The 54249-nt window shown below is 39.2% G+C and overlaps 2 protein-coding genes across 3 annotated transcripts; both read left to right on the top strand.

Annotated features, from left to right (window-relative positions):
* Positions 1-9532: 9532 nt before the first annotated feature.
* Positions 9533-24821, top strand: LOC6557145 (homeobox protein araucan). 2 transcript variants are annotated; one of them, XM_001985012.3, is made up of 7 exons: positions 9533-9682; positions 15210-15755; positions 18411-18526; positions 22128-22453; positions 23108-24425; positions 24480-24606; positions 24662-24821. In XM_001985012.3, exons 1-6 carry the CDS (start codon positions 9632-9634, stop codon positions 24493-24495), a joined length of 2373 nt encoding a protein of 790 aa, XP_001985048.2. In that variant the 5' UTR covers positions 9533-9631; the 3' UTR covers positions 24496-24606; positions 24662-24821. The 2 variants fall into 2 exon arrangements, with proteins under 2 accessions (XP_001985048.2, XP_043071508.1); XM_043215573.1 differs by lacking the exons at positions 9533-9682; positions 15210-15755 and adding an exon at positions 18185-18347.
* A 16023-nt stretch (positions 24822-40844) lies between these two features.
* LOC6557134 (homeobox protein caupolican) lies at positions 40845-53520 on the top strand. The gene is made up of 5 exons (XM_032743096.1): positions 40845-41299; positions 48256-48828; positions 49081-49199; positions 50608-50933; positions 51897-53520. The coding sequence occupies exons 1-5, from the start codon at positions 41252-41254 to the stop codon at positions 53090-53092; spliced, it is 2262 nt and encodes a 753-aa protein (XP_032598987.1). The 5' UTR covers positions 40845-41251; the 3' UTR covers positions 53093-53520.
* Positions 53521-54249: the final 729 nt, after the last annotated feature.

Here is a 54249-nt window from a genome sequence, read left to right on the forward strand (position 1 = left end):
GTACAAGCTAATATGCTTGCTAATGTTTTTCAATTAAAAAGTCAAATGGTTTAAAAATATTTTTGGCAAATAAGTAACTTGTTTTAAAATAACAGTTATACATGTGCTATAGAGAAAAATTAACACATAAAATAATACAAAACAATAATATATGTCGAGATGTAGAGTTGTTTAAGTATAAAGAATAAAAAACAAAATATAAAGAAGAAAAATATTTCATTCACTCATAGTAAAATACAATTTTCACTTCAATAAATTGAAATGAATCGGTTTTTAAATTTTTGTATTCATTACCAACTTGTGCTTTTCATATTTCTCACATTCTCACATTCAGAATTTAAAAGCAGAAACACATCAGTTACTTATTCGAATGAGGCCATAAGAAATATTACACTTTTATGTATAGCGAACAATGAGAAACAAATTGCTTAAATTTCAATTTGACCGCAACCGATGTATACAAAGATACTGTCAGTGGCCAGATTAAGCACCCGAACAGTTTGTTCTTGTGGGTGGCAGCAACTTCGAATCCAAATCGGTGTGAGAATGAAACTGGTAATGGTGCATTGGGCGATATGAGTAAAGTGTTAATTTCATTTTCAATTTGGCAAATGCGATTGCAAAGGGAATTGTTGTCGAAAGGCCATCATTTATCATGTGCACCATGCGAGCAGACTTGTCTCCGGCTCCTGGCCAGGATGGAAAGCAGCGAAGGCTTAGCCACGTTCAAGTCTAGGCCGACTGGTTGCCTGATTCTGACAGTGTTTGTGCCATCGACTTCGATGAGAGAGAACGAGAGATGGAACGACATTGGCATATCTGGATTGGGATACACAGATTGGGATTGTATCTTTCACTTACATTTCAAGTTTCAAATGTCAAGTTGTTGCTATTGTTGTTGCTGGTTGTCTAAAGGCGCCCACCCAGTGGCCCAATAGCATGCCTTGGGTTGACAGGCGAATGCATACATTCATTTGCATTTTGCAATTACCAACTGTATAATTTCGTTGAGAAAACCACATACGTCTTATGCAACATTTGAAGACATAAAGTTAATTTGGCTTTTTGACTGGGCTGACAGTATATAAATTGAAAGTAGATACATTATATTGCCCTACTAACAGATACCCTGTAGACCGTTCTATATTGAGAGGAATATCATATTTAGGGAGTGTATTGAAAAGAAAGTGAGATATAGAGATAGCATACGGGATTGGAAGGACAGAAAGAGAGACAGTTGAAGAGTAGAGTAGATAGTAGAATACAAACTATATACTCTGGTAAATAGTTGAGAGATGAAAGTAGAGAATAGAGAAGAGAATATATATATAAGAGAGTAGCTCGCAGAAAGTAGATTATAAATTATGAGAGAGAGATATTAGTAGATAGTTGTAAGTAGAGAGTAAAAAAAGATAGGAGAGTATAAAGTTAAGAGTAGGGTTGAGAATAGAGAGATCTGTCGGTAGTTGATACTAGTAAGCCGATAGCAGATAATAGATAGTAGACAGCTCAGAGTCGAGACTAAAAGTCGAGAGTTGAGTGGAGAAAGATTAGACAGTAGAAAGTAGAGAACTGTGAGAAGAAAATAAGGAATAAGGAGTACAGAGTAAATTATATTGAGAGATAGTAGATATCACAGAGAAGAGAGTGGAAAGTAGAGAGTAGAAAGTAGAGAGTCGATAGTAAAGTAAAGTAGATAGTAGTGAGTTGATAGTGGAAAGTAAAACTCAGAGTGCCACTGAGAAAGAGAGAGAGAGAGGGAGAGACAGAGACAGAGAGAGAGAGAGATAGAGAGTGTACAAGGAACGAGTGGCTTCAAAAGAGAGAGAGAGAGAGACAAAGAGAGATCGACCATTGAGATAGAGCATGTGACAAAGATAACGAGAGTGCGAAAATGTTGAGTAATATATCTGATCATTTTATTACATGCACAATTATTACACATTTTGATGAGTACTGTGTGAAAGAACAGGTGAACAACTTGTGGACATGAAAATTGCACTTAAATCGCAATTATTTCGTATTATTATATATTTTATTATTTCAAGGCTTGAGGTGAGGTTAGGCACAGTTTATATTTATTATTATTATTATTTATAGTGTTTCTTTACTGAAATCTAAAACTTTACAGCTAATCCGTATGTCTGCAACGACATGTTTACTTTAAATAAAATCAGTTAGTTGCTTGCCAAAAAATATCAGTCAGGCTCTATCATAAAGTGTGTAATCTGTGTGTGAATAGTCAAGTAAATGTAGCAGGTATGTGTCTGGCAATCGCACGATATTAGCTGGATTTCATTTGTAGCCGTGTGATTGAGCCATTGTCACCGATTGTCTTCGAAGCTGGCGCCTGATAAGCGCCACAAATTAAATTAAATGTGTATTATATAAAATAGTTCGAGGCGTTTTGCGCCACGACTACCATAGAATTTCGAATGTCTGGCCTGAAAAATCAACAACACGATGAGCAACAGCAATAGCAACTACAGCATTGGAATCCGTCGTGAAGCTGCTCCTGTGAGTGGAGATCACTCTCCACACTCCACTGTCCTCGTCTTGGTCTGTTGTCTCTGGTCTCCGGTGGCTGTTGCAGTCTATGGCGTCTATGCCAACTGCTGACAACACAACAGCTCCGATCTTCGATAGCTGCAACGTTTGACTTGTTGTTGCTGTTGCTATTGCTATTGCTGCTGCGGCTGCGGCTGCGGCTGCTGCAGTATAATTGGCAATTGGGAATGGGCTTATTCACTTTTATGACTGCCTCTTCTTCTTCTTCTTCTCCAACTACTTGGCGTCTGTTGCGGGTCTACGTTGCATAAAGTCTATCTATTTCAGTCACATCGAAGTCGTGGCTGGCTTGTTGTTTTGAATGTTTCCTCTTTTCTTTCCCACTTGTGCAATTTTGTTGTTGTTGTTGTTGTTGTTGTGCTTTTTGCTGTTTCCCAATGGTTCCCTGTCGACCCCCGGCGAGTGGCGCCTCGAGTAACATGCGAGTCGATCGACCAAGAAGTCTGTTTCCCGTGACCATTCTGTAGATCGGTCCAGCTGTCACAGCGTTTCTCTCTCTTGAGATTTATTGTGCCCAGAGACTGTGTGGATCAGAAAGTCAAAAAGTGTTGCGACTTGTCATACGCCTCAATCTCTCTGGCACTCTCTGTATATATGTGTGTGTCTGTGTGTGTGTGTATATCCAGATGTCCGGTTTTCCACACACACACACACACTCAGACCTAGTGCAACCTTTTAAGCACTTCGAGCCATTATTATCGAACTATTACCAATTGAGCAGTGCGCATTATAAATGAGCACATAAAACATAAACGTTGTCGCTGCCGTCCGCTGAGCTCTCGAGAGCCGATTACTGCAATTTAACACCCCCGCTCCGCACCGACGAACTCAATGCACTCGCACTCATTGTCATCCCCCTGCCCCACACACACACACACATCAATGTCGTCCTCATCGCCGTCATATGCTGCTATTTCCGACTCCGTCCGGGAATTCATTCAGATGCCGGCTGCGGTCAAACGCTTTAGCTCGCACCGGGATTTTGGCTCGTTTCGCTCGGCTTAGCTTCAGCTCCCAAGTGGGATTATGTCACTTTTCACTGACATTTGCATTTTGATTGACAAACTCATTTGGCAATCCTCGAGCTGTGTAGCTGCTCCCGTTTCAGTTTCTGTTCCTGTTCCTGTTCATGTTCTACTCTTTCGGCTCTTCAGCCATTGTTTGCTAAGCGCTTAAGAGTATTTCCCAATTACACCCAAAATATATATACATATACATATATATATTTATATATATTTACACTTGCACAATGTTTTCAATTGGATTGAAAACTATAATGTTGTCAGCTTATTAAATTGTCTGAGGCATAAGGGTCTGTCAGAATGTGTCAGGTGCACATGTGCATTTTGAATGTGGCAACAATTTTAGCAGGCGCTTAAATATAAATCTTTATATAGAACATTAAATATATTTCATTTGATTATTTGAGTTTTGTATATCTGATAATAAACACTGAACAAAAATTATAGTCAAGAATATGTTATTGATTCCAGTTCAAAGCGCTTTAAATTGAGATTAAAAATATTAATTTTAAATTTTCTTTCGGTAATGAAAAATTCTTCAATCAACATTCACAATTTTATTTTGCATTTTATTTCTGGTTTATACAATTTACTTTTCTTACTACTATTTGACAAGCATTTTATTTAATTATATATTTAAAGTTTGTTTAAAATTTTTAATGATACTTTTACAAGCATATCATTTTATTACATTGACTTAAGTAGCAGTTTGGAGACCTGTTTGAAAATTATTTCTCCAAAAATAAATTAATTCTTAAATTTTTAAGAATAAAATATGAAAATAAAACAATTTACATAACAATAAGTTTGTAAACTCAAAGAACTTAAGGCCTTATCTGCTATTAAATTTCCTTACTTAAAATGGAATAAATAAAAGAGAAAAAAGTAAAATAAATACACAACACATAACTCATCTCAGAACTGTAAATATTAGTTTAAAGTTATTAATCAAAGCATTTAAAATAATAAAACCGAAATGTGTGTTAGTAAAATAATCCGGAAATATTCATGGGCGTTAAGGATTCATTCCTTGATGTGAATGCATCTTTAATAGTATGCAATTTACCAGATAACCGATAAGTGCTGCGACATATAGTACACATTTTTAAACTGTATAATGGAAATCAATTATGTAACAGAGAGCGATATGCTTCCCTTTTGACAATTTTTATGTATTCTGACATCCATTAAAGTCGAGGCCTGCTGACAATGACGACAACAACAACAACAACAACATCAACAACAACAACAACAGCAACTGCAACAATGCCAAAACAATGCTTGTATAGTGCGTGTCCTCCCCTCCTCCTCTGGCCAACGCTGATCTGCTTCTGCTGCCATCGTCCTGCTGGCAGTGAATGTGAATGTCAGCAGCGAGTGTTGTGACAGTTTTCTCGCATGAGTTTCCAAGCGAATAATATTAAATAAAAATACAAATAATTCATTTTTCATGGTGGCACTTTTTTTGCTACGATTTTCAATGGGTATGAGACGTGTGTGTGTGTGTGTGTGTCTCTGTGTGTTGGGTTTTTGGTTTTTGGGCTACGGGTTTGGAATCATTGCCCGTTACCATTTTGGCAGCTATTTTGAAATTGATATATGCATAAACCGCAGTGACAGATGTTGCAATTAAAACGGCATAAAATGCGCGTCCCTCAAAGCGGCTAATGGCTGAGAGGGGTGCAAGAGGCAGGCAGTCAGCAGTCAGCCAATATGCAGGAGGCATGAGGCAAGAGGCAGACGGCACCATATTATTGAAGGGATGACATTCATGCCGACTCGAGTGGCGCGAAAAGTGAAACGCTGTCGTGTGATTTTGACGCTCGGACAGCTCAATTGTCAAAATAGATTTAAGTGGCGGCAACTGATTTGTAAGTGCAAGTACACCGGAAAAAAAATAACACTAATTTTTAATATTACGCTTAAGATTCTACATTCTATTCCCAAGTGCATTTGAAGTCTTTAAGTGATCATGTAATTTGCAGATTTTGTGTAAATCAAGTGCAGTTCTTAACTAGGGAAAATATAAATTAAGTTTGAGGTTCTAGATTTATTCGAAAGTTTAATTGAACTTTTTGATTGTGATTTGATTTGCCGAATATTATTTATAAATAAAGGACAGTTGTTAAAAATTACAAGTAAGCTCAAATTATTTGATTTAAGCACAAGAATCTGAGAATTCAAAATATTTACACAGAGCGAAAAAAAATTTAATTTGTCGTCTTCAATTTTAAATTGAAATAGGAAAGTAAAAGCTTAGCGAAGGTCGTCATTAATTTTTGATTTTTTTTTTTCAAAATTATTTCACAGAAATTAATAAGTTTTCTGGAAAAAACATTTCCACTATAATATGTGAAATTTATTTATGTTTAATAATTTAATAATAGAAGAGCTGCAGCAGAACTGCCTTGAAGATAATGTAATTTTTAATTAAATTAATCAATAGCAATATGGGTTCAGTGTGTAAAAATCTAGAGTTAAAGTCAAACTCGAACGTTGCCAAAATATATTAAATTAAATACACTAAAAATGGCATTCGGGAAAAATGTATAACTAATTGATTTTTATTTAGTAATAAAAACATTCACAGTTGTGGCATTTTTCCTTTCGCAACTTGACATCTGCAATATTTATCAATCAATCATTATTAAATCTGAAGTCAGACTTACATCAAGTCAAGTATTTGCCATATTTATTGAGTCTGAAGTCAGAGCTGACAAAAACCAATATCAGCGAACTTCTCACATCGCTTTAGTATTGATTTTATATGTGTGTAATTTGTTGCAGTGTACATATCAATACTCTATAACTCTGGCACAAGATGCCCACTGAGCACTGAGCAGAGTTCTCTTCTCCACTGTTTTGTTCGCCGAGGGTGGCCAAAATGTGGCGGCCGCAAATGGAAACGCCCCATGTGGTTGGCACTCGTCTGCTCCGTCATGCTGACCCATTGATTGATTGCATTTGACTCAGCCGGACGGCAGATTGAAACAAACAAATACACACACAACACACACACACACAGCTCGTAAAACGCGCAACAGTGCAAATATTGTACTTAACACTCAGAGGGACACTTTGAAGTGGCCCTTTTTTTTTTTTTTTTTTTTTGTTGGTTTTCGGTTTGGGCTGCATTTTCATGCCACTTGCCAGCCCCCTTTTAAATTGAACGTTGACGTTTTTCGCGAATTGTTTTGGTCATTTGCGGGGCTTTAAGTCGGCTGTTGCCCTCATTTCATGGCTGTTGTCTGAGTTGGGTGGTGCCTGCAACTCATATATCTTGCCACCCACTTGGCGAATAGGACACGCCCCGACCTTATGGCGCAATTCCATCATGTATAAGGCACACTTTTTCCGTTTTATAGGTTAATTCGCTTTTATTACATTATCATAAAAAGTAAACAAAAATACACACACACAAACACACACACACACATGCACTAACATGTTGAGCATCACCTCAACGTGGACTCGACCACAAATATATACACATTATATACATATACATATATATATATATATATATGTATATAAGTATTCCTCATGGTGTGTGTATTAGTTCTCGCTATAAAAAGCAGATCATAAAATTTGATATATATTTTTCGGCTTTGTTTGCTGGAAAATTCATTTGAGTGCATAAATTTTTAAAAATTTTTATAAAACTTTTGAAGCAGCGTTGACATTTGAAAGCTGTAAAGTTCCTTAGAGGGTACCTGCAAAAAGAGGTGATAAAACTAGAGTAGACAATGTTTATGCCTGCTTTTGTATATTTCTTTCTTTTACTATTCTTAGTCTTAGCAAATCTTGAAAATTAACTGTTTTCATTGGCTGTTAGTTGACCTGCTTACAATATGGTTTTGTTATAATTAAAATGATGTTTTACCCAAATTGTGTAGCAGATTCAACTTTTGCAGCACCTTGGCAAATTGTTGGCTGATTTTGCCAGCTAATCGACTTTTGTTCTAGTATTAGTTGACAAACATGTAAGATTAGAAGAAAAATGTGTACACTTAACCTAGATAAAGTGAAAAGTACTCAAACTTTGTTAGAAGATGTAAGGGGAAACTTTCGAGTTTCCATTTTGTAAAATGAAACTTAAAGAATGCTATTTTTTAAAAATATAGATTAATATATTACACTCTTCTCAATTAAAAACTGACATTTAGCATTCAAAATTAAATTCTTTACGCTTAGAAGCTGATTCAAGGAATACGATTTTTTTGTTATTATTATTGTTCGCTAATAATTAAACTTTATCATGAAAATAATTTCAGGTAAAAAAGTAGTTTCTAAAAATGTATTCCCGTTCGTAAATTAATCATTTTAGATATATAGATATACATAAAAATATATTGAAAAAATACATACAGCGCATGTTTTTTTCATATTGTTTTTATTGGGTGTCTGTAAAATATTGTTAACTTATTAAATAAAAAATATACGTATTACAAATTAAAAATGATGTTAACTTTTCAGCTACATTAACAATATGAACGAAGTTAAGTAGGAATGTAAATTATCAGACGAGCACTTCCTACTTATCTCTTTTGGAGCAGCACTTATCTAAAAATATAGGGCAACATATTCGTCTTTTTGTTGTGTTTTTTGCTGCTGTTATTTTGACGTCACGATCGTTCATATTGAATGGGGAATCGGAGTAAAAAGTCACTCGACCGAAAGGTAAACAAACAAACATTGCGACTAGCCAAACAAAACAAATGGGCGTTACCAAAATCAAACTCTACCCGTGCCTCTGGGTAGCAAAGCGTGAAAAATAAGAAGTAATTAATGGTCGTATTTCCATTTCGTTTTTTGCTTTCTTTTGTTTGGCTCCAATAGTAATATGCCACTAATAAAACTCGCACCTGTCAATGGAGGCAATGGAAGAACAAAAGTCGAATCGTATGGTTAGCTCTGATTGTTTGTTAGCTGCAGCATTTCCAGCTGCTGTAACTGTTTCTGTTTTCTCCTGGCTTAGGCGGAGAAGCTACGCAAAGAGAGCACAAACGTATGTGTGTGTGTGTGCGTTGGAACGATATACCACCACCAGTAGCACAGCTCGGAGGGCGTAGACATCGCACACACTTCCACAGTTCCAGCGACTGTCGACGCAATCAGGCATTTCCATTCTAGTTGGAGTGCTGCATTAAGAATAGCGTCGTCTCGCTCGCGCTTTCTGCAGCCGCCCAGTGAGTGCAACGGAATGCGAGTCGCTGAGCTGAGCTGAACTGAGCTGAGCAACGGCATTCGTATGAGCTCTCGTGCCGGTTGCAACCAGTTCGTGTTCGAACGTACATAGGTGAACAACTGGAGCGCACTGCTATCGCTCGCTCCGTCGCTGACTCCGACTCCAGTCTACGTTTCGGTTTTTTGCGTATGCCTTTTGCGTCTTTTCCGTCTTTGCGTGCGTGCATCTGTGAGTCTGTGTGTGTGTGTGTGTGTGAGTGTGTGCTCGTCTGTCTGTCTGTGCGGATAAGCGTTGCAATTGTTATGGTTATGTTTATGTCGGTATTGTTGTCGTCGTCGCCGTCGTCGTCGCCGTCGCCGTCAGTCGCTGCTGCTACGCTCAATAATCCCAATGTTGATTCTGTTCGCTCGTTCGTTCGTTCGCTCGTTCACTGGTTCGTTCTGTGTGCTGCGTGAGGCTTGTGTTTAGAATTTTGTTTATGCGTGTTGTTACCGTTGTTGTTGTTGTTCTCCTTCTTCTTCTTCGTCTTGTTTTTGTTGTTGTCGCACAACGGTAAAATTGTCACACACATTGGCTAAAATCGGATTGCAAGCCAACAAGACCGGTTCGCTGGCCACAAAACTTAAAGAGCAAAGAATCGCCTTTTAATATTAAGCCGAATTTTGAACTGAACTCAACGGCAGCTGAAGCTGCCTGCATTCGAATCGGATCGCATTCTGATTCGACAACACACAAATACAATCTTAGCCTAATAACAATAACAATAACAATACATTAATTAAATACACACACCCACATATACAATTAAGAAAGAACACCCCAACGAAGCAGTTACCGCAACTATTATTCTGCAATGGCCGCCTATACACAATTTGGATATGGCGCTTTTCCGTCGGCATCACAGGTGGGTGATTCTTTTAACTGCTAATGCTAATTTATATGTTACCTTCACTTTTCAATCAATTGATTTTATTTATACAAATGCTGAAAATATTTTAGATATAAAGAATCTTTATAAAACGTTAAACTAATTTAATGCCAATATTCGAAGCATGGGGAAACTAATAGCAAAATAAATAAATTTTTGTTTTTTTTATTAAAATAACCCTTTTTTTTAAATTTGTAATTCACATTTTACACTTTTTATTTGCCTCAAGTTGAACAGTTAATGTATAAATAAAATATGAATAAATTTAAACTTTAACTTTTGGTTTATTTAATTGTATTTAAATATTGTTCTATATAGCTATATATGCTATATCTGTAAATGCAGGAACTATTATAGCCTACAACTTTCCATAAATGTAGAATTTCAGTGTATAACGACTTATCTACTTAATAAATGAGTTCTTGGCTTCCTCGAGATCAATGTTTTTGGTAGCATTATCATCAGATAGTTAATACATTAATTCATTTTAATGAAAATAATTTAATTAATATGCTAATGCATTAACTTATTTGATTTACTTTAAGAGATTTTTTTTTTTTAAATTATAGAAGTGAAGTTTAAATAATAAATTCTTAATCTTCTGCCAAATTTTAGGAGCATTTGTTGTCTGGGCTTCAAGATCGATCTTTGATTGAGTGATTTGATCATAAAACAAATAATTTATTATAAAAATTTAGACTTGAATTGTGTTTAATGAATTAAAACAAACAGCTCTCGAAAACAATTTGCTTATATTTAGAAAAATAGTTTGTTAACAGTTTATTGTTGACTTAAATAGTTAACACCCAATAATAATAATAATAATGAAAATAATAAAAACGTAAAAAACATTACGTCAATAATACGTCAATAAGCAATAATAATAACAATAAGAATTATTTGAAATACGGCAGTCTTATTTCCCATGCTTTAATCTCGCCCAACCAATTGGGATCGAAAAAAAAGATAACAAGACAACTTGGAAGGGGAGTGGGAGGGGCGAAAGTGGGAGTAGGCGATGTTGGTTGAGCACACACACACACACACACACACACACACACACACAGAGATCGACTGCGTTGCGGCTGCTGTTGCAGTTAAGCATGTGAAACTGTTGAAAAGTCAATAAAATTCAATTGCAACGATCGTAAATCATAAAACTTATAACCGTAAAGTGACAGCTCGGAGCTGAGCTGAGCAGGCACGGGGAACGCAATGCGTCCAGCGCATGCGCTCACGACGTACGTGAGCAGCCAGTCAATGAAAGCAGCTCGATAAAAGCAGCGAGAAGACGAAGAAGTGAGAAGAGAAGAGAAGAGAGTAGAAGGCAGCAGCAGATAGCAGCAGCGGGCAGGCAACAGTTGCGATGCTGCCACACCGATAGTGGAATCAGTGGCGCTGCATGGCTACTGGAGGTCCAACATCAGAGCAGAGCAGAGCAGATCGACAGACAGACGGACATACAGACAGACAGACGGACAAGCAGGCAGACGGACAGATCGAGAGATGACTTAAGAGACTGCGGCAAAAATATAGAACTCGGCTCCAGAGAACGATGGTGATCTACTTTACATTGGAGTGGACTGCTGCATTCCCATTCGTTGCTACTGGCGCTTGCAGTTCCACACTATCAACCTGGTTATCTTGGGGTAGGAGTTGACTTGGTGGAGGTGGCAGGTGGCTGGTGGCTGGTGGCAGAGGAGGCAGGCAAGCTCTGCCTCGGCAGAGATGCAACCGTCGAGATTAGATCATTGAGCTCGACCTGCGCTTTTGCTCTTGCGATTCAAAGAAAAATTGGTGGTGCACACATGGCCAGCCAGGCAAGGCAAAGGCAATCGCAAGGTAAGGCAAGTCAAGGCAAGGCCACAGCGCAGATCTTATCAGAAGAAGAACTGCGTCTGCAACTTCAGTCCCAACTTAGAGTTGCAATTGGAATTGGAGTCGCCGAGCTGTGTGTTTTTCACATGGCGCTTCCTGCCTTCTACTTTTGCCCCAGCCACAACTTGAGCTTCCTTTCTACGCAATTCTTCGCTGGATTCGTTTGTTTCATGAATAATGCAACGGCGGATTCTTGTGGCAGCCGCATTGGAACTCCGTATATGGTCTCGCCTATCAGATCAGTTGTCATAATTCTCATATTGTGTGTGAGAGAGAACCCTGACGCTTCATGGGAACTGTGAAGCTCTGTGGATTGGCTGAGGTCCTTTATGGTTTTCTTCTTTTTTTTTTTTGCTCTTCTCGTTTTTCTTCTCTCTCTCTGGCGTTTTATATTTATGCTGGTTCCTCGTTCGGTTCAATCAGCAACGTGTATGTTCAATACATATATTTATTTTTCACTAATTAAAAAAGCGCGACAAAAAAAAATTGAATCAATCATTTGTTGAAATTTGATTAATGGTTGTTCTTTGATATACAGTCAGACGTCGACCTCGAAATTCAGTTATGATTGCTGTGTCGAGGCATGCGTCATATTTTTTCTCATTCCATTTTTTTTCCCTGATTATATTTCTAATATTTCTTTTCTTCTCTTCTGGCTAAAATATAGTTACTTTATTCTTGGTAGCAACTGAGCTTATATATTATTCAATGGTCCTTTAGTGTAAAATAAATATTCCTGTTTATAAAATATTTTTGGTTTATATTTATATAAAAATAAGAAGCTTTCATTAAACGATCATAAATTTAGATACAAGTTGAAATGTGCTTCCTAAAACTTGAAAATTTCTGCAAATATATAAAAAAAGAGTTAGTTATTATTTTATAGAACCTTATAGTAACCTCCAAAAGATATCAGATTCTTAAGCATTAAAAATCATATTTTGAAAGATAGAATATTTTTTTGGGTCCACTGTCGGCAACACAGATCTTTAAGGCTACTTAACTTAACTTATTTGTTTCCATATCGGTTGGACTGGTTTATTAACAGTAATTATTCGCTACTTTGCGGGATAGTAATCTATTAAACCTTGCAGCACAAGGCCATAAAACAGGTATATATATATATTTATATAGGTATATATATGTATCGATATCGAAATTTGTTTTTAAAATTTAATGTGCAAAAATTACGAAAAATGCCTTCAGACATTTTTGGGGTGCAGCTTGAATCGACAGATTATGTTAATGATTCCCGATAATTATGAGTTTGGCCAACATTGAACTTCGCACAGACCGAGGCCAGCCTCCAACGGGAGCTGTAACCACAAGGAGGCAAAAATGCGTTGCACGAGGCGTATTTGACCTTTGGGCCTAGTCTGCCAGCCAAAAGAAGACGCGTCGACGGCTGATAGCCAAGTCAAGAGAAAAGAGCGGACGGCATTCGATCAATTTGTAGCTGCCCGTCAGCCGTCAGAGTATTCAACTTAATTATAGGTTTACCAATATCGAGCAGATTCTTTGCAGAAAAGGCAGCAAAAGCGCTGAGCACACTCTGAAATTAAAAGCAGCGGCGGGGCTCGTTTCGCAGATTGTCCTGCGGCAATTTTCAGAAGCATTCGATTTCATGTACTCCAGCCAAGATACTCGCCTTCAACGTCTTCTTCTTCTGCTTCTTCTGCCTCATCTGCTTCTTCTTCTTATTATTGTTCATCTGCAAGTTGGCCTGCAAGCGTTTGGCTGCCACACCCTCATTGATTTCAGGCATCTTGACTGTCTGCTGCAACGGAGTCTGGGCCTGAAGTTTCAGTCTGAATTCAGCTCTTGGGCTTGGGCGCATTTTGCATATTAATTGCCAAGGTTTTGCCTGGCGCATGCTATTGGCTCCCAAGACCACTTCAAGATGGTGAACATCAACTGCATTTTGGTTTTTCTGGTTACTGCTGCTGCTGCTGTTGCTGCTGTTGCTGCTGGTGCTGTTGATGCTGCAGTTTAAATCGATTTGCCTGGGTAATTGATGTGGCCGACGTTGCAGCCAGCAATCCCTCAATGGGGTATGCAGCGTTGCCATAAAATATGGCGGACCGATTAATCGGTTGCAGGATTATGATGCCGCACAGCTTCTGTGCTTCAGCGACTCCATTCGATCGCTGCAGGCGCTGATTATGTGTGTTAACACCATATTCGCTTACATGTTATCGTACCCATCGTGTAATGGGCCTTCTGTCGATTTTTCAAATTAAACTCACTGACTACAACCACTATGCACCGAAGAAGGTGCAGCCGGACAGTCTGTCCATGTCCATCACAACGGTCATTTTGCGGCATGCATCAATATTTATGAACTCGGATTTTGCCGTCAATTACAAATATTGCAAAGACAAGTTGTGCTAAAGGAAAACTTATCGTGTGTATTCATCAAGCGTTCCAAGAATGTGCGTAAATTAATTTTCCTGCTTTTCTCTAAAAAAAAAATTGTTTAAGTGTAGAAAAACATTCTTGGCTTTGGCTCCTTAACTTATTTAAACTGATTGAATTTGATTAGAGCTGAAGATCTAGCCGCTTGTGCTCCTACTTGTATTATTAATTGTTAAGCAAATTTGTGAATGTTAATAAAAATTAATTAAATGAATTTGATCAAGTCCATATTAAAGTTGCTTTATTATTTATATTTTCCTTCTTTTTTTTTTAAAGTATTTTATTTATTTCAAAAACATGAAGTATTCAACCTTTAAAACTAAAGTATTAAAATTACAGAAACACATTCCACAAAACAATAAAAAATAATACATTAAAAATATATAAAAATGTTTCACCGAAAATTATAAGTGAATTACACAAATTAAAGATAAAAATATGAGTCGAATAACACAAATAATATTAAAATAATTTGGTTTTTACTATTAGACTATTTGTCTATAAGGCTACTTTCAAGCTTATTCAGATTAAAATGTTAAGTTTGTTTTAATTAGTAATTTATATTCAAGTGTTTTTGAAAGTTTCTCAGATTGAAGTTCTAATAAAATGTTTTCCTAAACATTCGGTAAACTCACATTAAAAAGTGATTGGTATTAAAATGATATATAGATATGGCTAAGTGAGTGGTAAGCATAGCTATCACAATTCTCAGATCTCATTTGTACTACACACAAAATGACCGCTTACCCATTTCACAGGTGTGCGCGTGTGTGTGTGTGTTTTTGTGTGTATTCAATCAAAGTGCCTAATCACGATGCATTTTTCAACCTTTGAAATTAAATTCGAATCGATGCGGCGATAAACATTCATTAATTATGTAAACCAGTGGCGATAGCCTCAAGTTTAAGTACGAGTATGAATAGTGTGAGTAGTGTGAGTTGTTTGAGTGTGTATTCATTTGAGATTTGATTACATTATCAGAGAAATCGAAATCAATACCAGAAGAAGGGTGACAAATTTTCCACTTTAAATCAAGTCTTTAGCCGAAATGGAAATGATAATGAAACTAAATGTTCACATCGCATAAATTGATGCTCATGTTGTGTGCTTGTATTTTTTGTTTGTGTTATTTTAAAATTATAAAAAGATAAAAGAGAAATGTTTTGGCTTTTTCAATGCATCCATTTTTCGTGTGTTTTTTTTTTTGCAGCTTCTACCGCCGAATGGGTCGCAGACACCTGAGGATGCAGCGAGGGTGAATGTGAGCGCATCTTCATTGGTGATGACAAACGCACCAGCACTCAGCCCCACGGGTGGTGTCGACTGCCAGACGACGAGCCAACAGCCGGGTGGTGGTGGTGGTGCAGTTGGTGGTGCTAGTGCCGGCATTGCCTCAACTGGCGCACTAAGTCCCGACGCACTTTCGCAGAACTCAAACGCGGCGGGGTCAGCTGTGGCTGGCGCTGTTGCCGTTGCGGATGCAACAATTGCTGGCGGCTCCCTGGACAGCAGCGCTGTGGGCACAACGCCTACAACGGGCAGCTCCTGCTGCGAGAACGGTCGTCCCATTATGACCGATCCCGTCTCGGGACAGACTGTCTGCTCCTGCCAATACGATTCGGCCCGATTGGCGCTCTCCAGCTACTCGAGATTGCCGGCGGCCAGTGTTGGTGTCTATGGCTCACCATATCCATCGACGGATCAGAACCCATACCAGAGCATTGGAGTGGACAGCTCCGCCTTCTACTCACCGCTGGTAAGTGAAAGCCAAGACGATGACGACGACGATGGCTAAATGGATTATCTCAACATATGACTTTAATTGTGTAGTCAGCGGCAAACAGGCAGACATAGACATAGAGGCAACAACTGAAGGGTAGCTGCGGTGAGGACGTTGGGGAGAGGGTAGAGGGGAGAGAACAACGGGCTTGTCAATGTAGTCGAGTAAATCGAATTATCATTATGGCTGACTGAAGCTCAGTCAAACCTCATTTAGTCGCTGGTCTGGCAAGCAGCTCCAGCTCCAACTTGATTCCCTCTCCCACTCTTTTTCTCTCTATCTCGCTCTCACTGTGTCTTGTCTTTGTTGGCTTTCTCATGCTGCTGACTCTCTTGCCATTGTGATATTCGATACTTTGCGCAACGAAAGGCAAAATCATTGGAAACAAAACATATTGCCCCATGGCCTCAATTACACTACCAGTTGAAGCTTGCCTTGCATTTGTAGTTGTATTTGTGTATTAGTGTGTGTGTGTGTGGGCTAATCGAGCTTATGCCTTTGTATACATCTCATATATGTGTGTGTGTGTGTGTGTGCGTATGTGTATGCAGATGCCCTTTGTATTCTCTAAGTGACCACAGAAATGTACACGGGCAACATGCACACAGTTTTAAATGACATACTAGATGACATACCCATATAAAGATGGAATGGGTTGAGGCAGATGAGGGAAGATGCAGAGACAAGCAATACGAGTAAACACACATTCAGTTTAGAGGCATAGTTGTATGCCACACACAAAAGTAAACAAACAAATGTTTACCCTTTACAAGCTCCCAATTAATACTCCAATTGCTTAGCCTATGTGTCTTTATAGTGCTTGTAATATTTATTTCATTTAGCTGGATTACATTTTTCCATATTGAGAAGTCCTTTTCATTAGTAAACCAACTAATTTATTAATTGATTGACCCTTTATACTTGCCATAGATTAAATTTAGATACAGATACAAATAGTTCGAATGCAGCAGATACTTTACACATTTTGTTTAGCTGATAAATATATAACTTTTAATAGGCAAGTCTGCTTTATTGTAATTATTTTAGATACAATTTAAGTGCATATATAAAATGTTGTAGATCAAATTCAACTATAAATACAATATTTATTAGTGTTACAAATACATCTGCATATTTTTTCTGCCTGTTGCTAGAATTGTTGTCTGAAGACACATAAACAATATATATTAATTCTTTTCTCTAAAGTTTTTTTTTTTTATCTTAAGTGGAGAGAGAGAGAGAGAGAGAAGCAGCAGAGCAGAAGCGAGACGGCGACAGCAGCCAGCAATGTGTCATGTTAAATTGTTATTTACAAGAACAGGAAATTCAAAGTGAATCGTTCTCATTCCGCCTGCTCTTCTTGAGTTGCTGCTGCTGCTGCTGCTGATGTTTCTGCTTGGCTTGGTGTGTGTGTGTGTGTGTGTGTGTGTGTGTCGTCTGTGGCATGCACCTGACCGCGGTACGCTCTTATCCGTTGCTGCTTTTAATTAAGAAAATATCATTTGCTGTGCTCGCGTTCGCACATTCAATGCGATAAGATGTCGCCGCTCGTAATTTTGACTGAAAACTCGAGAGAAAAAAAAAATATATAAAATAAAGCAGTGAGAGTGAGATAGAGAGGGAAATTTGAGTTGTTAGTGGTAGAAGTATAAAATAGGACAAGATCGTCAGACATTTAACAGTTGTTGTTGCTGTTGTTGTTGCTGTTGTTGTTTCAATTGACTGCACCTGGCGCAATCTCGTGAATCAGAGTTCATGTTTGGTCGGTCTTCTTTTTGATATGAAATGCGCAGGCCATGTAGATAGGAGCTGGCGATATCATATCCAATATATATACCTGTTTACACCCCCCGACCACCCCTCCCCTCGCACACACACACACACATACACCATCGATCAAATGCCATTTTTGATAAATATATTTTTGTCACTCGCGAGCGTCGGCAGCGGCGGCAAAGGCGAGTTAAAAAATTAATAAACAATGCCATACATGATGTTAAGCAATTAAAAATGTTAATGCCGTTTCATAAATCAAGAGCAAAAACATACACAAAAGCATCGTCGCAGTCCGGCCAACCAGATTGGGCGCTAGACTCCCCACACACGGCCCGGATGATCGGCTCTTAACCTGGCCAATAGTTGTCGCTCATAAATCCAGCCAACATGCGTAAGGTCATCAGACGGCGGCCATCCGATATTAAAATTTAGTATGTCGATCCATAACGACAATAATCGGCTTTCCTGTTTATATAATTTGTTGCAGTGATTTTCTCGATTTTTGTTGTCGTTGATTTTTTTGTTAAACATTTGTTCAAAAGTTACGAGTCTAAATTATGCCTTTGAATACACATCATTCTGTCTGTGACCGTAAAATATGGTCAACGTCAGCGTTTCAGCTTGTTTCATGGCGAAATATGTTGCCAAATTATAAATTCCATGTTAACAAAATCGTCAACTTTATTTTGGATACTGTGGGAAATCATTTTGTTTAGCGCTTATGCCTGCATCACATTAAACGGAGGCCGACTAACCAAAATAGATATTTGCTTGTCTGTGCTTGCCTTAGCCGTATATCTAAATTATGTATCAAATTTAACATGTATCAAACATATTTGATTTGTCCATTTACAGAGCAATCCTTATGGCTTAAAGGACTCGGCGGCTGGCACTGAAATGAGCGCCTGGACCTCAGCAGGACTACAGCCAACAACTGGCTACTACAGCTATGATCCAATGTCTGCATATGGGTAAGTCAATTCAAATGGCTTAAATCACGCATAATTGCGTATTAAAATCAAAAGCAATTGTGCGACCATAATTAATGGCAAAATATTCGACGAGTACTCAAAATTGATTTGAATTTAATTGCACTGAGAGACAGGGACGGGGACAGAGACAGAGACAGGGACTGGGACTTGGAGCAGGGACAGGGCGATAATAAAATTTGAATTGTGAAAATTGCTAGAGCGCGCGAAATTATTTATTTATGATTGCGGCGCAGAATAATCGCAGTTAATTGCACGCCACAGTGCGCACTCTATATATATATATATAAGTACATGTATATATATATATATATATATGTGCGTATATATATATATGTATGCACACGCAGACATTGGCATGCACCAGCAGCGGCAGCGGCAGCGGCGCACCAGAATTGACACGGATATGCGAAACGGACAATCGTCGGACATGCAACTGCAACTGCAACTGCCGACGCGACGGCTGCGGCTTCCCCACACTGGACGCCACTGGGATGAGCGTTGTGGGCTGTAAGCGAGGGGGGGGGGGGGGGGGTTGCTTGTGGAATTGCGTTTGAATTGCGTGCTGAAAGCCCATATGAAAGCGGGACTGTGACTGGAACTGGAACTGGGGACTGGGAGAGCAGAGTGCAACAGCTAGTAGTACCACTAAGTGAATGAAGGCAGCGCAAAAAATAAAAATAAAATATAAAAAAAAAAAAGTAGCAGCAGCAGAAGAAGAAGAAGCAGCAGCAAGGTGTGAGTAAATGAACGCCATGTTGGCCGCCATATTGAGCGGAGAGTAGACACGTTGACAGACATTTCAAAGAAGAACGGTTGCGCTTTTTGCTGTGGCTCATTGTCACAGATTGCCACAGAGCGAGAGAGCGAGAGAGACCGAGAGAGAGAGAGAGAGAGAGAGAGAGATAGTCAGGTAGAACCATACAAGAGAGTGGGCAGTGGGTGGGTCTTTAATGGCGGGACAGTTGACAGGCATTTGGCGTCGGCATGTTCATATATACAACACATAATACACACATACATATATATATATATAAATATGTATCTGACTGCTTTGGAAGTGCAGGCCAATGTCAGTTGCCGTGCCAGGCAATATTTGTTTAAAATGTGTTCATTGCTGTAAATTGCTACCCACAGATAATGGCAAACAACAACGACAGCATGTAATTATAATTGCTGGTCTAAAACTAAATTGCATGTTCATACAATATGCTAGATTTTTTTCCATTTCTATATCGAGAGAGTACACAAGCATATATATCTGGCAAGCTATTAAAAAATATAGCTAAAAATCGGTTGGGACTTGGGGGCGCCTCAGCCTCAGCCTCAGCTGGAGCTGTTTTTGTTTTTTGTGTGAACAAGAATTCGATTTGTTAACAAGATTATGGACAGACTCACAGTCAGGCTTTAAATGTATGAATGGATGTATGTATTCATATAGGCACATATGCAATTAGCAACAAGTGAACAAATAATGTAAAACATTACAGAACATGTCAATACACACACACACACACACACACATACATATGTATATTAGTTTGGGCTGCATCCAGCAACTGGCATTACGCGCTAATAATATGGCGGGAACACATCGCCAGATCCGATATGCAACTTACGTGCATCAAATTACAGGAATCGTAACATTTGTTGCAAAATTCATAAGATGCTTTGGCCAATTGCAAATACTAATTACAAAACAAAACTTGATTTCTGTGTGCCGCATATGAAACTAACAACTTTATTAAGTATAAGTTTACAAAAATGCTTGCAGGGATTTGACGATTTTCTTTGAATAAAAGAAACTTGCTTGCTTATTTTGTTAGGGCTCTGTGTTTATGCTGTTCAGCGGAATTTTAAGGGAGAATAGCGTAATTGCTGCCATTATTATTTATAAAGTGGCATAGAGGTATTCCTTAAGTCAAAATCTCTCTTTCTTTGTGCCTTGTAAAGCTTATAAATAATTTTAAGTGAGAATAACGTAAGCAGAATGCAGCATTTATTAATTAAATTTGAGATATTTGCTGAGTCAAATTTATAATAATTTGTTTTTTATAAAAATCGCAAGCACTCAGAAAAAAATAAAATCAAGAAAAATATTTATATTCTTAAAAAATATAGTAAAAATTTGTAATATATTCCCTATGAAAGATTCAGGCAACTTTACACTAAATTTAATCAGAACAACATCGTGGTAAACTGAAATCAATAAAATATAAATTTCAAGGATTATGACTTAAAAGAGTTATAAAAAATTCTGCAAGTAAAAAATTAATAATATTCTTAAAAAATTGAGTAAGTGGGTAAATGGGTAAACTAACTTAACTTTGGCAAACTTACGAAAACGTTACAAGATTTAAGCAACTTTAAATAAAGTTCATTAAAAGATACCAAAGACGAGTAGTAAACTAAATTCAATTAAAGATGGGAAAGTTTTTTAGTAAACTTTCGCAAATCGATGGCTTTAATCGCATAATTTAAACAGTTGTTTTGTGTCTCAGCTTGAGCATCTCCCTTTAGATAGTTGTCCACTTATAAGTATACAAATCTGTGGAGGCGGAGAAGAACAAATTTCTGTGAATGCCCAGCGTCCTTGTGCCAGACAATAATAGCAAAAACTCAAACATCAACTTCAACGCTGCATAAAAATCAGGCGCTTATTTCTATTTTTATTTTATTTCATTTTTTTGTGTCGTTGAGTAGAGGCAACATTGCGAAAGCCGTTAAAAGTATACACCAAAATAAAAAAAAAGGGAAGAAAAATGGGGCAGGACAAGAGCAGAGCAACGAGTGCAACACAGCTTCGGAAGCAGGCAACACAGGCTTCCTTCTTTATCTTGTTGTAAAATTCACCGCACAAACTGTTGATTCTGCGGCACCATAAAAATCCCATGAAAAATTAAAAAAAATAAATAAAACGAAAGAGAGACAGTTACAGAGGGGCAGCGGAAGGAAGAGAGGATTGAAAGGAATGTTGAAAGTGGGCACACAAAAAAGTGATATAAAAAAAGGCAGCAAAAATAGTAGATGGGACTAGGCAAAGCACGAAAGTGAAATGTGCGACGAGCTGCTGCTGCTGCTGCTGCTGGTGCTGCTGTTGCACAGATGAGTTGCAACACGGATATACGCATGGGTTGGGCGGTTTGGGGGTGGCTTAATTTAGCTGGTAGAAGTTTAGTGAGGGGCTTTTTGGACGACGGCAGCTGGATAAAAATGCAAAACGCAATAATGCCGCAGCTCTCTGGCAACAACTTCTACTCCTGCCCTGGATTGCCCTGGTTGCCCCCAAAAACCCCACAGCTGACCATACACTTATGGCGTTGTCGTCCTCGTTGTTGTTGAGTTTTGTTGTTGCAGTTGTTGTCGTTGCTTTTGTTGTTGTGCGCTGTTTCACAACTATGTTTTACAATATTTTGACGTTGTAGTACACTGAAGTAGGTGTGGCCCCTCCGAGTGGGTGGCAATATGAAAGCATCAATTTAAATTGTTCGCATTTTTAATGAATTTTCATGTTTCCATGTCTAGTCTAGAGAACGAAACAAGAAACACCATTTCACTAACCAGTTTTGTCTCGCCTATACAGTTATGGGGCCAGCTACGATTTGGCCGCACGCCGCAAAAATGCAACGCGTGAATCGACGGCCACGTTGAAGGCGTGGCTCAATGAGCACAAGAAGAATCCGTATCCCACCAAGGGGGAGAAGATCATGCTGGCCATCATCACAAAGATGACGCTGACCCAGGTCTCCACTTGGTTTGCGAATGCGCGACGCCGCTTGAAGAAGGAGAACAAGATGACGTGGGAGCCAAAGAATCGCACCGATGACGATGATGATGCCTTGGTCTCCGATGATGAGAAGGACAAGGACGATGTCGACTCCAACAAGGATGGTGGCAGTTTGGCAAAAGGTACGCATGCAGAAAAACTAAATTATATTTTTATTTCTTAATTCTCAATTGAAAGAATGTGATTCCTAAAGAGACTTTTTTATTCTTGAACTTTTCATATATTTTCCACTTTTTGTGGATAAGCAAAGGATGATTGTTTCATAATTCAAAATTAATTATAATGTTCATAAATTAAAATCTTTATTAAATACAATTTTTATACTCAGTTCTTCTTAAATCAATATTCATGAAATTCAAAGTTTTTATGCTGATAAAAATTCGAAAAATCATTGCTAATCAAATTAAAAATATATATTCTGAAATTGAGTTCTAAAATCTTTAATACTTGTTTAAAATTCACAAATTTTTAAAATGATAATCTGAAAATCTTTTACACTTATTTCAAGGCCACAAATGATGGTAATGAGTGTTTTTGTACTTGTTTAAAAATATTGTTTATTACTTATGCTTATTCATTATATTCATTCATTATTCATTATACATTAACGAATTCTTTAAAACTCAAGCATATTTTATATAAATTTAAATGTATTTTCCGTAATGAATTTAATTATAAATTTAAAAAATGAAAACTTAGGAAACTATTTCAGTTATACTAGGTGTATTTCTACAAGTCTATAAGCCAAAGCATTGCCATCTTCAATCTCATTGCAGATGTTGCCAAAGACGAGGAGGAGCTCATCGATGAGGAGCAGAAGCAGTTGGGTCAAGCGAACATTTTGCGCGCTGGCTTTGGCTATCCCAGTGCTGGTTATCATGGTGGAGGTGGCAGTGGTCATCCTGGTGCTGCCTACAATCCCTACCATCATCATCACCATCACCATCATCAGCATCCCGCCTATTATCAACCGCAGCAGACGGTGCTGCCGGCGGCCTTCCATGCGGGCGAGGGCGGCAGTCTGGCCAGCAGTCTGCCGGGCGGCAGTAAGCACAGCGAACATGGCGATCCAAAAAACCAGTTAGGCCGGGACTGTGGCGTGCCGATTCCAGCTACGAAGCCCAAAATCTGGAGCTTGGCCGACACAGTTGCCTGCAAGACCCCACCGCCAGCCTGCATGGGCCCAGGGCAATTAATGCCGCAGCAGCAGCAGCAGCAGTCGCATCAGCAGCAGCAGCAGCGTCATCTGCATCCGCAGGAGAATCTGGGCATGGGTACGTCACAGGTGCAGCAGCAGCAGCAGCAGGAGCAACCATTGGCGATGGGCAGCCATCTGTTCAACGGAGCAGCACCGTATGTAAGAGCGCATACTACGGCATACGGGGGTTTTCTAGGGGCTACGACGCAGCAGCTCCATACTACGAGCACGAACAGTGCCCCATACAGCAGTGGCCAATTGCTGCAACAGCACACGAACAGCAGCAACAACAACAACAGCAACAACAACAACAACAGCAACACCAGCAGCAACAACAGCAGCAGCAGCAGCAGCTGCAATTCCAACGGCACACATACGCCTACCATCCCTACTATCCGGGCAAACCCAAATCCGAACGAGGCCATGAGACTGGGCTTGGGCTTGGGCTTGGGATTGGGTCTGGGATTGGGCCAGTCCGAGGTGCAGTTGCAGGTGCAGGGTCAGTGCCCAGCGGTGCGTCAGTCACAGCCATCTCAATCCACAGCGAGTCAGCGGGCGATGGCGATGGGGTTTCCCGAAGCCCAACCCGATACTCCACCCCAAACTCCGCCGAATATGAAGGTGCTGAGCGGAGCTTTGAGTCTGCTGCCTACCGCTTCGCAAATCCCTATGACCGCTACTTGTCGCAGCAGTAACATCAATCCACCCATCAGCATTACCAGCTACAATTCCGGCTGCAATTATCCCATGAACTATTCGACGCGTCTCAACGAATTCGAATACCCTGCCAGCATGAATCGTGATGATTTCGGCAGTGGCAGCAGCAGCAGCAACAGCAGCTCGTCTCCGCCACATCTGCAGCGGAATGAGAACATGTTCAGGCCGCTCTTCAAGAGGTACACTTACTCCAAATAGTCTATGCACAGCAACTAATCGTTCTCATTTCGAAGTTTGACGCCTGTGTAGACAGAAACCACCACACAGAAAGAGGACCTTCAATATGTATTTGCGATAAATATATATATAAATATATATGTATATGTATGTGAATACACATGTGTACATATTATAGTTTAGGTAAGCAAGAAATGCCTTTTGTTATTAAGCTTATTTTATTTTACATCCTCTACAGATTATCATTATTTCTGGGCTCGTGCAACAACGTAAAGGATTGTGTAATAATTAATTAATTAATAATAATAATAATAATAATATATACCACATTGGTACAGCTGTACCATACACCTACCTTAACTTAAATAAAGCCGTGCATTGTCTTAACCTACATACTAGTACACATATATATATATATATACATAACTATTATTTATCTGAAGTAAGCTTCTTTTGTAACAGCAGGCACATTGAAAATTAGTATTAAGATTATAAACTGTGATAAATTTTACATTGTTTAACAGACTTCAAATATAAATAAAACTAAAACCACATCGTCTCTATAAATGCATAATCTAATGTAATTTAAATTCGTTCAATACAAATAAATCTTTGTAATCCTAACAAACATCTTCGTTTTATTTCTGGATGCAGTCTTTTGGTGGACATTTATATAAATGATTTTCTTTTGTTTCAGCATAGGTTTGGGACAGGTTTGTTTAGAAGATCATTTTTGCATGATTTAAAACATAAATTTTCTGACTGGCACTTTATATGAGCTTTAATAGCAGTTCTCTCCGTATCCAGCAATTATAATAGCAATCCCACTGTATTTTATTTGGATTGCAACTCTTTCGAATTAAATGCTTATATGCATCAAGTTATGGGTTCAACTTAGAAATATTTTTAGCTCTACAACAGCTTCAAGCAAATCATTCCTAATTTTGTGCAGATTAAATAACTTAAAGGTTTGAAACTGCTTGATATACTTGAGATATGGGAATAATAGATAAGATAAATATGTTGAGTAAAAGAAATCAGAAATTCTAAGCAGTTTTCTATAAGCAATCATAAGATTGCTAGTTGGGGTCAGTCCTAACTAACCGAAACCATTATTAATTCGTGCATTGATACATATATATACTTTTTGGAGAGATAATCTTATTACCTTTATTATCATGTAAAAATGTACGAATTAATAGTGTTTTGGATTGTATAAGAATAAATATATATTTCGAATTAAAATTGTAGTTCTGTCAATGGTACATTTTAAACATCGCTTAACTGGCTTGCAAAAAACAAAGAGGTACATCAAACTGAATTGTTCTTATTTGTCTAATTAAATAATCGCAGCAACAACTTTTCCCCGATTATTTCACTTTAGAACTCTGAATGTTCTGATTGTATGTTGAACCTGTCAAAATTTTTTCTTTTTTTGTTTAAGTCACCGCTAATTACCTTTACAACATCAACGTTTTTTTTTTTTTTTTGTTTTTTGTCTGTGTACAAAGGGAAATTAACATAAATTACATATTATTATAATTCATTGCAACCGCACGTGTGCCCAGTTGTCATTTGTGGCAACCGAAAACAGGGGCATGTATATACTAAAAAATTCCAATTAATGCAAGCGACTGGAAAACATTAAAATATTCTTAAATGCAATTTAATATGCAATATTCATATATGATACTTTGTTGTACATTCTTGTTATCGGAATGATTTATTAATAGCGATTCAGGTGTTAAATTTTAATATTTCTTTAATGCCAACTTTGGTATGTACAATAAAGATTGTAAGGAAGAAGAAAATATGGCAAAACTAAGCTGAAAAAATATTTCTTAAACTCTTGTATTTCTTTTTGGCCAACAACAGATAGAGTCTTACCCAAAACAAGTATGCAAGACCAATAGTGTAGTAGTAGTGGTAGTGCGACCTGGTCTTAGCCCACATCCACGACAAATTACGCGACAGAGAAAACGTTTCTGTCAAAGTCAACACTTACAGCCAGAAAACGAGACAATATCTATTTGTGTGTGTGTGTGTGTGTGTGTGTGTGCGGGGAGGCTGGTGGTTGGCTGATGGGGAAAACAATTTGTAACGACTATCGCCATTTGATAAATTAACATTCAGCAGTTTCTCGATTATGCAACAAATTGTCATTTGAATTGAAATTGACAGCCGCTGAAGGCAGCAAATTGCGATGAATTGACTCGAATTGGAAATATTGGAATAGCAATCGAAATTGGACGCTGTTTTGTATTGTTGTTTAGTAATAAGTGCAAGTGATTAATTTGGTTTGGTCTCGTTTGACACACTTTACACAGAGAGATACATGTGTTTTGCATGGCACTAATGCGACTGGTAACTAAAGAAAGCCACGTGATGTCCACTTAGCTTGGGGCACATCCATACAAACAGATTTAGTAACAAATTTCTTAAACTGTTTATACTGTTTTTGCTGTTGTTGTTTGTAATCCCCCTGGCTGGAGCGCCTAGCAGCGGGGTATTAGTTCCGTTCCCATAGTTCCCATAATGCCATCTTATACGCTTTACGAGATGTTTTACAATACCTAAACGACTTGCAGTGGGGCATAAAAAGTTCCCATTGCCATTACAAATGCGGACCAATCAGTAAGCCGGGTAAATTAATCGCATCACATGCCATCGCCCAAGCCGACCAAGAGCCAACAACTGAAGATCCTTTCGCAGCGCCTTTGTGTAGCGATCTCATTTATGGGCCATAAACCATAGAAGCGATGACTCTCCACAGAGCGCCGTCGCGACGGCTGCCGCCGCAAAAGTTGCCCTTGTGGCAGGCTGCTTGCTATTGTTGTTCTTGTTGTTGTTGTTGTTATTGTTGGTTGTTGTTTGTTGCAACCGCTGGCAATCGTAGTCCGTATTGCTTGTGATCGGTCACCAGCAGTGAGGATATACATATATATATATATATATATGTAGATATACGACAGTTAACTTATCTTGCATCCACTTAACGTCTCGCGGCAATAAATCAATCCAATGGTCAAAATCTCGTTGGCAGCCAGAAGGCAAATTAATCACTTTGAAAATTGTTACCCATTTGGAAACTTGTCGCATTAACTTCCCAGCTGCATGCGACTCGTTTCTAAAATCTTTCTCTTTCTGTTTGCCGTTTGTATGGGGGAACCAGTTGGCGATCGAAACGTGTGTGGGCAATCCTTAAACATCATGTGAAAACTCTCGTAATTTATGATTGACAGTATCAGGCACTATTCTGTATTATACCTGTATTCGGCATATAAAGAATCAACTATTTTCTAACTGTTTTGCATACAAATAATCCAAGATGAAAAATGGTAGCAAATAGTTTAAATATTGTAACTGATTAATGACTAAAGCAAAATGAAAATGTATTACGTTTTTATAATTCAAATTGCTTCCATTAAATGTAAGCCGAATAAAGTTCATATTTGCTGTATATTTTTGATGATAATTGGAGCCTTTCAAATACAAATTGAGCACCCGGCTTGTGTGGCTTTATTTGTGCTCAAAAATATGCCGGGCTGTGTTCGAGATATTTTGACAGCAAATTGCTTAAATACTTGTGCCCATTAAAACAATTAGTCACTGCTGCTACCAGTCTAAGTCCACAAGTAGTTTTATGAAATTTTCACAAATTTTCTCATATTCATCGAGACGATTCACACTCAATTATAACATACCAAAGAACACAAATTTGCTCAAAAATAATTAAAGGCAAATTCCAAAAGATGCGTTTGCGTAAGTCCTGTCTGTCCTGTCACACTCACACCCCTGCCAAATGCTTGCCTAAAATTCAAGATGCTACAAGAATGCAAAGTGTCATTTAAGTGAAACAAGACGAGAACAAATATACAGCCTTCGAGCAGACACTGGCAGGCATCGAGCAAGGATTTCGGCTTTGGGTTCAGGCCTACCCCAACCTCCTACTACCTGATGAGCCAAGTATTCAAGAGAATGTTTGTATGTGAAGTGTGTGTGTGTGTGTGTATGTGTATGCTCATGTCGATGGCTGCCAGAGTGCGTTGCAGCATCAGCAGCATCAAAAGCAGCAGCAGCAGCAGCAGAAGGAGCATCCTTAGCATCCACGCAGCTTGCTTACGCAGCCTCTATAAATTATTGCTGCTGCTTGTCATGTACGGAAATCCTTGTGTCAGTGTAGCCGAAATGCCAGGCTCTATCTACCTCTTCCACACTCTCTGTCTCTGTCTCGCTGCCTTTGACAGAGTCGGGCAAGGCGATACGTTTTCAACAAGATTAGAATTTCGTTGCAACGCACAAAAGCCTCAGAAACAATTCAAGCAGACACATCTCGCAACTATAACAATTAATATCCTCAAATTGCGCCAAGGAGTTGGGTGTGTGTGTGTGTGTGTGTGTGTGTGCAGCCAGGCAGTTTCTGTCTTTTGCTTGAGTTTGCGCACACATCGGGGCGTATGCGTGATGCTGTATGCTAATTTACCCATGCCAGCTGCTGCAATAGACACACGACTGTGTTTGAATTATTGGCCAACCATGCTAACAAGCCATGCCAGTCTATAACGTACTTTCCTCAATCCAACCTACTGAACACTACAACTAATTAAATCAATAAGGGTCTCTTATTAAAATTGGTAATAATGCAAAAGAATTATTAATTAATCAACATGAACTCTTAAATTTCTTATAAATGCAAATATAACTTGATTGGCCTATAAAAACGGAATTATCAATCAATTAAGGTTACATTAAATAAATAATCTTGTCATATGTTAACTTGCAGTGCAGAAATAAAAAGATTTTTTAAATGACTTGAAAATAATCTTAAGTTTCTTATAAATGCAGTTAATACTTGATTAGTCTAATGATTCATAAAGAGAACTCTCATATTAAATTGGTTATGCTGCAAAAAATTCTAAATGATTTGAAAATAATATTAAATTACTTACAAATTCAATTATAAATCAAGAAGTGCTCGAGGAGTATTTCATTTTTGCTGTGTATTAAATATTATTATTATAAGTTTATAATAGTTATTTTCAATTGTACATTAACTATTAGCCTGTTTTTAAAGATAGTCACTTCAGATATTCTTTTAATCCCTTTAAAGCTTTCGTGGACTTTACAAATAAAAAAAAGTTTAAAGAAATTAAGAATAAGAGTAGTAAAATTAAGATAATGTTGCCATTTTTAAGTTGTTTTTCTACAACTCACCCATTTGGCGGACTTTATTTCACATTGATTAATCTGTTTGGCTTAAGCTTTTTCTAATAAATTTATTATTTATGAATTACAGTATTATTATGGAGAAATTATTCTCACTTTTGTTATGTCGGTTTGAATTATCATATGAACGTGGCTAAGCTGTCCCTCACTGTTTTGAAGCGATCCATTAATTAAATCTGAACATGGATATTTCTTCTTGACCGGATTTGCTGTTGGACGCCTCGGCTTAAAGCCATCTCTAATGGACGTACATTGTTAGCCATAAATCATGACCACACGTGCACTGTTCACTGTCTACCTTTAACAAAAATTGAAGAAATACGGAATTAAACGCCGAGCGAGGAACTAAAAATACACATTTACAACGATGTCAGACGCCTACAAAATGTGGGACCGATGGCCACCTTTGCGGAACCGAGTGCTGCGCTTTTTTGACATCGACATGGATACACTCACACACACCAACACACATAAACACACACACACATACACACATTCACAGACACATGTGAATTCAGACAACTCACGTTGATAAGATGAGTAAAAATAATTATGGCCATTAGGCGACTAGGCAATAGAGGTTGTCTTGACGTCTGTGCCTGAGTTTATAGTTGTGCATTATTCCAGAGAGGCGTCGTCGCCATCGATGAGTTCAGGGAAAGTGCTGTCAGTTTATAAGCACTTACGTAACTATGTGAGCAAATGTGTATATATACACAAATTGGCACATGATTAATATATAAAAAATTAAAATTTAATTTTGCAATTAAATTACGTTTTCGCTCCAAACAAAATTCTACACAATTATTCTCGAATTTTTTTTAATAGACGAATATCTAATGGGAATTGAAAAAGATTAAAAACCAAAATATTAGGAAAAAACTCAGAAAACAACTAAAATTGTGTGAACAAATTTATATAATGATGATTAATATATAAAAAGCTATATATTGTAATAAAATTAAATTTACGCTTCACACAAAATTACTCAAGTTTTCTTTTCTTTTTAATAAAATAAAAAGAGCACAGAAAGAAAATTTTAATCTAAGGTAACAACTCTAAGTATGTGAACAAATGAATATAAGAATTCTCAGATGTTTAATATAAATAAAACTATATCAAATTTGCCATTAAATTAAGTTTTCGCTTCTAAGAAAATTTCACACAATTATTCTCACCTACAGAAAGTAATACATGTCTTTTCTTGATAAAAAATGTCTTGTGAGAATAGAAAATGATTAGAAAATCAAAACATTAAAAAAAGAATTTCTAGTGAATATACAAAAAGTGGACAAAAAACTAAAGCAATGCAATCAACTCAAATTAAAACTTTTTATTTGATACCTTTTTAGTAGCTCTAGTAATTACATAATAATGAGTAGAAAAATGTAATATTAATAAAATGGATATTTCATTCAAGAACTGTTAATTCAGGATGGATTTTCATTGTTGATTGTGGGCTTTTCGTGTAAAAGAACTTTTTAAGCAATGTAAATGTATGTTTTGTATTTTTATTTTTTTTTTCAGAATTTTAATTTTGATGTCTTTTGTATTATGCAAATGCGAGTGGGACTAATAAATATTAATGAGTGAAATATCCATGCTCATGTTGTCGTCGCCACAACGTCTACGAATATAGTGGTATTGACTTTGGCGTGGAAAATATAGTTTTTCGTCGAAGTTTTTCATTGGAAAGGGTCATTTGTGGTCCAACATTTTACGAGCGTGAATGAGTGAGTGTGTGTGCGTGTGTGTGTGTGTGTGTGGGGCAGTCTCCGGGATTCTGAGAGCAGGTATCTCAGATGCCCTATCAAATTTCGTTAACCACTTGGCGGTCTAATTAACATGACAAAGAAATGTCACTTGGGTAAATTTATGATACGGCACTTTGGTGCTTTCGGTGCAAGGCTGCAAAGTTGCAGATGGCTAAAGATAATATTTACGATGCCGTTTGATTGGTCTTTCAATCGATTTTCATGCCGCACATATCTCAGCGCTAGCTTGTGAAGGCGGTCCAAACAGAGAAGAGAAGAGGGCCCACAGAAGAAGTCGACGACGAAGAGTCTGAAACGGGCCCAAGAGACAGCGCTAGGACAATTTCATTGCCGTTAAAACAGCTAATTTTATTATTCCGCTGACATTTACCATCTACAGGTTAGTCGCCTTTGCAGCAGGACGGCTAAAACAAAACAAAAACCAACAACAACAACAACAAAAAAAGGCTAGATGGCCAGACGTCTTGGACCCGCAGTGCTTCGAGTCGCTTATCTTGTCTTCGAGCCCGTTATGCTATCCCATCATTTGTTGTTGTTGCTCTTGTTGTATTTTTACATATGTCTAAAGGCAGTGTTTTGAAATAAATTTAAATAGTGTTACCGATTTTTAATTCAACTGTAGATTATGCGTTTTGTTAGACCATTTCTCTTATCTTAATGCGCTTGTGCTTGTGCTTGTGCTTTTGGTTGTGCTTAGTTCTTGTGGCCAACAGTGGAGACACTGTGTCTGGTCAGATCGGAATGGGACTCTGTAGTATCTGTAGTATACGGCTTAAATGTATGTATTTGTAGCTCCATTGTTTAATGGAATTTTCTTGTAATGCGTGCTGAAATTGGATTTTAAAGTGCGGGTCCAACATATAATTTGTTTGTTAATAGTTTCGAAATGCGAGCACACGCGACTGCACATGCTATTTGCTGGATTGCTATATATACATCTGTACATACACATATATATATATATATATCGACCGTATCCCTATCTGGTGTCTGGCTGGGCCATAAAATGGCCTGTTGTTGCTTAAATCGGGCGTAAGCGAATCAATTCTCTTTTTAATTTATTGACACAAACACAGTCGAGTCCACCCAGTTGTGCAGCTCAGTGTCCAGTTGCACCGTCGACATTGCACCAATTATACAATAACTCGACTACAATACAATTTGCATTGTGCTGCAAATTGGAACTGTCCCGGACGGACAGGAAAGGCACGGCCAACACGGCCAACACGGCCAACACGGCCAGCCGGGCCAAGAAAGGCAATGCCGTCGAGCCGATTTTCATTTAATAAATGCGCATACGCCCGGTGGTCAGTTGACTTCGGCATTACTGCAAAATAGGAACATTAACTGCAGACAAAGCGCACTGCCACCCGCACCAACAATCCCCCTCCACCCACAGATACACCCACATTCCAAATGCGGTAACGGTACATGCACCCACTAACAGATACCATCGATGGTGCATTGTCATTGACCCACGTCCTGCTGCAGGCTCAGACTCAGGTCCAGGTCCAGGTCCATGTCCCTGTCCAGGCCGAAGCCGAACCCGATTGCAGTGCTGCAATAATTATTTATTGAATTAATGGACGTTCGCTTCATTTTATATCGCGGACTTAAGCGTTGTCCAACACCAGATACAGTAATGGATCCGTGTTCGCCGTGTGATAACCAAAACTGTGAGTCATGAGTAATGGGGCCAGAGCTGCAATGATGTTGCATGTAATTGCCGTTTATCTGGCGTTTGAAATTTGCCAAATAAGGCCAGGACTATCCAAACAGTTATCTATTAAAGGTAAACATTTAACGTTACTTTAAATACTTTGCATTCATTTTATGGAATTTGAACGTAAGGTTTTAGTTTCTATAATCAATCAAATCAATTTCTTTGTTATCTTATTCATAGACCATTTTGGAGAAGTCTTTTATAACTATATTTAGAACGTATACACAAATTGATTGGAGTGGATGTTGAATATTTGGATAACATAATGACATATAATAAAATTTAATAACAAATTTTATTTATTTAAATTATGACAGAGTCAGAAACTGTTATAGGATTACTTTTAGTTAAACACTGTTAAAACTATTATTTATTTATTAATTTAATAATCCTAATTTTATAGCTGACTGCTTGAACTAATTACGAAATGTTAATGATAATAGTTTCTTGAATACATGTTCCAATGTATAAATAAATAGAGTGCGTGTAAATTGTGTAGTCATCGATTTGTAATCAGAGTGTCAACTATGATGACATAAGAAGACTTAAAAAAACAACAAGGAAAAGAAAACAATATGGACACGGAACAAACTATGAATGCTTTATATACAAGTGTCTGCACACTAACAAACATTTGTACATACATATGTATGTATGTATGTATGTATGTATGTATATTGAGCTGGTGACACGAGTGCCTTCTGTCAATGTCGTCATTGTCGCCACAACGAGGAGTCCGTTGTGCACAGGCAGGCGGACGGACGGACATACGGATGGATGGATGGATAGACGGTTGGTGGTTGCCTAAAATGCAGGTCTACATAATTAATGATTGCTTTTAAATTGAGGCAACGGACGAGTGTTGTCAGCGGAGAAAAATGATTTTTTACTGTATAAACATTTGCACTTGCTCGTAATTAGTTAACGATGTCAGCCCGCCGCACTATAGTATTAATTTGTTATAATCGATTTGAATTAATTTCAACATGTTTTTCCCGTGCACTTTATTTCCAACATTGTACAAAAATATCTAGAGACCAAGCCAGATGAGAATCGATGATGATGATTCAAAACCGCAGAACTATAAAAGTTGCAGCTAAAATATGTTTCAATAAATATATTTTGAGGAACACAAGTCGTCTTTAGTCTGCATGTGTTATTAATGTTTGGATAATAAATAAAAATGGACTTCGTAAATAAATAGGACTAATAACACTTAAATTCTACTTCTTGATTATATTTTAAAATTATAATAATTTTAATATAATTCTACTGAAGAAATATGGTTATAATCCGATAGGATTTTAATGTTTGCTTAATGTGCCAGGGAATAGAGTGAATGCATCTCAGTCTGGGGACAGTTTGGGACAGTTTCGTGGAAGAGTGGTGACTAATTACCTGGAAGACATCCGGGCATCTCTGGCTAAATAAAGAAATAAAGCGACTCAAATGCCGGGCATAAATGTACGTACTTATTTACTATAATATTTATTTAGTTTATTTTGGGGTGCACGAGTGCGTCGCACATTACATCAACTTAATCACTAATTACTGTGTTACGCATAAATATACATATATGCACTCTGGGGTGCTTGACATGGACATTTTGGTGTCGCACTTCGCGCTCTAAAATTCGCAAACTAATCTGCCATTTATCACAGGCCTGGCTGGCAGCCACCGGAGTCTGGCGACAGGTATGTACTTGAATGACGGTCCGACACGTTTACGGATGGGGGCCACAGACTCGGATACGGATTCGCGCTGGCAAACAGCATTTGGCCATGGATCACCATCAGGGAACTCTTTAAAATGATTTATTTTTGATAAATTGCCACGGTCTCCGCGATGCGGATTCGCATCATTTTGCAAATGATTTACACGGAATGACATGGAATTTAATTTTGAAATTCGCAATTGCTAAACTAGCTGGGTGGCAAACATGAATCTTGCTCTTGCCACCGCAGTGCTATGTGTGCAACACGAGGTCGCAATCTGACAACGTCAGCGCTGTTTATTAAAAAACAATTTGCGGAGGGGTGATTAATCACTATGCGTAATTAGATCATCATAGTGTGGAGTTCTTAAGCCGACTGTAGATCATTCACTATGTAAAGTATACAAAGATATCCCTAATCATAGTCAGTTTGAGATGAAACAAAGACTTAGATACATTATTGGGTTGTATATAGAGTGCGTCGTGTCACATCCCGTGAACTAGATGTTCAAATAATATAATAAATATATAATTATTCTTGCTATTTAGTCAATCAAATGCCAAGATTTTTCGTCATTTGAAAATGAATTTATTCACAAAACTTTCAATCTTATTTGCAATCCAGATTTCTAAATCAAGTTATAATATTTAAAAAGTCCGTTTTAATTTTAAAAATATCAGTTGACAACTTGTTCGTTATCCAGGTAAAATTTGAAAAACAACAGGAAAAGTTTACCAACTTGATTATCGATCAAAAAAGTATATTAAAGGTTAGATTACAATATTACAATATATTTTCAATGAAAACTTGCATAAATAAAAAATGGCTTGCTTTTGCAGATTAGTGTAACAAAAAGTACAACACAATTTATACGAAATGTAAAAGTTATTCTCCTAGGAGTATACGGTTAAACTTTGTTCGACTTTGCATATTTACAAGGCAGACATCGCCAGGTTTAATGCTGTGTGTGTGTGTGTGAGTGTATGTGTGTGTGTGAGTGTGTGAGTGTATGCAAAACACACACAGGTATAATGTTGTCATGTGCATACTTATACCCAATTAATCCCAATAAAGTAGAAAGTCCGCTCTCTGGAGAGCCTTAACTTTTGGGTCGGTGTTTGACTGCTGAAATTAATATGAGTTAATTTATGGGCAAATATTTATATTTTTATATGAAATAGAATCTTGAATATACAACCGATTTGGGATATGATTTGAAGACTAAGCCAGCGTTAAATTCGATATTGAACTGTTACTTTTCCGAGTCAAGTCAAGTGTTCGTTTACGTGCTCAAAATTGAAATACGACTTTTGATCGGCAAATAAGAAATATGTGTAACGGCATAAATCGTGCGAAATCAAACTGATATCGTCAAAAAGTGGCCGGAATCGTGGGGCATGCCACTGACAACGCTGTCGTGTTGCATGCGGATGCACGGCAGCTGTCCATACTAAGCATCTACATCTACTTAGTCGCATAATTACTGCCGGGCGAAACGTGGGCCACTTATCACGCCAGTAGATAATATGTTGTGTGTGCAGTGCGTGTGTTGTGTGTGTGTGTGTGTGTGTGCAGTGTGTGTGTTTCAACAAAAACCAATTGGAAATTAGAAATCAGCGTCAATCGGTGCGGCAATCAATCGTGACTCTGTTCTTGTTGTTGTTGTTGTTGTTGTCGGCAATGCCGACAAAAGAGGAACGCACGCGCGGGGTATTTCTGTTATTCTGGCATTCTGGTTAAGGGTCCCACAATTCTCTGACTTTGACACCGGCTACAGTTCCATTCTACCCAGGTTTTTGGGTACGGGCGTCGGGCGTCGGGCTGCGTCAACGGCGGGCACTTGAACAGCACAAAGAGCACCGATTTGTTGATTTGTTTTTGAAAAGTGAGTAAATATGTTTCCATTTATGAATGTTTGGAAAAGTGTTCTGTATGTGTGCGTTTCGTTTGTTTTTTAGTTTTTTTTTTCTGTTTGAGCAACAATCCCATTTTGAAGTGGTCGATAAGATGCCAGGTGCTGATACCACGATACGATACGATACGATACCATATCAGTGTGCAACTGATAACAATGTCCACACGAGTGGTGTGATTGGTGACAGCAAACTCATTGGCTCTAGCCCCCAACTGCGACGACTCCAAGGTGTCTGCCATCACTCCGAGCAAACAATTAAAATGGCCATAAGTGCTAGGTGCTCTGTCTGCTCTGCGGATGTCTGTGTGTCTTTGTGTGTGTGTGTGTGTGTGTGTGTTTGCGCAAGGATTCCTACAATTTGCCACAAAATCTTTGGTGTCACTTGTCGTCTGGCCCAAACCCGAAGCACGGGCTCAAGGCATATACAAATTTATTGAAAGCAATTTGCATAGTTTCTGTTTAGATGTATTCATCCTTTTTGTGCGTGTTCCGGTGACTTTATCATTTGTCGTTATTTGGGCATAGGGATTTTATATTTTATTACTTTTCCGGTATGGGCTGATGCGCAAAGTGCGGAGGAGTGGAGAAGATTTCAATTTGAGAAGATTTTGTGAAGCACATCAGACATCAGACACTGTCAGCGTGTGTGTGTGTGTGTGCCACATACTGAAAAGCGACAATTTCATGTCCAATTGCTTTCCAGGTGACATGAAACAACACTTAAGCAAGAGGAAGCACAGCAGTCGAGAAGGGGGAGGATGAGGAGGCAGCAGCAGGATAAATGGGATGAAATGAGAGCTTGCAACTCCCATTCGTGCAGCTGCTGCTGCTGTCGTGCGTTCACACTCTTACCCCACACTCACACACAACACACACACACACGCAGACAACACTGTGTGTATGTAGATACGTGTGTGGCCTTCCCTCATCTACCTGATGCAAAGGCATACTATTATCTGTTAACGCTAAAATCTACATTTAAATTGTTTTCAATATAATCTGCATGTTGTCCAAAAATGGACGAGTTATTGTTTGACAAAATGCAAATACAATCGTTTTTAGTCCCATGCTGATTTCCCTCTGTTGTTAAATGAAGTGCAACATCTGCGAAAATTCTCACAAGCAAATCCGATGCCAAGACACATGGCAACTGTTCTTGTGCAAACTTAAGTTAAGCAGTCGATGGATTTCTTCTTTGGATTTCTTGGCGCCACCAAGTGTATTCAGTGTCCAGCCCAACAAAATGACTATTAACACGATCTGGCACTCAGACACTCAAGGGTACAGCGAGGAAAGAGTCCATCAGGACCTGCCCTCACTTCAGCTAGTATTTCTTGCCCATATGCATTTACTTACATTCATTATAAATGACGTCGCGTTAACACCCAAAAAAACACACAAAATACAGTCACGTCTCGTCTTACAAGAATTCCACCAAAAATACCATCGCCGATCTTTCATAAATTAGAATGCAATGGAAGTGGTTGTGCCCATTTCAAGTGCCCGAGGAGTTAAATTTCCATTTTGAAATTGAATTGTTTGTTTTTTGTAACACTCCAAGCACACATTCGGTTTCGTCTGACGATCGGGAAAGGCCAATTAATTTCGTTGATTTGGCAGCGTTCTATGAAACGGCTCTCGAATCCTTAGAAAAGGCTGTTTTTTTTAAATGCGTAACCACTATTTTTATAAGTTTTATTTACAAGTTGTAAAATATTTAGTTTTAAAAATAAATTAGGGCATACAATATTTAGCATTTATTGTAATGAACGCATTGGATTTCGTATTTATATTTGGTTGTGGATACAACGACAAAAAAATATTACAATGTAAATTAATTTAAGAGAAATATCGTATTATATTATTATCAAAAAATAAACAAATGTTTTAATGGTATATCCAAACTCGTAATAGAAAACAAATTAACTGGATTTTAGATTTCCCTCTCAATTGCATTTTATTGTCCATTAAAATACCAGATATTTCCGAATATAAATAAATTAGAATTAAATTTTGCATTCCATAAATCTTATTTATATACTTTTCGATTTTATTAGCTAAATGGCTATAAAAATAAAATTAATACAAATTCTATTCAGCGCTTATATATTTTTAGATTTTATTAGCCAATTCGATTTAAAAATACAATTCTTAAAATGCAAATGACTGTTGTTAAAAAGGAATATTAAATCCATTGACTCTGTGCGAACTTTGAAAAACTTATCAATAATAAATCATATTGTTTCAACTCGTAAGAAATTATTTAGATGGTATTCCCTAACAGATTAATATTAGTTACAGTCACAACCGGCGGGATTCAGTTGTGTAATCTTGAGTTATTATTAAATAATGATTTTAAAACACATGTGCACATATAATAAATATGCATTTAATAATACAAAAAAGTACATATAGTCAATAAATTAACTTTCTACTAAGATCCCATTGTTATATGTCAGAAATCGGATTAATAAAAGTAACGAATTCTATTGATCCTGCTGTGAACTTTTAGTTATATTGATCCTGCTTACAAAACACTTGCACATTATAATATTTATAAGCATGCAACTGCTAAATATAGTTTCTATGTTTTGATTTATTAAATGTTGTCGATTTAACAAGAATATGTATCTGCAGTCAGCACGTTTGTTTCTGTGTGTTACTTATAGTATCAACAACAACAATAACAACAACAACCAATAACAATAACAACAACAACAAGGAGTTGCGGAAGAAACTGAAAACTGTGCGAAGCCTTTCGATCGCAGTCCGCCATAAAAATGTTTCCAGTGTCAGCCAAAAAGGGGAAGCACTGGAAATACAACATGCGTTGTTGAGCTGCAGCTGCTTTGGCCGTTGCTCAGCCCTTCCAGTCGCGGAGGTGGGCGTTGTCGACGGCAACAGCCCCTGAGCGGCAATGGGAATTGTGATTCCCATCTCGCTTCCACCCATCTGAGGAGAGCAATCGCTTGAATGAGACGGCGCATGCATTGCGCTCTCTCTGGTTGGAACGACAACCGACAACCGACAATCGACAACAGCCACAACATTCATTTGCTCGCTCCCCCATACTAGTGCCGTCTAGCTCTCTCTCTCTCTCTCGCTCTCGCTCTCCCGTTGCTGTTGTCGTTGTCGTTGTCGAGTCGAATCGGCCTTGTGCCCCTGAACGGGCTGTTTGTGGCAGCGACAGACCAGTTTGTGTTTAAACGCGAATAGGCAAAGGCGCACATCTCAGCTGTGCCTGTCGACTGTGACTCGAATTCAGACTCGAATTCAGAAGCGTCAACGTTGAGAGGCCGCCACTCAAACTGGCCGACAATCAGACAACAAGACAGACAGACAGGTTGTGTGTGTGTGCCTGTGTGTGTGTGTGTGTTGAACTCGTTTCAATGACGATCGGTGCAAAAACCAAAACTAAGCCGTAAATAACAAAAAAAAAAAAAAATAAAAGAAAAGTGTTTGTGCAATAATCTATAGGCGTGTCAATAAATATATACTTAACACAATAAATTAGTACAAGGTATTAACTTCAACTACTTAAATTTATTGACCAAAGCGATCTACAAAATACATCAAATACGAAAACGAAAGAGAAACACAAGTAGAAACACATGTTTTTGGAGTGATACTCGGCACAACCTTTTGGCCCCGGTCGCCAAGTCAAGCCGTGTCGAAAGTGACCCGTGACCAGACCTAAAACCGGACCCGGACACCGACCCGTACTCGAATAACGTTAGCAACTAAGTAAATATAACCAGTGTCCAGCATCAGAGGACGATTTGTATGCTGTCGCGCCTGTAAACAGTCAATGTCAATAAAAATACAAATAAAAATAAATAACCAACAAAAAAGAATTGAAACGAAGTAAAAGAATAAAAACGCAAAGTCACACAAAAAAACAAACAAAACATTTTCCGGCTCCGGCGACATTAACAGAACTGCTCGACATCGACAATTTGTTTTATCAATTTTCAACAAGGCCAACAACACAACAAGAGCAACAAACAACAAACAACAGCAGCAGCAGCAACAGCAACAACAACAACAATCGCACACAGCAGCAGCCAACAAACCAACAAACAACAAAAGCGTCCAGAGTGCTTAGCCGCGCTTCGCGTCGAGCACGCACGCCACCACCGCCAACAACAGCAACAACAACAACAACAACGACAACATCACCATCCACCATCCTTCAGCTCCCAGCTCCCATCTCCCATCTCCATATACACATCCGCATCCATCTTCAGCTCCCACCACCCACTCTCCTGACCCGACCGAGTTGCAGCCACCCAGCCAGCCAACCCCTTATCAACAGCAACAACAACAACAACAGTAGCAGTAGAAGCAGCAGCAGCAGCATCATCAGAATATCCTTGCAGGGCGCGGGCGCCCCACGCTGAGCTCTCCAATTGTTCAACCTGCCGTTGCCGTTGCCGTTGCCGTTAACAGTTCAGCGTCGAAGACGAACGCGACAATGGCTGCATATGCGCAGTTTGGATATGGTTACCCGTCGGCAAATCAGGTAAGCGAGGACAACACGCTAAAAAATATGTCACGATAGAAAATTCTCTATATTTTACATGCTTTTTAGTTTCCATAAAATGACGATTTTTCATTAGAAGCAACATTTTCAATGAGAATTAGATATTGAATATTCCGTCTTATCTTGCCTTCATGCAACAATATCTGATTAAATTCTGAGCATGTGAAATCGCAGGTTTATCAAGTCAAACTCATATTACCAACAAATATTATAGGCTTTGGAGAGATATATGAATGCAGTAATATCAATATTTTTGGATATTATTCCAACTTATAAAATTCGTTGCAAAATGTTTCGAGCAAACGACTCCTGAATAAACCAGGCTTTTTAATTAGTTATTTAGTTATTTAACCTGTGGTCTCGACTTTTTATTATTGGCTATGGAAATATATCTGATTTCAGGATAAGCGCATTTGTAATTGGATATTCTTGAATTCTAAAAAATTCATTGAAAAACGTCTCGAACAAGCGACTAATGAATAGTTCCGGTTTTCTCACTAGAACTTAAAGGTTTTAGTCACAAATTGGTTACACGAAAATATATATTTTTTTAAAATACTATAATTATTTTTTAATTAAACATGCACTAGCAATATTTAAAAGAATATAATTTTATTGGATTTAGTATATACACATTAATATATATATTATTAGCAGTTTTATTCACATATGCAAATGGCGACGGCGCCGTTTTTGAAATGAACATAAATTCAGATTTTATGTTGCGGTAATGGGGCATGAATATTCAAGCCATATACATATACAGCTACTGACCATCAGCCGTTAATAGACGCCCCAAGCAAGTGTTGCACAATTTAGGACATTATGCAGCCGTCGCCATCGCCATTGCCGTCGCCGTCGTCAACGTTCTGGCCAACGGCTGCATTGACTTCGGACGATAATTACTTGGCCACTGGAATTTGAGGGGAGTGGGCAAAGGGAAGTTCAGTAAATGTGAAGTTCAGTAATTCAAATTAGTTAGCTGAGGTTTGGTTTCTGTGTGTGTGTGTGTGTGTGTGTGTGTGTGTGAGTGTATGTGTGGCAGCCATTACTATGGCAGAGCAGAGCCTATACAGTGAGTGTCGTTAATATATTACCCCTTTATAGTTGAATGTGCCATAAATATGTATATATATATATATTCTTATAGCCTTTAACTGCCTCTGCCTATTCACATAAATTGCTGTCTAAGCGAATCGAATGGCTCGTCGTTTGTTTTAATATGCAAAACTTGGTAAATTGCAATAATTAAAATAATGAACGCTCAGATTATCGACTCAAATTATGTCTGCGGATGTGCAAAGTGGAAAGTATGGCCTACTTTTCCTACAACTCATCCTCTTTTTCTTCATTTTGCCACACTGTGCTCTGTGTTCAGCTGCTTCCTTCTGCTGGCCAAATTGTGTTGCAGCTATTTTTGTTGCCGGGATTTCTTGGTTTGTGTTTTTTGTGTGCTTAATTCTGTTGTCGTCAGAACTGGTTTAATTTGTATTCTCTTCAATTTGCATACATTAAAAGTTCGTTAAGCTTAAAAGATTATTGCAAAGCATTCAAATTTTGACACTTATAAGCCCAAAATGCACTTTCTCAGGATTTGTTGTGTTTCATCTATTCGCAGTTAATGTTGAATTGTTATGTTGTTTACATTTTAATTGGGACTGTTTAATATATTTATTGATATAATAAAATATAATTTATGGCATCATTTTGTCTGATTCGATCACATAAACATTAAATTAAACTTCTATATTTTTAAACTATTTGCACAAAACAAAAAATTGTTTTTGATTTGTTTTCAAAACATATAAATAAACACACATCGTGATTTATATAGCCATATAAAATTAAATTCGAAATATTACCTGCACATCATATTTTTCTGGTGTCTGCAAAATATTAGTGCGAATAAAAAATAATAATTTATGGAAAATAACATCAAATTTTGGTTATCTGCGTCTAGTGAAATTCCGTTGAAAATCAAGAAACTAAACGGAGGGTTTATAAATTGTCAAACAATTTATTTGGCAGTTAATCCGTCGTCAAATAAGCTTTAAATAAAAGCCTATTTTTAGCTTGTGTTTAATAAATTCCAGTTGCGACTTGTGTAATATATACAAAAACACCCATACAAACAGACTTATATCTACCCAAGAGTCGTATTCATTAATTTAATTTAATTTTAATTTCAACGCCAATTCGGCATCCCAAATATGACATACAAAAATCGTTGACGAATTCAATATATATAATATATATATATATACACGTATGTATGTTTGTGTGTAAATTAATAAATTTAATCAACGGCTGCAGCAGCTCCTGGGTCCAGGGACAGAATTGTCAACTTGCCATTGCGAGGAGCAGTTCACGCATTTCATGGCAAAATAACTCAAATTCCCAGGCAGTGGCCGAGGCACAGCCAGTTGCTTCACACATACATACATGCATACATCCATACATGTCCATGTGTCCTTCCTGCCACGTTGCGTAGGCCTGGTCCGATGCGAGAAAAAACTAATATTTTGCCGTGTGCATTCCATAATTGATTTATGAATTTTTAATGCAAACATTGAAAGCCACTGGCACGCTGAAAACAAAGAGTTGCTCCTGCCGTTGCAGGAACTGCTAACTGGCAACTGGCGACTGGGAACTGGGACGACGAAGACGACGACGACGACTACAGCAACTACTGAAACTGAAGTTAATTCAATAAAAGGAGCGCACAGCAACCACAACAGCAACAACTACAGCAGCAGCAGACAGCAGCAGCAGCAACAGCAACAGCAACTTATTCGCATTAGCAAAAACACGCATCAGAGCTATGGGTATTTTGGATTGGTATTGGTATTGGCAAGGAATGGACATGGGTATGGGTATTGCTTTTGCTTTTGCCTGGCACTGGCTGCTGGCTGCTGGCTGCTGGATGAATGTGAGAATATGCCAAATGCCACGACGCGTCGCCTCGAGTCTCGAGTCTGCAGCAGCGCCCCAGAGCCGCATCCAAAACCAAAACCAAATGTCGGCAGAGACCCAAGCTCAGCACTGCCTTCAGCTCCTGCTCCTGCTCCTGTTCCGGCTCATACTCCTTTTAATTTCGCTTATTGTTTGTCATTGCTGCTGCTGTTGTTGTTGTTGTTGTTGTTGGGCCCGTTAGTGCTGTCGGCGCCGTTGCCAGTTGCAATTCCAAGTCGACTGGCGTCAGAAGGAACCTATTGCGGAGCAGCTATCACTTTTTGTTTTTTGTTTTTGTTTTTTGTTGCTGCAGACTCTTTGTTTAGATGTTGTTGCTGTTGTTATTTGGAGTGCAAAAACAAAAATCCATAAACGCATCTTCAGCAGTAGCAGCAACAAGAGCGAAACGGCAGCAACAACAGCAAGCCACAACAAGCAGTGTGCACACACATTCACACACTCGAACACACACACATTCGCACACACACACTTGGACTTAAAAACAATAATAACAACAAGGGGAACTTCACAGCCCAGCCTCCTTTGATTCACACACGCACACACTGCAGCAATTGGCAATTGAATGGAATTGGCATTGGCTAGGTGGGATAGGGACTGGACCGCACCGCTACCCGTACTCGGACCGTACTCGTACCGTACCGTACCGTACCGACGGGCAGGCGTTTCGTGAGCTTTAACATAAATCATAAAATTAATAACCATAAAGTGACGGCAACAGTTTTTCCAAACATCTCGGTCCGAGCGGGTGGCCGCAAACGCTGCGGACTGCAAAGAGGAGAGGAGAGGAGAGGAGAGCAGCAGAAGCAGGAGCAGGAGTGTAGCAGGTGGGAGGTGGGCGGCACATATGGTTTGTCTGACAGTCTGTCTGTCTGCACTTCAAAGGCACTAATAATGGGAGCCCGCTCACTTGTGCAATTACGCTTGATGAGTATTTGCCTTTTTAGTTTAACGTTTCTTGTCGATTTGCCAATTTCAAAGTTTTTGCATTTACTTGCAACGGCTTGAGCAAATGTTGTACTACTTGTCTGTTGCAAGGTTCGATGGCTGCTTGGCATTCGTTTCGCTTTGAACTTGGGTCATGCAACCAATAGAGCGAGCTTAGTGTTTTTTGTTGTACTTCCTTCCCATCGGTAAATGATATTTAAATTTTAATTTGCACTTAAATTTAGTTCAAGTGGAGATAGTTGTATAGTTGTATTCCAAAGCAATTGTACAACAGAAGACTGACTAACTGAATATTTATTGGCATCGACAAATTTTAAAATTTGTTTCGGCTATTTATAAAATATGCAAATTCTGGTAACATTTGTATGAAAATGGTGTGGGTTATTCACAGTCAAAAACTGTGCCAAGTATATCAGAAAATGTATATTTTTATATTATAATTATTACATATTTTAAGAGCCGCTGATTATATGCCTGAGCTGGATTCTTTTAATTCCATAATAATTTTATATCATTCCGAAATTGGTATGAACTGCAGAGCATTTTTATTAAGGCAGTAAAAGCAATAATGATTTTATAGCATCCTTAAGATTAAGGTTAAGTGTAATATTTATGTTTGGGTGTTGAACTATTTTAAATTTTTCTTGTATCTTTCCCTGAATTATTTAAGTTATTTTATCTGTCGGAAATAAAAAATATAGTCCACAAACATTTGAACATATTAATTGCTTCATTGATTGAGTGAAAACAGTTTTGAATGAAACAGTTGTAGTATTTTGTGGTAGTAGTAATTTATTGAGTGTCCTGCTTTGAATATCTGGCTGTGAATATATCCTTGCCATGGCATGACAGGCATAAACTTCAAAGCGGACATGCAGTTCACACCGTTTATCGTAATATTGAAGTCGTAAAACAGCGCACTATAAGGCAATATTTAATAGTTGCCAACACTTGGCAACATTTGCAACATTTCCGCATTGTGGTAACTAAAGCCGTCTTTAAGCCAGTGCCACAAACCCCTCGAGACCAAAAACCTCTCCGGTGCTTGTGTCTGTGTGTCCACCTCATGATAAACTCGCCGCTGCGCTGCGCTTCCTCCTCCGCCACCAGCACCACCAGCAAACCGCTGGCGAACCATCCACAGTGCATCCCAGAGTGGGTGAGTGAGAATCATTAAAAATAAACTGACTTGCGTGCCGATAATAAGCGCTGGCCGGTGGCTGCTTCGCCGGACCGCACTCTGCCAGACGGACGGACGGAAGGCAGGCTGGCTGGCTGGCTGGCTGGCTGGCTATTCGGGTCCGGGGTCCTCAGTGTCGTTGTCGTCGCTGATATGTGTTTTTTATGGACGACCACAAAAACTGAAATTGATGTTCGAATCGCATATAAAAATAAAGAATAATAAGAAATGAGCGCGCGCAGCGTTTTGTACATTAGAAAGAGAGAGAGAGAGATAGAGATAGTGGGAGAGTGTGTGTGTTTGTGTGTGTGCGAAAGGGAGAGGTAAGCCGGTCACTTGTTGTGGTTTTTTGCTGGGATCGCTGTGTGTTGTTCGACGGCGTCGTTACAGTTGGTCGCCGGTTCAGGCTGTTCAGCGTGGCTTTGGCCACTGGCCAGTGGTCATTCATTCAGAATTCATTAGATTTCATTCATGAAAACGCCTTCATTATGCAATAATTTCACGTTTGTTGCGGAGCGGGCAGATCCCTCGACTCCAACTCGTTGGAAGTTGGAGGCTTTGCGGCCCTGGTGTCCGCACGAAATTGCTTTGCGATTAGATAGCCTGCAGGAGGTGTTGAAAATCAGCTTGTTCACCTGTGAATTACCATTATTATTTAAAGCATAAATTTGACTACTGTAGCCGAGTTCTGATTGAAGCCGAAGTGGCCAACAGTAGCCAGTAAAAAAGGATGCGTAATCGGTTAAGTTAATATTTTTATTTTGGTAACTTATCACTTTTTGTATCTCGTCGCTAATGATAAATTTGTATTTATGTTTTTAATAATTCATTAACTTGAGGGAGATTCCAAATAAAAAAATAGATACACAATGAAATTAATGTTTAGACTGTCGGTTAAATGAAATTCAGTTGAATTCTGATAGCTGACACATTGAATGCGAGCATTTCGATTAGCCCATTTGCTTTATTTCACGCTCATTGACTTTTTTCGATTTTCTGGCATTTACTGAGTTATCTAGCACTTGCCTTATAGGCTACTCCTGTTGTTGTTTTGTTGTTGTTCTTCTTGTTGCTGTTGTGAGTCGAGTCGAGTTGAGTCGAGTTGAGTTGAGTTGAGTAGAGTTGAGTCGTTGAGGTCTTACCGTCTTTCAATCGGAATCGGCGATTCGTTGCGGTTATCGTGCAAGCGCATACCTGAGTGCCTCATTCAATTTCTTGCCCTTTTTGCCTTGCCTTGCCTTGCCCGGCCCAATGCCCACACTCAATCGAGCGGTCGATCTGTCCGCTGATACTTGCAACGTACCCTCTTCAAAGAGGCAGAGAATCCGAGACCGAGACCAAGACCGAGACCGAGACCGAGACCAACACCGTGCCGTAGCCCGAATTCAAGCCCGAGCTCGAACTCTTGCAACGACAGCCCCAACAACAACAACAACAATAACAACAGTATCTGAAATCTGACTGTGATAAATTGAAAATTAATGAAGTGAAAATAGATGGAACGGATCGCAAAATGCGCCAAGCCAATAAAATATTTTGACATTTGGAGTTATCGTCTTAATCTGTTTTGTTGATTTCGACCTGAAGGTTCGGCACTCTCGAGCAAACAACCCTTACCTCAACCGCATACCCCGGCCCCTACCTCAGCCCCTGTCCCTATGCCTGTCCTTAGACCGAACGCGAGGCGTCCTTGATCGCATCACCTGTTTTAAGAATCGTACCATTGCGAACCTTTTTTCGCCTTTTCGCCTTTTAATTTTTGTATTTTTATTTATATATATATATATTTGACTTTTTGTTCAAGTTGTATCTTCATCTACTGCTCCACTCTTTTTAGTTACTTGGCGGTGCGGCGACTGCGACCGGCGACAGTCAGAGCGGACATGGTGGGGGCTCGGTGCCATCGCCACTGTCCGGCACAAATGAGGCCTCGCTCAGTCCCTCGGGCGGCTCGACAACGACGGGCATCACCGGCCCCGTCAGTCCAGGTGCAATTTCGCAAACGTCCAACAATGCGGGCCCTACAGTCTCGACGGTCACAGCGCCGACGGATGCAGATGCAGTTGGCAACGATGTTGTTGGCGGCGGCGGCGGCAGCGGCAGCGTCACAGAAACAGATGCCTCTGCTGCCGGCGTCGGCGGCGTCTCGAGCAGTGCTCTGGAGGCGCATGTCCGTGTTGCCAATACCATGTCCTGCTGCGAAAACGGACGACCGATCATCACTGATCCCGTCTCGGGTCAAACGGTCTGCTCGTGCCAATACGATTCGGCGCGTTTAACCCTCGGTGGCTATTCTCGCATGGCGTTACCTTCCGCTGGCGTTGGAGTCTACGGTGGACCGTATCCATCCAACGAGCAGAATCCCTATCCTAGCATTGGTGTCGACAACTCGGCCTTCTATTCGCCTCTGGTAAGTGTTTGATATGCATCTAATTGGATTAGTGCAGTGGGCAGAAGTCCATGCTGAATGTAAGTTGACAGGTGGCGATTTTGCAATCAGGTTTCTCTGAACGGTACCATCTCATTTGATCTGCTGCGATCTGTCGACCGGCTACTCCAGTAGGCAATTAGCGGAAGCTTACACGCATGTTATCGGCTCAGCCTGACTGGCTTTTCCTCAATCGATGACTAACTATAAATTGTGTGTTTGGTTTAATTTTAGAGTAATCCCTATGGCATGAAGGATGGCAGCTCTGGTTCCGATATGAATGCTTGGACCTCGGCTGGTCTGCAATCAACTAGTGGATATTATTCCTATGATCCCACATTGGCCGCTTATGGGTGAGTCTCTAATCCAAGAAAACAAACAATAACAAAAAAACAATTGCGCCACTAAGGAAAGTTAAGCGAGTTTAAAATGTTTTCATGGGCCGGCGACCAAAAGTTTTCAGGCACCGTCTGCTGAGTTTTTTTGTTTTTTTTTTTGTATTTATTTTATTTTTATCACCACAAAAGGTTTTTCCTGGCAAACTGGCAAGTGGCCCAAAACAGGCTTAAACTGTGGCACCGAGCGTAGACAATCTGCAAGGGTATCGCGCTTGTACTCCTTAACGCCTTTCCTTCCCCTCCCTTCCCATCCCATCCCATCCCATACTCAACCCTCTAGCCCTAAGCAAGCGATGCTTTTAAAAAATATACTAAACTCAATAAGTTTATGGCTGGAAGGGACGCGGTTGTTGATTGTGTGGTGAGCTGGGCGGAAGGAAGTTACAAATGCACAGATTAAAATTCCCAGGGCGTTTCTTCTGTCGCGGTTTTTATTGTGCGTTTCGCTTTTTTTTTCATTTTTTTTCCGTGGAGCGGAATTTTGTGAATCAAAAGTGCAACACGTACGCGGTCTAGAAAAATTGAGTGAAGAAAAGCAAAACTGAGTCTTAAACAGTTATGAATTTCAATCATTTAGTTAAGGAGTTGCGCTTTAAGCCATATTCAAGCTTTGCTTTAATAAATTATAATTTTAAAAAATATATATAAAAGGAGTTTATAAAGCTATGACATTCGATTTACCGAGGTCGGTTTTAATATATAAGAGATTAAGTATACATTTGTTGATCTGATTCTGATCTGTCTATAGTGTATAATTATTTATTGCGCCGACTGAAAAATAATATTCTAATCACAGAAATTTTGAATTAAAGGTTAAATTTAGTCTGAGTTAGTTTCTAAAAAGTAATAATATGATACGAAAAAATTCTCCGAACTTATATATTATAAACTGTATGCTTTTCGTGTCAATTGCCTTTTTAAAAATGAATTTAATTGCAGTTTAATGTATGTATCTATTTTTTGTATATAATTTAATTAATGAAGTATTTATATTTAATTTCACAATTATAATGCTCTTTTCGCATTTTATAAACACTTTTTAATTGCCTTTGTCCCAATGTACTGAGTTGTGTGCACTTTGCAATATTTCACTTGGCTTTTGGCTTTAAAGTGTCGCCTTGACTTGAATGTAGATAATTGTTTAGCTGATGAAGGTGTGGCGACCAACAGTGCTATTTGCCAGGGCACTGATATGGGCAAGGTCTGGACACGTCCGATTTACCGGAAGAAACACTCGATGTTTATCCAATATATCAGGGCGTTGTCACCGGAATAGTTATGTATGGTTTTCAAGTTGCTGTCAGACAAGTCTTTAGTGAGCGAACTATTTATTTATATTCTGAATGAATGCTTTCAATTGCAGCTATGGGCCCAACTATGATCTCGCCTCTCGCCGCAAGAATGCCACACGTGAATCGACTGCCACATTGAAGGCGTGGCTGAGCGAGCACAAGAAGAACCCATATCCGACTAAAGGCGAGAAAATTATGCTGGCCATCATCACAAAGATGACGCTGACACAGGTCTCCACATGGTTTGCGAATGCACGACGTCGTCTGAAAAAGGAGAATAAAATGACGTGGGAACCAAAAAACAAGACGGAAGACGATGACGACGGACTGATGTCTGATGATGAGAAGGACAAGGAGCCCATCGAGGGCACAAAGCTGCAAGCCAGCGACACATTTGGTAAGCTGTCACCTAATTTGATGCCCTGCACTCCCCTTATCTGTCCACCCTCTTTCCCTCTTTTCCCCTTTCGCTGTCTCCATGTCATTGACCTAAGCAAGTGTTTGAAGTCAAGTGTGTTTTTTTTTCCGTTAAAAATTGCGCGATTGGGGCTTGATATCATTTTAAGGTCGTATTTGTATTGTTTTTCTAAACGGCCCAGCTCCAACGATTTTAGTGCCTGTCGCTTTCTGACCCTTCGTGCCCTGTGTTGGCCCCCCAAACTACAGATTTGTGGCAGCGGCCTTTTAAGTACAATTTATGTGGCGAAACGAATGTTATGCAATCTTTGTCTTCTCGGTCTGCCGTCCGCCGTCCGCCGTCCGTCCGCCCTTCTGTCTGACCATCCGTCTGTCCGTTTATTTGTCTGACTGCTTAGGCGACATCCTCCCCGGAAGTTGACAGCACATTGTTGGCAAAGTGGCCTTGCGCCCGCACTCTCCCCTCTCTCCCCCCTCTCTCGCACTCTGTCCTTCCATGTGGATGAAAGCGGCCTTGCTCGACTTGGCGACTTGACTTGCACTGAATTCCTATTTTGCCGCTCGAGGAACGCCGTTTGCTGCGGGGCAGGGGTGGGGACTGGGAGTGGAGTTGGCGGAAGCCGAAGCATTTTGTTGCTGAAAGCTTTCTGCGTCGAGGCAAACGGCGCGAAGGGTTGCACGCATCAACGCCCACCAACAATTTCAAGGGTTTTTGCCCTGCGCCTGCCAAAGACGAGGCAAACGCCCAGTTGCCAGTTGCCAGTTGCCAGCTGTTAGTTGTTGGCTGTTCGACTGTTGGGAGGCAAGTGGCAACTGCCAAGTGCCAAGTTTTGTAGTGCTCTAAGAACTTGTCTACTTCCGCTTTGCGACTTGAAATTAATTTAATTTAATTTTTGTCTCTGTTCTGCTGTCTTTTGTCTCTCCCAACTTTAATTCAACCCAGATCCGGGCCATCAACGTATCAAATCTGAGCTGGCCAACAACAAGTCTGACAAGGATCTGGACATTGAGGAGAAGCTGGAGCGTGAGCCGCAGAATTTGCTGGCCATCAGGGGCATGCCACCATATGGTGCGCCCAGTTTCAATCCGCATCCGGCGCACTCCTACAATCCCTATGCCCATGTCCATGCCCAGGCACAGGCCCAGGCACAGGCACAGGCGCACGCCCAGCAGGAGCAACAACAGCAGCAGCACCAGCAGCAACAGCAACAACAGCAGCAGACTGCAACTGGCGTTTATTACAATCCGGGCTATGTGCAGAGTCATGGCCAGGACGTTGGTGGTGGCAGTGGTGGTGGTGTTGGTGGCAGTGAATATACCGTTCAAAAAAACCAGCTGAGCAGAGACTGTGGCATACCGGTGCCGGCGAGCAAGCCCAAAATCTGGAGTGTGGCCGACACAGTCGCCTGCAAGACACCACCGCCTACGGTATATCTCGGCCAGAATTTCTATCCACAGCAGCAGCAAACACAACAACAATCCCAAGTGTTGCCCCTGCTGCCCGATTCACCCACGCATCCCACGCATCCGACGCAGCAGCAGCAGCAGCAGCAGTTGCAGCATCCGGAGCAGCAGCAACAGCAGCATCATCTGCAGGCTGCGACACAGATTATGGGGCCGCAAGTCGAGCTCGGTTCGCCGCTGAGTATGATGAGCAGTTACGCCGCCGCATCGCCATATTCGCGGATACCTACGGCGTACACCGAGGCCATGGGCATGCATACCAAGACGCCTATCAATATGCATCGCGAGCTCTCCCAGCTGCAAGTGTTGCATTCGAGTTCCAGCCAGACGGCCTATCATCATCAGCAGAGGGTGGGGTTTACCGAGATTCAGCCCGATACGCCGCCACAGACGCCTCCAAACATGAAATTGATCAGTCACAACAGCACCAACAACAGCAACAACAATCACAATCATCACAACAGCAACAACAGCAGCAACAGCAACAGCAGCAGCTCTACGCTACATACAGGGCCCGGCCCGGTAGCGGTAACATCCATGGGTTCAATGCTTTACAATAACAACAACAACAACAACAACACCAACACCAACAACAACAATAACAATAGTAATAATATCTATAACAGTAGCAATAGTAGCAGCAGCTATCTAACGAGCAATCGCTCAAATTCGTAAGGCCCTTTCAATCACATTACACATTAGATGCCGATACCAAATATATATTTCAATAACCAGGCCCAAGTGGACAAGTGCAAATATCGCCACAGCATCGTTTGTGAGATGCAATTACAATAGCGATAACGATAACGATTACGATTACGATAACACACTAATTAGTTTGCAATAAATGTAGCTTAAGTATGGCAATAAAACTTAATTTCCTACCATATCGTAAATTATTTTCACTTTATAACTTTAATTAGCATATTTACACTCATCAATTTGAAAATGCCGTCTCCAAGTTGCGAGACTCACACGACAACAGTTTGCCATGCAGTGGGATTTGAGTCATTACCCCATTGAGTTTAATGACTCGAACATGACACTCCACAACAACAGAGCCACCAAGAAAGCAAACGGCAAACGGCAAACAGCAAACAGCAAACGGCAAACAGCTAAAACAAAAGCAAAAACTTAGAACATTTCGGTACTCAAAACAAACAAAGATACATTTGTATTTCGCATGGTGCTCTCACTCTCTCACACTCACTTTGTATCTATCTCTATCTGTCTCGCTGTATAAAGTTGTGCATACATTAAACAGTTATTTAATTACCACATTTACGCTAAGTGTGCACACATACATACATAACATACATACATGCATGCATACATACATCTACATCAACATAGTATGTGGTTATTATGAGCTTAACCACACTTAATTTACATCAACTCAAATACCACAAGAAAGAAACAAAAAACACTTCAAAATGTATCTTAAACTATTAGAATTAATATTGAAATCGGAAACACTACAATTCAAACAGTTGTCATATGGGTAAAAAGTATGCTTGGTGTACTTGGGATGGAGTTGAATTAATGCTAAAAAACTTGATAACCAGTGTTTTCTGTGATATATCCATATACAACTTGTATAAATGATGCACAGATTGTACGATGTACGATGTCACTCAGTCGAGTGGTAAACAAATCAACTTAGTTCATAGTTTGCAGTTTAACAGCACTTACTAATTAAATATGTGCATCGATATGGTTGCTCTATAGATATGTATGTATGTATAATTATGTAATCTATGTATGCACAATGATGTTAGGCATACTTAAATTATCACTTCTTGTCGGATTCCTAGCTAATTTCTATAGTTTAC

The sequence above is a fragment of the Drosophila grimshawi genome, unplaced genomic scaffold, assembly GCF_018153295.1.
Source record: "Drosophila grimshawi isolate 15287-2541.00 unplaced genomic scaffold, ASM1815329v1 contig_44, whole genome shotgun sequence".
NCBI lineage: Eukaryota > Metazoa > Arthropoda > Insecta > Diptera > Drosophilidae > Drosophila > Drosophila grimshawi.

Coding starts and splice junctions, on each gene's coding strand:
- LOC6557134 (XM_032743096.1), top strand. CDS start 41,252: ATGGCTGCATATGCGCAGTTTGGATATGGTTACCCGTCGGCAAATCAG. Junction 41,300..48,255: donor GTTACCCGTCGGCAAATCAG/GTAAGCGAGGAC, acceptor CACTCTTTTTAG/TTACTTGGCGGTGCGGCGAC. Junction 49,200..50,607: donor CCCACATTGGCCGCTTATGG/GTGAGTCTCTAA, acceptor TTTCAATTGCAG/CTATGGGCCCAACTATGATC.
- LOC6557145 (XM_001985012.3), top strand. CDS start 9,632: ATGGCCGCCTATACACAATTTGGATATGGCGCTTTTCCGTCGGCATCA. Junction 9,683..15,209: donor CTTTTCCGTCGGCATCACAG/GTGGGTGATTCT, acceptor TTTTTTTTGCAG/CTTCTACCGCCGAATGGGTC. Junction 15,756..18,410: donor CCGCCTTCTACTCACCGCTG/GTAAGTGAAAGC, acceptor GTCCATTTACAG/AGCAATCCTTATGGCTTAAA.